The sequence below is a fragment of the Calonectris borealis genome, chromosome 11 (genome assembly GCF_964195595.1).
Source record: "Calonectris borealis chromosome 11, bCalBor7.hap1.2, whole genome shotgun sequence".
NCBI classification, from domain to species: domain Eukaryota; kingdom Metazoa; phylum Chordata; class Aves; order Procellariiformes; family Procellariidae; genus Calonectris; species Calonectris borealis.
In genome coordinates, this window is record NC_134322.1 from 13,083,463 (window position 1) to 13,155,551 (window position 72,089).

Below are 72,089 nucleotides of genomic sequence, written 5' to 3' on the forward strand. Positions count from 1 at the left end.
ATAAACAAAGTGCACCCTCAGCTTTCAGTGCCAGCTATCTAAGTGTACTATGCTTAATATCTCAGCTGTGTGCCATACGTACCCTATATGATGATGTATGCAAGAGTAGACAACTTTGTAACTCATCAGAAAGTGGCATAGATTGTAATTAGGATTAGTATATTACTCCATGACCCGGCTGGGTCTCTGATCCAATGAACACATTGACATCATCTTTCCTCAGATTGCTGTCTCATCATAGTGGTTCTTCTAAGAATGCCGTCTTGAGATCAACAAGCAATTGTGTTTCTGTTGTCTCAGCACCAATCGCAGAAATACCACTTTTGAAATGAGAACAGTGAGAAGTAAATATAAGGCTGCTCTGCTAACTCCAAGGGCAATGGTACACGGTAGTGCCCACATTACTTGGAGATGGCATTTGGCTACAGGAGACTTCTTGCAGGCAGATCTGGCATAGATACTACTTAACAGATCTAAGAGAAACTGTATTTTTTTTATTTCTCTTAACAATAACCTGTTGGTCAGTATCAAGGCTGTATATATGCTTGTACATACAGTATCCATAAAAGACACATGGCAACCATCATAAACTTACCCAGAGCAGAAAAGGAAACAATCTATCTTGTAACAAATGAAATTTCATCACAGTTCATTTCTCACAGATATTCCATTTCCTTAGTTTCAACATTTGAAAGACATTAGGATCAACAGCATCTATCACCTGTGGCAAGACACTTCCATATGAATGACACCCTAGTAATGACACAGCTGGGTGTGGAATCTATTAGCGCTTGCAATACAGAAATGAAACCATCAAGGGGGATTATCACTAAGCTGGGAATAGCTCTATGCTTCCCATCATAACACCAAGGTAATTTGTAATACAGGAAAACTGCATTACTGGGTTCTACTAACAAATGGCTCTACACACACATGCCTGTGCTGATACGGTATGTCATGTCAAGGAACATACAGAAACACAGTATTCTACTTCTCCACTGCCTGTCATATATATTACGTGTCACCTAACATATGCTTCACACGTGTATCTGCTGGAAAGCCTAGTCTGATTTGTTTGTTCATAAGCTACAGTTAGTCACTGTACGAAGTATATTCTGCTAAAAAGACTGGTTGGGGAGAAAAAGACCAAACTATTTACATTTTGCTCCCTGTTGCAGTCTGGGTCAAGAGGACCTGTCTGGAGAAAGAGATGACAGTAAACCTTATTGAAGAGCAATTAAGAATGCATGCCTTTGGAGATCCTTCTGGAGAAGAGACCAGGCTAGGCTGTGAAAGGGAAAGAACCAATACGCAAGAAACCTCAAACGTGAGTACAGGCTAAGACTACTCCTGGGAAATGCAGAGGGGACTGCTGGACACAGCCCCAGAAGTGCCTGGAAAAGTCATTGATAGACAAAAACTTCCCAAGGGATCAAAAGGTCTGCAAAGATCTCTCCAAAGGGATGGCAGAATTTTTTCAATCCAGAAACAAAATGAAAGTCGATAGACTGAAAAACAAAGATGGAGGAAAGGGCTCACTCTTTTGTCTTCAGTAAGGACAGAGCAGGCTAAGGGTAACTTTGCCTGCAAGCCTTTTATTGAATCTGTCTCACCAAGAACATCTGAGTTTTCTCTGTTTAAAGAATTCCCCTGTTGCCATGTATCACTTTGGTTTTCTAATAAAACACAGTTTTAAAAACTGAGAATCTTTTGGACATTCTTACTTCCAAGAAACAGTTGGGCAGGACCACCTCCGTGCTCTGGCCATGCTGGGTTCTGTCAGAACTGGCATGGTTTATTCTGAACTCTGAGCAAGCTGAGATGAACTGAAGGAGACCCTGACCAAGATCACGTGGCTGCGTCTGTGCTTTGGCTCACTCCAAAGCACTCTCATTTTGAACACCGCAGCTCTCATGCTCTGGTACTAATGGAAATTTGCTTGAATAACACTATGTTGCTTCAACCCTTTTGAGGCCTAATCCAGTGCCCACTGAGATGAGATAATGCCCACTGATTTCAATGGGCTGTGAATTACATCCTTTATTTCCGACTTAAGAGCTCTTTTTATGTTCTTCCCTTTCTTTATCACAAGGTTTAAATCTGCGTTTTCCCTCAAATCACAAATTCTGCAGACAGTGCACATCCCTCGATGGGATCATACTCGTTCTGAAAAGCAGTACCCATAGCCAGCCGCTCAGGACACCCAGCTTTTCAGTCTTCATCACTCCTTCTGCACTATCTGTTTCATTAATAAAACCCGACTTCACATTTCAGCTGTAACGTACCTAACCAGCTATTTATTATACATACAGAATAACAAATGTAGCATTCTCTGACTCCTGCTCTACAGTGTGGGCTTTCCTGACAATAAGACATTTTGTTATTCTTTCCAAACATGAATGTGCTGAACCATTTTTCACATCCTCTCAAGCATGTTAATAGCAAGTGGGCTTTATTAGTACGCAGAATTGAATTCTCAGGAAACACCAGCAGGTGACATAATCAGTAATGTGTGATCAATGCTTCACCTTTTGCCCTTAATTTGATTAAGTACTATATAGCTGAACAAAAAGAGTAGTTTATAAAAAACCCAGCAACAATACATGTAACAATACAGTAGCAATTCTCTGTTCCAGGGCATGTTTAGTAGTTCTGATGTTCTGCATTCCCAAATCCATGTTGCTTTGATTACCAGGTTTCTGGGAACACATGCCCAGATCCAGCAAAAAATACTACATTGCCCAGACTTCTGTTGTAGTAATAAAATGTGCACAGAATAAGAAGTCTGAAAAAAAACCGTATCAAAACTGCAAAAACGGACCTCACAGGCAGTGAAATTTGACTCATGCTCAAAGTCAGCACAATCTATACTCATCCCGAGTCCTGCTTAGCCTCCCAGGGGTGTAAATCAGTGGGTGCTCCTTGGACCCTGACTGGGGCTACATGAGGATGAACAGGATGGTGGTCTGTAACATTTCCTTGAACCTTACAGTTCCTCCACCAGTGCCAAGAGTAGGACATGTGCTGGAAGTACTTCACAGGTGGCTATAGCTTGGACCAGGGCTAAGGTGGCCACTGCTAACACAGGGCAGTGGCGAGACGCAGAGAGCAAAGCTCCTAACAGGACCAAATGCTACAGCCACAGAAATGGGTTGGGGGACAGGAGGAATTATGGCAAGTCACGCTCTTGCCTTTAGCCAAATACAGCTTTTTAGAGGGGGGGTCTGTGTGGCCTCACAATGGGAGGTTTGTCTCTATGTGTATTTTTTTCTGACTGCCAGAGTTACCGCACAGTAAAACGTTAAGTTTGGCTTAGTTTCAACCCAAACCGAAGACCTTGGCATAGTTTCCAGGTCCACCCAAACCAATAAATGAACTCAGGTCCCCTTGACATTTGGCTGAGCACTTTGGTGGAGGTTTTTTGGTTTTTTTTTTTGTTGGGTTTTTTTTGGGGGGGGGGGAGGGGGCGGGTGTTTAGTTTTTTTCTTTTTAAACATAGTCACTATACTACTCCAGGTGTCAGCATCCGTAATTGCAATTGGCCTAATTGCTTCAAGTCACTCTACAGGCCTGAGCTGCCAAAGCAAACCCTTTCTGAACAACCCTCTTGTCCTGCAGCAGCTAGCAGTATGCATTTGCAAAATCCCGGAGTCCCTAAAGCCCACAATATTGTAAAAATGTTAGCAAAGCTGCAATGACAAAGAAAAAACAGTTTTCCAAAAGGGATGCATGACCCCAAGTGTATTCAATGTCATTTAAAGAAAGAAAAGAAAAGAAATCTGCACTTCTACTCTTCAAATGTAATAAAAAGAACCAGGATTTTTACAAGACTTGCACTTAACCTCCAGGGTTCAGTATATGGGGCTCTGCAGCACTCCAGAGGCACACAAGTATCCCAGGATAGTCACCCCGACCTCACTGCATGTCTGTGCTCACCTGCAGGAGAGCATGAGTTCAGGGACTGCCACATTTACTTGCTTTCCTGCCTGTCAAAATGATGCGAGCCTCTTTCTGCTGCCTTTCAAGTGCCATCATCCAAGTCTGTTGAATCAATTTCAACCAGTAAACTGCATTATGTGTTTGGTCCCAGACACACTCAGGTTTTGTTTTCTCCATTCTTCTAAATCCATACACTGTATTTAAGCAGTAAGCTACACCAGGCAGTGGTGAATGAGCGATTACTCTACTCCTCAGGTGTCGTTATGCAGTATGAAGCTGGAGGCCAGAGTACTCTACCATTTGAGAAGTGCAGTAATCCTGTAGAAATGCACAGAGTGCCATATCTTCTTCTAAACCAGAATTTATAATAATAAATACAAGAAGCAGGGAACACTTCATATGGGTGTAATGTCACTGTCAGCCACTCAGAAATGCTACTCTTAAAAACTTTTCACAGTATAAAAAGAACTTCAGATGATTATGTGACCTGGTTTATTGCAAGAGTTTGTCAGTGGAACTCAAACCGCTTTATTACTATAAACTAAAGCAGTCACACAGTGTCCCATTGACAGAAAGATCGTCTAACAGTCCTGAAGCTGGAGAAAACAGTCCAGAGGAGAGGGGAGGGGGAAGAAAAAAAAAAAAAAAAAAAGAATCTCCATGCTTCTAGAATAAGTCACTGACTGCCAGGAATAGATACTTACACTCCTTTCCTTCTCCTCTACTCATCACAGTCATATGACAACAATGGATATGCAAAACCACCATCAGTTTTCAGTCAGGATCCAGTTTGGCTTGACATCAGAGGTGACAGAGTGCATGCTGTTTTCAGAGAAACCCTGGCCTCTCAGCATGCAACTCAGGCCTATTGGCAGGCAACTGCTTGCAACAGCTTTGATGGTCTTCTGCACCATATGAAGCAAATTAAGCAAAACAGTTCCTCCCATTTTGTCTTTAAATTCTAAAGATGTCCCCTTGTGCAACTTATTTTATTAATGGAATAGCAGTCAAATAAATAAGCGTTTATTTTGCAGCATTGGCTAAGACTCACTGAACCAGGATGTCATTGTCTTAAGCACACTATGTACACCTGATTATCTTTCATTATCCCAAATACCTTCTAATCAGTAAAATTCAGAGAAAGAATAACTAACAACTCAATTGTTTGTCTAAATCCTTGTATTTGTAGCTGTTACTACCAACAGTCCAATTCCAGTGCGAGAACCTTCTCTAGTTGTGTTGAAAGCGCAGCCCCAGCCTACAGGTGTCCTACGAATCCAGGAGACGCTTGTGAGAACAGGGCCTTTGGTCTACCTGATTTAGAGATGTGTCCAAAAGATGCTGGTGCTTATTTTGGCAGCTCAGGGCAGAGTGAGTCTGTTTAATTTAACAGAGTCCCTTGACACTCCTGCTACACAACAGAGAAGGAAATTTATCCCAGTAAACAATTTTCAAAGTTGAGAGGCACGCTTTATCATTTTAACATTATGTCTTTTAACAGTCTCCTTGTCCTTAGTGGAAGACAAAGATCCTGAATCTCTTCTCGCTCCATTTCCCAGCTCAGCTGTAGCCTGCCAATATGTATAGGTTGAAGAGATGCTAATTTTCCTAAGTCCAAATTAGTACAGACAGTAATACAAGCACCTTGTCCTCATTCCCCTTTTCCCCCAAGATTACTAATAAAGAGTCAATTGCTTGGCTACTGATTGTACCACGTGCTCTAATTACTCGTTTAAATGATGGCAAACACATTAAACAAGTATTAAACAGCATTTAAATCAGTGCTCTTTGAAGAGGGAAAGACAAGCATTGGAGGCATTTATTAATCACTGAATTAGTCCTAAAATTAGCATGACTTTTGAGAATTTTCATTTTGCAAAAAAGTCATCCTGGTTAAAATAAAACCTCAGAACAGCTTTTAGAGCACTGAGCTCTAAACAGGTCAGTTTACAACCCCTACAGCCCAGGGGATTTCCAAGGGGAAAGCTAATGTGAGAAGTATTGCCTACCATGAACCGAGAAAAACAGATCTCCCTGCCCCACGGGCTTACACATAAGTACACAAATAAGTATCCAACGTAAACCGTTATACTTCTTTTTTCAAACGCCATGGTGAAATACACTGGTGCCACACAGTGTGACTACATCAAACATATCGATGTCACAGGATTAAAGCCTTGTCCCAAAGAGCCAAGAAACCACAGTCAGACAATGAGCATGTGTGTTTGCATAACCTCACCCGCGCGGGCAGGTGAGCTCACTTGCAGGAGCTCCGCCAGGAGCCGCTGTCCCTTCTGCAGGAACCACACGCTGGCATCGCCATTCTTCCTGTGAGGCAGTTTCCTCCACAGAGGAGATACAAGTAGCTTTTTTATCATGTCCTACTAATAGAGATGATAACCTGCAAATCACTCTTGAGAATGTACTAGAAGGAATACCAGCAAACTAAAATACCTTCTATTTGCACAGTGCCCTACAGATTCCTATCGTTACTGTCACTGCTGTGCCCTAAGACACAGGGAGAAAGTCTGCTCCCCATGACCACAAGACAAAGGTTGGTGCTAACGGTGTTTATGCCACCCACATTCCCATGCGGAGTGCTGAGCTTGGCCCAAAGAATTTTAGCTTTAATTTAATGCTAAATCCAAATCAAAGAATGAATGATTTGAAACATCTTGAGATCCGTCACCTTTGCTTTAATTAATATATACTTGGGGAGAATACAACATATACAATAATATACACTTCTAATCTTGTTATCAATTCCAGATACAGCAAAGCACACATACAATAAGGTGTGTTAGAAACATTGCAGCTCATGTGCTAATTACTAAACTGTGTCAGTCATTTGTCAATTAGTGGGTTTTATTTTCTTGTGGGAAGGAAATTTCTAGAATACCGTGAAGCGCACACACTCCCTCCCATTGTTCTCGGCTGAGAGAGGTAGATTTGGATGATTGCTTTTTTCCTGTTGCCTCTTAACATTGCAAATCAAACTGCAATCAGAATAATGAGGTGTCAGTGGTTGAAACCATAGCTGGTACTACATATTATCAAAGATTGTTCACACTAATCAACTAATAATGACATTGCTTCCTCCACCATGCTAAATAAAATTCCCTTGGTTGTGCAACACAATTACTACTAATAACCATAGAAACCTTAGTGTGTTTAAGGAGACTGTTTCAGAGATTATCTGGAGACCTATTTTAGAATGAACTGGGAAGACAGATCTACCAGATGGAGATTATTCTTTAGTAATTAAGCAGACATTGTTCCTGTGGGCATATGGTATTTTCCAGTATCATGAAGTATTTTTCTTCTAATGATGCACCTGAATTAAACCGGTAGTTTTTATGCTGATGAAGAATATCTTAAATATTTAAACATTTTAATAAATGCATTACATTAATAACCATTCTTTAGTCTCAGAAAGAAAACCATAGGAAATGATACTCAATAAACAATCCGATTAAAAGATTTACTATTAAAGGAAGGATGATGAATACATATTTATTTTATGACAAAAATACATTGACTCCTCAAGAGAGAGATACCTCCTGACTATTAATAAAGTTTTTTTAAAACTATGCTGGCACAAATGCTGAAAATACTTTGTGCTCTCTAAGTCAGGAATTAAGTCACTTTGAAGACTTTAGAAATTACTTGCTTATTGAGCTAAATTTCACCCAGATGCAGCAACATTTTTATACTGAGATGATGTGCGGGTTTTGGCTGGGATAGAGTTAATTTTCTTCATAGTAGCTAGTGTGGGGCTGTGTTTTAGATTTGTGCTGGAAAGTGTTGATAACACAGGGATGTTTTAGTTCCTGCTGAGCAGGGCTTACACAGAGCCAAGGCCTTTTCTGCGTCTTACCCCACCCCACCAGCGAGTGGGCTGGGGGTGCACAAGAAGCTGGGAGGGGGCACAGCTGGGACAGCTGACCCCAACTGACCGAAGGGATATTCCATACCGTATGACGTCATACGGTCAGCATATAAAGCTGGGGGAAGAAGGAGGAAGGGGGGAACGTTCGGAGTGATGGCGTTTGTCTTCCCAAGTAACCATTACATGTGACGGAGGCCTCCTTCCCTGGAGATGGCTGAACACCTGCCTGCCGATGGGAAGCAGTGAATGAATTCCTTGTTTTGCTTTGCTTGCGTGCGTGGCTTTTGCTTTACCTATTAAACTGTCTTTGTCTCAACCCACGAGTTTTCTCACTTTTACTCTTCCGGTTCTCTCCCCCATCCCACCAGGGGGGAGTGAGCGAGCAGCTGTGTGGGGCTTAGTTGCCGGCTGGGGTTAAACCACGACAGATGATGAGTGAAAAGACATAATTGTTATGACACAAATGTTGCATGACTTATTTTTGAAAACATTAATCAGAAGGAAAAAAAAAAAGGAGCGCAAATCTGAAAGAGCAAGTTGAAGTCTCAAGGTTAAATAAAGATACCCAGCATTAAAAACATAGGAAAGAAGAAAAATTCAACTCTTAGTTACAGCCAAAATACCCCAGTAATTTGACTGACAATTTAATTTCTAAACTGAGTTTAGAAATGTAGGATACCTAGGGGCACAATTTTATCACCTCTTCAAATATATTTGAACCACTGTTACCACCAGATTTCTTTAAAAAGACTGACAACAACAACAACAACAAAGAACACAGCATATCTCAGTAGCACCCTGATTCATAACACTAAAACTGCGTCATGCAGAAGGCAGATTTGAGCAGAGATGGATGAAATACTTCAATAAAAATAAAAGCCGCACCAAATGAAGGAAAAAACACCGGCCCAGATCCTTCAATCCAATGATATTTGATGAATCCCTTACCATATTGCAGAGCATCATCATTGTACAAATTACCTTCAAAATTCAACCCTGAATGCAATTTTTTTCCCTCAAAATAAAATGAATAAAATCCATATATTTTATTCAACTACATTTCTTTTGTGATATAGATGAGGGGGAAACTGAGATATTTCAGATTGCATTGCATAGTAATCTGCACAGCGGTGGAGGAAAAACTCTTAAACACCTGATTAAGTCTATTCCTTTTCAGCAAAATAATTAAAATTGTGCTTAACTTGAAGTACTTTGCTGAATGCAGTGTTTTGCTGAATCAGAGCTTTCACAAATGCAAACTTTTTAACAGCACCAACTGCAAGCCTCCAGATTTTGCAGGCTTATCTGGACCGAAACCAAACTGAAAGCCTTCCAAGTTTTGCCCATTACTATTTCCTAATGCTTTGTGAGTTGTGCCAGTGACTCCTGGGATCCAGATTTGGAATGCATTTTGAATATTTTAAATCACAAATTTCCCCTTAAAGAAAGCAGATGTATGCACGTATTCACTTGAGTTCTTTATAATTTGAAACAGTATCATTTTAAACCAATCTTATTAGATACAGATGAACAAGTTTGTTTTTATCCTGGCAAACTGCTGTTTCTATTATTCTTGTCCTTTGCTTCTAGAAATCTTCTTGCATAGCATTTGTTTTCTTGAAGTGAGTAATTACTCTCAGTCTGCCATCTTGAGACAGACCCAGAAAACAGGCCCATTGCTGCATCTAAATGAACCTTTTAAATATAAGGCATGCACTGTAAACAATAGACTCCTGAAGATTGGCACTCATTTACGTGTTTTCTTTTAGATGTGACTACAGGTATCTAATTCCATTATCCTCAATATTTCATGGAGTTGCCTCCCTTTCTTTTTCTTACTCATGTTGCCTCCATTGTCAAACTCAGGATGAATAAAGCCTTTATGAAATGTAGGATGGCTTGAGGTGCTTTGTGCAGCATCAAAACAGGCCATTTTAATCGTTTAATTGTAATTTATTTCCACATCTGGAAGACTGCTTGGAAGCACTTTCAGATGCTGATGTATTCTCCTTGCATTATCAGGAATCAAGTAAAACATTAGACCAGAATCTATGATCACCACCAATGCACAGATGAATGCCTATAGGAAACTAAGCCTTCAAATTATCAGCTTGCAGAGCAGTGCTTCTTGCTCATTTTCTTTGGTATCTGTCTGCAGCTAACATCTGTTTCCAGTTACGGCACTAACAAAGGCTTCTCCTTTGACTATTATTAACACACAAGCTCAGAGTGCCACTAGGGTGTACTTCTGTGGAACCACTGGCAAGGGAAGTCTGACAGGGCTGCTCACAGAAAAGGTAGTTTAAGTTGCATCTGCCTATTTACCCAGTTTGATACCTCTCGCAGCTTCTGTTGATGAGGCTGGTAAACTGAAAGCATGAGAAGCCCAAGCACTTTCGTAGAAAACTTTGAGAATAGGATCATCCCACAAAAAGAAAAAAATTATCCTGAGAAAAATAATCCCCCCAAATATTCATAGAACTCCTTCATCATGGAATTAAGAGTTTGGGTACTTAGACTGCTAATTCCCAAGGATGACAATAGTTTCTAAATGCTTAGAGACTTCTAAGAACCTGTGTCCCAGTATAGTCTTAACATCACTAGTCACACATGTTGTCTGTCTCTTGATATCTAACCACTTTGATCTGTTTTCAGTTCTTTTATTAGCCACTTTCCCTAAAATGCCCTTCATCAGTAGCTGGCATCTTAAATACTGAGAAAACAACCAACTATTTTGATTTCCAGTACCCGACTAATGCAACTAAAGATTTATCAGAACAGAGTCAGGATAACAATGGTGCTTTTTTTTGTTTGGTTGGGGATTTTTTTGGTTGGTTTTTTTTGTTTGTTTGTGTTTAAATCTCTTCCTATTATTCAGAATTAACTCCCTCTATCAGAGGTATTTTGGGAACATGGCTTCTCTCGTGATCCAAATCCAATCTCAAAGCAGAGGAGACGATAAAGCTCTACACAGCACCCAGGAAGCACATTCTTCTTTCAGATGCACTGCAAGTAATCCACCACTGACCTGTTGGAAGGGAATGTGCCTGGAGAGGAAATGGAGAGGAAGAGAAACTCCACTTTTATGTGACATGTTCACAACTGCACAGCTGCCCACTCCATTCCCATCATGGCTACATGTGCCCTGTGGTATTCCAACTCCCTCACTACCAGTTACAGAAGCATTTGGTATATCTGTCTTTTATGCCTGCACAACAGCAAATGTCTCAGAGATACCCACTGACATGAAGAGAGCTAAGAAGATAGAAGGAAGTCCGTACCATTTTTTTCCTAATCTTTTGCCCGTTTTCTTAGATTGATTCAGTAAGTTGTCAGTGACATCAACAATGTAGCTTTATCAACCATATCGGCTGAATGATCTTGCTTGTTTTTTGGTTTCCAACATCATAGCAATGCTTGAAAAAATGAATTCTAATGAGGTATCACAATGACAGGACATTAATGGCAGCCTACACAGAGTTAGAAAGTGGAGAACCATGACAAACAGCACACCCAAAAGTTTAGTATAAAACAAGTGAACCAGGAGTTTTATTTTCATTCCTGAGAGAATGTTAGTTGGACAGCAGATGACAATGGTGAAGGAAATGAAAATAAGCGCATCTATATGTATGTAGCTGAGTTTTGAGATCATTTTAATGAAAGCACTGCACAGACATGTATTTGTATAGCAAAACCTGGCAGAAACTAAGACATTTAAAGGAAGGACAGAGACTGATTCTGGGCAGTAGTAGGAGAGTTAACAATGCACAAACAAGGCATCTGAGTGGAAGGTGATGCTATTTCCACAAAGGGAATAAAGAGGATGAGAAGAATGGGAAGTGGAAATAGGGTGGCATTAAACAGAATCTATATAATTAAAAATGCTAATAGCCTCTTGGAGGCTGTTTCCAAAACAAGCTATTTCCTTTAGACAACCAAAACATCATCAAGTTAACTATGTGCAAAGCCTGATGTCTCCTTATTGCAGACAATGGATTAGAATGCTCCTGCCTCATGCCTCAGGGGCAGGTGGTAGAGAAGAAAAAGGAGCTTCTTGTTGCTCTCTGATTCTGGTATCAGAGTCATTGGTGATGAATTTATACTTTGACATCCTATCAAATAAATATCTCCCCAGGCTCTTCCTTATTCAGTTTGGCCCTGTGACAGTTTTAGAGGACACCCAACTTTAACTTGCATAAATGAATCTATGTCACTGTTATATACCAGGACCTGATTCTGACCTCTTTTATACCAATGTAAAATTGATGCCATATGGCATGGACTTAAGGTCAACATACACTTTTGCTGCCAATGCAGACCCTGGTGGATCAGCTTTTTTTTTTTTTTTTTTTTTTTAAATCATCCGATTTTACATGGATTTTTGTTTCTTTTCTCATGGTTCTGGAGAGAAGTACAAATGGATTTTAATTTAGAATAGTCTTGTAGATCCACCTATCAAGAATATGACACTGGGTGCATGCACCAGATGCAGCTCCAATAGAAAAAGCATGGTAGGATGGATCTTTCTATTATATTAGACATCAGTGAAAATGCAACATCAACAGTACTGTAACCTCAAGGACCTAAATCAGATGATGTACTGAAAAGGTGGCAATATCATGTCTAAATCATATTGCTTCACTTGAATGGATGGCAATGATATCTAGAAGTAGAGACTGGAACTAGATGATTTTGAACTTTAGCATTAAATCAAAGTACTTGATTTATTTCAGTGATGCCTCTTAGGATTATTGTATTGAACTAGTGAAGTGCTACGCATGCTAGGAATACAAAATTCAAAATAATTTTTGGCTGCTACACAAATGCTGAACAAAACTGCATTGCATTTTTGAAAGATTCAGGTAAGCTAATACAAGCACATTATACCAAACACAGTAGAGGTCTGTGTTTCAATGGAAACAGTAACTTTTCTATTTTGTCATCTAGGAAAAAAAGTGTAGTTATTTTCACAATTTCGTTCGTCCCCTCTTATTTGTATAACTAAGACCCTTGACTCATTCTGTCAAGATTTTGCCCAGTCTACCAACTATCACTATCTGGGTTCCTCAGGCAGCTGAAGAACTGTATCCCCTCAGAGAAGTTTGGTTGCATTTTCTTTTCTCTTCCAGCTGTTTCCTTCTCAAACAGTTCCCAGACCTGACTGTATGTAGTTCTCAAAAGGCATCAAATCACAACTTTCTGTTCTTTTCTCTTCCAACAAAATTTGTAATTGGGGACTTCTGTTTACTCATGGATATTCTTGACCCATTCTTTACGCTGCCTAGAAAAACAGAAAGACACTATGTAGCCTGTAATACCTTATTGTCATAATCAGAGTAGGATAATCAGATGAGTTTCTCTACATATCTGTTGGCATAACATCAATATGGATGGTCTGGTTTAAATACAGTTGTCTCTAAAATGTGATTAAAGGAGGTGCCTGGCCTGAGGAAAATAGTATAATACATTTAACTGTGAAAGAAAAACACATATTTTCCTCAATGAACTTTAGAAAGTAATCATTCATTTCATCAAAGCAGAAAATAGTCTGACAAAAATAATGGCATTACAAGAACGCATTTGCCTTTGGAGTAGAAATACCAGAATATAAGCTGCCCTTTTAGTTAAACTCACGCAAACTTGCAGTCATTCATTATGAAATAAACAATATTATCCCATTTCAGCCACTTGACCATCACCAGGAATACCTAAACATCCTCTTTCAGATTGTTCTGTACATATATCATTCAAGCTGCCTGAGCTTTTGAACCACCAGAAAAGTTTTTATTGGGCAAACCTACCCTTGCCAAACTTGCTCTCCTCCAGGTTCATATACATTTTGATAAAAATTTCTGAGGGGAAAATAAAGGCTGGTGACTATTTTTGTAGAAAAAGGGAGAAACATTTTGCATAACATTGACATGGAATAGATTTCTTTCAAAATTTGTTTCATGGGAAACCTGGCATTTGCCCTGATTCAAAATTCAGCATGTTTGGAGATTTCAAGGGCCCTACTGCAATCTAGGAAATGTGCGCTTTTTTAATTCAAGTAATTTTTTCCATATGGAGACTATGGTAAATTTTATGACCCCCATTTGTGCTTACGGAGCTAGTCTACTAAGTACTGTACAAACACAGGCCATGAGGTAATCTCTTACCACGTATACTTTGCAGAATAATGAATCTGCAGCATTTGTTCTGACCTCTGATAGCAATACTTTATCTGGCAAATTTGCTTTCAGGAGCAAGTCTGTATGTGGACTTGGGCAGTGGTGGTGTTATTCTGAGAGAGATAAACAGAACACAGCCCTAGCTCTGTAACACACAAACCAAAAATAAAATAGGTAACAAGCTTACTGTAACAGAGCCATAATAAAATAATAAGCTCACCAAATACCAAATAGGATAAAACTGCTAGTAAGAGACCTTTTAATCTTTATTTGATCTTGTTGGCTCTGATTCAAATTAGCAGTAATTTCATGGATGTCAATGGAGTTATTCAGGTATAAGTCTGGTTTGAGAGCAGAATCTGGCTTACCATTCAAGCATATTTAATAGAGAGGGAAAATTGTCAATAGCTGTTCACAACGTTCTTTTAATTGAATTAATACTGTAATTCAGCTTGCTGAAAATGAAGAGTCTCTTCACATTTTGATACTGAACCAAACCCCTGTTTACTACCAATACTTATCTATGTTATTACAGAGAAACAAATGGCAGTTGACTCTTACAGCTGTAACAATTCTCTCACAAATGTATGAATGTAGATCTAGTGCCTGATGCACCCCCCTGTTTGAGCAATCCAAACAGATGAAAATCTCCACACTGTGTAAATAAAGACTAGTCACATAAACAGGAGCTGAAGGACTAAAGTGATTTATAACTTCCAGAATCAAAGTCTTTGCCATATTAAAGCTATACTCCTGTGACAGAATGTGCTTATAATATTTCTAAGGTTCAACCAAAATCCCTTTCACTAGAAGCCTATTAAAAGATGTATAAGAATCTTTCATATCCCTTTTTAGCTCCTTTCACCTATATTTTATACTCTGTTTTCAATTACGCCAATGCAAATCCAAACTCACCTAGCAGAATCTATGGAATAAACCAAGATCTAAAAGGAACTGGGAGCATTTTTATCTGTCTAAACTTAAAGTCTCTCTTCTGCTCCAAAGTTTAGGAAATGGGCCATGTATGACTTTTATGTCTTCCTTGTTCTCTGCGGAACTTTGAACATAGTTAAATCATCTTGACTGTTTTTATGGGAAAAGAGGCCCACAATACTTATTTTCAGAGATACTGACTCCATGGTATTAATATCATTAAAATATGCCAGAAAATTGTATTCTATAGGGTCTCAGTAGTGCTCAGGAGTGTAGGCGGCTGGTGGATTTTTAAAGACCATACATCACTCTGTGTAGGCCATAATCCTGGCATGAATAAGTTTTGTGAGGACATCTGATTCAAAGATCAGTCTCAGCTCTCAAAGGTGGAATTCTGCTTCTTGTGTCTAGGGGTGGCTTGCCTTGGCACCTTTTCCTCCTCTGCTACCTGTTTATTAATATTGACATAATGTTGTTAAGACAAAGCAGCTTCATTTATTCTGCATGAGAAGATCAGGAAGTACTGCAGGGGTTTCAGAAATTGCGTTTGCTGATTTCATTGGGCTGAAGCTCCCCTGTTAAGTCACATTGACCCCTTAGAGAAAGAAGAGAGGCATGTTAAGAGGCAAAACCAGCTTAATCTAAGTTAATAAAATTGTAGACACAACGAAGAGACTGCAAATGGAATCTCTTAAAGGATTTAGCTAGGTATTCCACGCATATACTGTGCTCTGATTTTAGAAAGCTATAGAATGAACTTTGTATGAAAATCCTAACCCTATTGAAATCAACAGTGAAACTTGGCCAGTGTGATCAAAGATGATCAAAGAGTCATCATAAATAGATAGCACTGCTGACTATCATATTCCAACATGGAATATGATCTAGCTTCCCTTTGATTCAATAGCAAAATAAATGAACAGGACTAAAATCAAGGTCATAAAAGCCTGAAGAATAAGAAAAATAATAGTATATATGCTCAGTCTTGCAAAAAAAAAAAAGAAGAAACCCCCTCATGTCTTTTTTTTTTTTAAATACGAATTCTTCTTAATGTTTTCATCACAGTTGTGAATAACAAAGCCTACACTGTTTGGTGACAGCAGGAACCTTTTGAAGAAATATTGTGACTGTTACTGGTTATGCAGCATTGTTTTTTTATATAAACATTGTGCTGCTTCTCCTTGGACAGCTCAATCCTACAAATTCTTACTCATTGTTACTTCAAGCAGATTACCCCCAAAATCCAATTGCATAAAGAATTGCAAGAATTCATGAGAGCCTTTAGAAATGAATTAAAGTCTTGACAGAGAAGCCGTTGGTTTAGGGCTTAATCCTGCAAGGTTCAGAGCACTCTGGCCTCAAACCAGCAAAGCATTCAAGCATGTGACTGCTTAAACTTGATGGGACTACTCATATGCTTAAAGATAAGCATGAGTTTAAGTGCCTTGCTGTATTAAGGCCAGACTGCTCAGCCAGAATCAAGTCTTTAGCCCCTTTGGTCATTGCAGTGTTATTTGCTATTCACATTTTGCGTTCAAGTCCTGCAATCCAAGGTTTAATTTCCTCAGCTTTTGGCTGTCTGTGAAGTACTTTTAGCTGATATTCCAATATCTGCCTAAGGCTTCATAAATAGAGAGTCAAATGCAATCTAAATAAAATGGTGAAAATCCTGGAAACTGTGTATCCATCATGGATGCCCAGCTTTAACTCTTCTTCCTACTTTTTCAGGTATATAGTATCTTCTCTGGCCTGTTATTCTTTGCTCTCTGGAGGTCACTCAAAGACATGATATTCATGCCAAAGAATCTCTTATCCAAGTTAGCATGATATTTGTAGTTACAGCACTTCCATGATCTTTCAGACCTTTCAGACAAATCCACTTAGCCATTTGCTAAAGTATGTTCCCTGCCTGACCAGGGGAAAAACCAGGAAGAGTTAAAGTGGAGGGATTCACAGTACTCTCTGCCCTTTTATATTCCTTGGTGATTAAAACCACTTCTAAAGTCATGTAAGCTACAAACAAGCTAGCTTATTATTTAAAATATCATGTTCAGATTTCTAGTATATTTAGTTTTTACAGGTTTACTGTCACTTTGTCTATTGGGAGTCCTTTGTGTGAGTCAAGAGTGGTTTTCCCAGGTGAAAATAAGTATAAATAATACTATAACTGTATGTCAAGGGAGCCAATATGGTGTCATTGATGTGTACTGTACCGTTATGTTGTGTTATAGAATGCCATGATGTCCTTTGCCTAAGTGACAAAATGCTGGTGGTCTTGTTGGGGGGAAAAAGAAGAAATATCATTTTAGCTAAAATGATACTTTGAGCAAATGTGGATATTTTCATAATCTAAACCCATATTAAACAAGCAAAGATACTGAAGGGTAACTTCCACGTAATTCAAATTTGTTCTTGCATACTAATATTCATTGAACTTTTGCACTGAACAAACTTATATAGCTTTTTCCCAGAAGACAAAACCTAAAAATGTCTGTGATATTACAGAAACAATAAGTCAAGCCACAAAACACATTAGACAAAAATCCTCTGTCCCCATTCTAACACATCTCTCTTCAAATTCCTGTTATTTTCTGTGGAGAGAGACATGGATTATGGAAACCAAAATGTCTTTATACAAGATGTGAAATTGATTATTATTAAGTGCTGTTTTGGTAGAGTTATGGAGTACTCACCTGTGTTTTGATCTCTGCCTTATTTAAAATTCAGAGATAGCTAAATGAAAAACAAAAACATTTGCAGTTGTCAACTAATGCATAAAAGAGCAAAATACATTGTATACATCGTTTGAAAATATCTTCAGATTTTCCACCATGATGTTCAGTTCCTTTGTAAAGTGACTCAAAATGGAAATCTCAGTTCTCAGATGCAATTTTTCTAACATGTTTTGGGCTACTCCTCCCCTAGCTCACGCAGGGTGGCATTATTGAAGCAAATGGAATCATGTTCCCCTTAAGCTGCTGCTCACTTCCCATGAACAACTGCAAAGTTACCTCTTTCTATCTGCCACAAGGCCTCCTATATGCATAACTATAAAATGTGTAAAAGGTAAAAATGTGATGTAAGCAATCTCACAGATACTGCATGGTATACATTAACTACCACATGGTTTGAAAACATATTTTTTGTAAGAGTTTGTTGTCATGGAACAACATCAGACAACATTGTCTTTATTGACACAATGGAATCAATAGAATCAAACCTGACAAACAAGAAAAGTGAAGACTCTCCAGTTCTGAAGGACTTTTATGCTAGAATGTGTCATGTGAGACTGAAGAGGGAAACATGCTACGAAAGTTGCAGGGAAGTTAAAAAAAAAATCTATTTCTAAAACAAAATTACCAGTATATTTGCAGTCATGAATTGCCATTAAATATTTGCATTTTTACATTTGCATTTATTCAGTTACAGTAGTAACAAAACAATTTGGAGAAAATTACAAATGTTATAGTAAAGTTAATTACTGTAGTTGCTGAAGGAACTGCAAAGATCTTACAACGACTATTGGAAGACAGGAATAAATCTGAATTTGCCAGGGAGATTTTAATAGAACTGGGAATAATTAAGACACTTGGATTTTGACGTCTCTTTCTCCTCCCATTCTCTGATGTATGTAATCTCTAGATAGTGTTATACGTACCTCTAAAAATAACATTTATGGGTGATCTAGGTACTGCATGTTCTATGTAGATGACTAAGAGAAGTCCTTCAATCCCATATTATTATCGTTTGTTAGTAAGGTAAAATTATGTAGCCACTTCCAGCAGTGAACTAAGCTCTTGTGCTGGACGATGCATATGCAATATATACACTAGCATTTTGCGGACCACTCAGAAATCAGTGCCAGACAGTCACAGGTACTTTACAAGTACGTATTAGAGAGGGTACCCTCCCCAAAACAGCACACTCATCACACAGATGGGTAGAAAGAGTAAGAATACAGTGCTAGAAACAATTTGCTTTGTAAGGATAAAGTGATCCTAACTTGGCAAAAGGTAGATAGCATTTACAAACATACTTTATAGCTTCCAAACACCAGTCAAACACATGGTGGTCACAGTTCATAAATCCTCTTTAACTTATGTTGCTTTTCCTCAGTAACACAGACACTTAAAGGAAGATGATTTTTTTTTTTTGACAGACTTTTAAAATGCTTTTAGCCTCAAACAAAATCTGAAAAAATTTAAACAGATGTCAAATTGATTTCCACATAAATTCCCTTCCCAAGCACCATTTGCATATATCTTAATTCAAATAGCAGCTGGGTTACTGAGGAAAACCTTTATTTTTAAAGAAAAAACCAAAATATAGATAAACATGGAAAAGCAGCAATATTCAAAGAGACTGTTTGCATTCCGTTCCAGTGCAAGAGCAGAGAAGAGGGCACGGAGCCGTGGTATCTTAGTGATTCAACCCAAGCAAATACTTGGAAAAAGGCAAGTACAACTGGACCACATTAAGCTTCATCCAATGCCAAAAAAAGAGTTTGTTTCAGGAGACTTATGAATGGCATGTATCCCAGCAACTCTAGAATATGTAATAGGAAAACCAGGTAGTGGTTGTTAAGAGATACAATTGTAGGAAGAAACAAGAAATGACTAGGAGGACAAAAGCTTATTAATTTACATGATATTGTAACTATATCCAGTTTCAGTGTAGTAGGAAGTAAAGGATTAGGCCTTAAATCACCAGAAATTTTTTAATAACCATGCTGAATCAAATAAGTCGGGCTTTGCTGTAAGGTTGTAAATGAGGGTGCTTTCTTGGTCTATATTTTCTGCTGCTAGGAGAGGAGCTGGGAGAAATATAAAGAATGCTTTACCTCCTTTCTCTTAGGAATATGTGGTGTCCAGAGATGACAAAGATACAAACAGTTCCTTCCCTCTGACACAGCAGCATTTTAGAAATGCCTGTCCCTAAAAAAATCATACAATAGCAGAGTGTATTTCAGCTACATTACATATAAGCCACGGAAGAGAGAGATGCAGATTGCTCTCTATTACTGAAGTTAAGAAAACATTTTCCATCTTGACAGCTAGTCTGATCATTTACTGTAAGGGCAGAGTTTGTTCCAGGATGTTGGGGAGTGCTTTGTGGCTACAGCAAGCAGGGACTGGTATTCTAAGAGTCTTCTGCAATATTACTTATGATTATAGGAAATTGGACTTGATGACAAGATTGAACCTTCCAATCTTATGCCTGGAAAGTCTGTGCTTCTCTTTTTCTGTTGTTCTGCCAAACACGAAACTTAGCAAGTAAGAAGGATGGAGTGATTTGGCCCTGATGGATGAATACTAGCTGTTCGTTTCTACAATGAAAAGGAAAAATAGCTGAAGGATCTATTACAGTCTGATCAATACGTTTACCCAGGCAGCGCATGGACTATTAGGTGTTTCATAAATTCCCAAGCACCCTGGGGATATAAATGCAAGAACCAAATCTAATTTTAATGTAAATATTCATAAGCATAGTCAAATAATATCTGCATGCCAGCATGATATTTATTTGTATCAGTATTTCCCTGCATGGAAAAGAGGCCTCCACTAGTTGGCTAAATTCACAAGCACAGAAAGCATTAAGGCATCCTTCCTCCTCAGGAAACAACAGGAATTTTTGCTCATAACAGACGGATCTCTTCATATACTACATCTCCATATGGGAAACATATCACAGTATATTAGAAATATCGGTGCTCACCTTCATACATGTTTAGGACTCACAAGCCATATTTAGGACTCAAAGCATACTTGGTTCATTACCTTGGTGCAACGGACTAGAATTCCAACCAAACACAAGGATTATTCATGCTCATCATCAAGCTCACAGATAGACAGCTTCACACTTGTACCCAGGAATGGTGGTACCCTCTTGCAGGCCAGTTAGCCTGCAGATTGCATGTAATTAATTTTGGCTTCAGTTTCCCTAATTGAGATGTAGCACAGTGTGTTATTGTATGGTGAAATAAAATGATCCTAGACACATTTTATGAGGTGGAAGTGGAACAAAAATTCATACTAGTGATTTAGGGAAAGTAAACACGTAACTGATTCTATACATATGTAATATTTCTTCATTTCTGTTTACTGAAAAGATAAAAGTAAATGTTATTTTTATAAAAGAAAGAAGAAATTAGCTCACTGAGGGCTTAATTATCCTTTCTTCTCCAATGGGAATCAATGCTATTGGCAGCTTGCAGGCCTGTTCTCTTGACAAATCAAGTTGTTGGCTGAGGCGTGAAGTGTTAGATTATGATCGACTCAGCGTGACATTGTGATTCATGGCTACTATATTACAGAGGGAAAAAGGGGATTTATGCTTCATATCCACTTTGAATTCATAGTGAAACAAGTGAATCATTCTGTTCAACCTCAGGAGTTCATGTTCTACACCTGGGGGCTGAACAATATTACAGGCTTGAACATTTTAAGGAACAAGTGCGATAAAATACCACTGTGAAATATTCTCTCTTTTCCCTCATGCTATAAGTTTAAAGAATCACCTGGCGTAAAGATTTAATGAGTGCATTTCATTAAAAGAAGAAGGAATAAGAAGGATGGTAAGGATGGACATGAAAGGTGTATATTGGTCAACTAGAAAAAGACACTTCCAGATAGATAAATGTAACTAAAGGAATAATTACGCACAGTCTCTCTGGAAGGCCTAAATTGTAGGTCTAAATGATGTACAGCATTTTTCTCCCCCCTCCCCTCCCCCCCAAAATAGCCATTAATAATACAATTCAGTTGCACTGCCGTGTTTAAGCAAAGGTATAACATTAAGAATTTGTAAGTATTTTTGTAAGTATTTTGTAAGTTTGTATTTGTCTTATTTCCTATATTCCCAGACCAACATCTGAAAACAACCGCAGGCACAACTGGGGGCGGTGTAGCTGCTATAATGAAGGAGGGCATCAGCACAATTCTCCAGATACACATGACAAAACATGCATTTCATTGGACAGTATTAATAGGGTCTACAACTCCATCTATTCCTCCTGGAAGGACCATCCACCCTTGCAATTCATGTGTGATCATTTAACTATGGGCAAAACCCACAGACACAGCACCAAAAGCTGGAGGAAGATCTAGCCAATATCCATAGCGCGTCATTTCAATTAAGTTTGAGATCCCCTATTTTTTAAAATGTAGAATTTGCACTACTTTTCCTACAGTGTTAGGAAATGCAAGGGAAATTGAATTTCATCCTTGCAAACACAGCTTGACTGCAAGAGCAGAACCAAAGTCCACCTCCAAAATGTCAGCACTGAATTCCTGTTTCAGCCTTATCTTTATAATGAGCAGAATCAAGGCATGGAAGGTGGCACAATGAAATTAAAGAAAACCCAGACACCTGCTCCTTTTGGGGAAAAACTATTCCCTCTTTTCTAATTAAGTAAAAGTGCCTTTTTAGGTTTTACTCAAAAGAATGAATTCTCTCCACCTCTTGGTTATTGTTTTTGCAGAGAGGGGCCAATCATCTGAAGGACTTGGAGAAAGGCCAGCAAAGATAAGGCTGAAAAATCTCTCTTCAGTTTAGAGATAAAGGTTTTCTTTTGTATATTTATGATTTTCAAGAGACAATTTTTTTTTTTTTTTAAATCTGATACTGCTACTTAGAAATAGCAAGGAAAGGAGCTTATTGTTATTATTTGTTCAGCACAATGAGTGGTGAACATACTTTGCGGACAAGTTTTTGTTAGATGATGTTCAGTATTTAATGAATTGTTAATGCAAATAGACACCTCTCTGTGCTTCTGCCTGACTTTCTTGAGGAAAAAGGGGTGCCTTACTGTCCTCATACCATGCTTCAACCTGAATTGGTGTTTTATTAGTTGCTGTTATCAGGAGGTGTTCTTCTATCTGTAAGCAGCCATGTAATTTCTAAGTTCACTATTGACATACAAGATAGAGGGTTCTACTTAAATTATGCGTTGCTACTGTGGCATTCCACTAAGATGGTCTCTGACTCCTAACCTGACAGAGGGATGCTAGTTAGATATATATCCATCCATAAATATGGAATCATCTGCTCTTGTGAGAAGCAGATTTAATCATAAACTGTCTTTCTATAGCACACAATATAAGGTCTCATAAACTCTAGCTGAAAAGGAAAACTACAGGCTGGCTTGTTCATAAACCAGCATAAATTGGCCAAAGTCATTCAAGTATTGCTTTGATGATGCCTGAGCTTGAAAAGCTGCTTTGTAAAGTCATCAGCACCTTTATGGCACAACTGCTGCAAAATATAATTACTTGGAAAATTTGTCCAATGACAACTTGTCAAAACCATGTCAGAAAATGCATCAAGGCTAGGTCTTCAGCTGACGTGTCAGCTCAGATAGTCCATTGATTTTAAAGGAGCTGCAGAGATTGCTATCAACTTAGAATCTTCATTTTCTATATCTAAGCTGTGGTGCTGAACACGTAAGAGGCTACTATGCTGGCCTCTGGCTATCAGGTAAAATACAACGTGGAATGCTCTTCAGCAAGGAGAATAAGATCTGAAAATTGCTTAGATGCACTAGATGCCAAATGGGAGTATAAAATAATATGTTTGTAACTGGTAAAGCTCTCTGGAGTAGTTAACCTAATACAGCAGCTGAGATCCTATTCCTCTGTCCAGTTACAGATGCAGAAAATTTATTAACAGCTCAGGTATCTCCTAAATTTCTAATACTGATCGCAAAGAGAAAATGACATTTTGACTAACTTACTGGACAAGATTTGTATCGTCTGAAGATTAATGTCCGATCCTAAAGATCTGCAGAAGAAAAGTGCTTGAATGCATACTCATGGCATTATCTACCTCTGAGTTAAAAAACAGAGTTAAAAAATGTAAGCCCAAAGTGTCCACTTCTATTTACACTGCACTTCTGAATGTGCTTGAATCCCACTGCTGTGACTTCAGAATTGGAATCTTTGTGAACTTTCAGCTGGCTGCACTAACAGATTGGCTGTTTATATTAGTCCTCTGGCATAATGAAGTGTATCTTCAGCTCTGCAAAGTATCAGGTCAACTTGATTAACTGGTGCAGTCACCGTTGCATTATTTTTAGAACATTTCCCAAAAATTACAATCTGCGAAAGTCAATATTACTTTTTTCTATTAAGTATATTATTGAGTAAAATTATGCATCCTACCATAGCAGCCAGTGACCTCAAGTTGGAGAGCTGTCTTGTGTAGTTCTGTACACTATGTACCAAAAGACCATCCCTATCCCCCAGAACATAAGACATATAAAACAGAAAAGCCAGCAAAGAAAGATATTTAGTCCTACTTGCAGATGTCAAACCAAGGCAAACAGAAATCAGACCCTTCTAAAGGTCACAAGGTTTTTTGCAGGAGAGGCAAGAATTGAATCAACAACTTCTAGGGGCACATCTGTAATGTGTAACTCAACACAGAGCACAGGTACCTACATTGCTTTTTACTGAGCTGACATTGACAGAGGAAGAGCCTTATGAGTGTGACACTGTACCTAAGCTAGTAAGCCCAGCTAGAGGAAAAGATATTCAGACTCTAAGATGGTTATACAAATTAGAGCACATGAATAGCTCTTTCCACATAAAACTTCAGTGTGCTATTCAGCTGTATGAAATAGGGTGTAAGACTTATGACTTAAACCTTATTCTAGTTTCTGAAAATTTAAAAAATTAAAAAAAAAAATCAAACAGTAATATTGTAATGTTAAAATTGGCATGGATGTTCTAGGCTGGCACCAAAAAATGCAATTTTAACAGTCAACAAGTAACATTGATTAGTGAAGTGTGGAACATATGCATTTGAAACACATACGTGAAAATATCCATCTTAGTTACCAGAGCATCTGAAGGAGTTGTAAATATTGTTTATAAGTCTTTTTAAGAATTAAAAGGGATTCCTCTGTTTCTAAGACACATTTTTTTATTTTGTTGGTAGTCACAGTTTATATTTATATAGACAAAGAAAGAGAAATATGAAGATTTATATATTTGTTTGTGTGAGTACATATACATTCATACATTGCATTAGCTTATTCATATGTGTTTCACACCAGGCATAGAAGGTTTGGAGTTCTCCATCTTTAAAACTTTAAAGGGTGTCAGTATTTTCATCCTTCTTGGTTACATCTAAATGGACAGATGCAGGAGCATTTCTGATTTCAGGTGAGCACACCAGTCACATCCTGGCCCCTGCCTCTGTGACACTCCAGTGTGCGTGATGCTCCTCATTTTATACTTCAAGGAAAGAAGCATGGCTCGGACAGCTGGCCGAGTCAGAGCTGGGTTCCTGAGCTAGATTACTAGAGGAACAGGGCTCTGCTTTGGGCACTAACCAGTTCACTTTGCTCAGCTTACTTATGCATTCCTTGAGATAATGGGAGTTTTACCAACTTCTTTCAGTTCTAAGACTGAGTCCAAGACTTGTTTCACATCGGAGTGCGGGGTATAGTAAAACATTGCTAGGAGAAAACCCACTGCTGGAACTGGCAAGCTATACAGATCTACAGCTCTGATCCCAACCCCAAAAGAGTACACCATAACATGCAAATAAATCATTAGATATTGCTGTTAATTTCTCTATTTTGTCTTTTGCAGCACTAAATACATTAAGGAATTTTTGATAAATTTTCCAATTATATTTGTTCAGAAGCATTGGCAAAACAATCTGTGCTATTAATGAGATGTTTAGTGCAAATTAATCATTAAACTGGGCAGTCTACACCCTGAAAAGAAATTTGTTTTGCAAAGTGTTTTTATTAGCACAGTCAGTCTTTGGAAATTATAGTGTTTCTTGAAAGATCTTCATAATTACTTTGATTTAACTTGTTATAAATAATTTGTTACAAAGGTAGTAATCCACAAAGCACTCAACTGGAGTGTAGTCTGTCAACCTGTCCTTCTTCAACCTGCACATCTCAAGAGGAACATATGGAGAAGGAATCTCTAATTTCATACATGGGGATAGCAAACAAGGCAAAGGTCAGTTGAACTCTGGTGTGTCCTATGATACTGAGGAAGGAAGTAGGAGTGACACTGGAGATAGCCATCATATTGTAAGTTAAAAGAACCCTAAGGTCACTGGAAGTCTACTGGAAATAAGTTCTTCATAAAGAGCTCCCTGGTTACCGAGGGAGTTACCTAGTTTTCTTTCCTACATTTAGCATAACACAGGTGGGGTAGAGAATTTGCAGGGTTTTTTTAACCTCAGTTAAATAAGTTCCAATACAGAAATCTAATGCAGCAATTAATGCATCTGAGGAGTAGCAATTGTGAACACATTCTGCATAGAGAGTTTACTCATATATAGGTTCTATCGAACAGTAGCATGCATATGAATGTCAATGTTTTATTAAGCAGCACAAACACATACTATTGCTGCTTCCAGTATTGCACATATGGCAATGTCTCCTAACAGGAAGAGCAGTTCTTGCTTAACAGAAATATAGTTAATCTAAATACACAAACTGCAAAGGAATTATGAAATCAGAAGCAGCCATCAGATCCTCTTAGCATCGCTGCATTGTCTGGGGCTAATTGCTACATCCTACAATTATGTTTTTTTCCCTAGACATTTGCCTAACCCTATTTCTTACGATGACTGTTCATATCATTGCCTTATTTTTAATACAGCATAGCCATTCTCTGTGCACAGACACACTCTACTCTCATTCCTTTAGGATTTGACCCTTTCTTGGCTTTAGTTCATGCCTCTTGTTCTTGTATTTGACACAAGTTCAAATCATCTTGTAGCATCTGTCCTCTCAGATCTCTTTGGAATTTTATATACCTCAAAAAGGTCACCACTTTCTCTCTGTACTCCACATATTTTAGCCTTAAAGTTTGAGAGGTTGAGGGTCTTTTTTTTTTTTTTTGGTAGAGAACCTTATCTTTAAAAATGTCCCTGATGTTCAGTAACATTATGGCTGCCATCCACTTTATGTATTTTCCTGATAGTCTTCAGCAAATTGACCTATAATTACTGCCTTTCACATGTGTCATCATAAGTTGCTTGTATTTTTATATCGGTCTCCTACGTGGCAAATACAGATATAATGATATCAGTTCCTTTTAAAAAAAAAAATGTCGTCTTTGATTCCTTTTTAATAGCTGTTGTCTTCAATGCAACAGTAACTGTTTATACTGGCCTTGTATTTAAGGCAAAGTCCTAATAGAGATGGTGGAGTTCAGTTGAGATAAAATCCTTCAGGAAGCTAAAATCACCTTATCTCATCATTCAGCTTGAGCGCTACAGGACAGATTTGACCTCAGCAGCACGTATAAGAGACCTTTGGTTATACTTGTAATGGGCCTCTCACTGCTGTATCTTATAAGCTGTCTTTTTTCTCCTCCTATATTTAAATAATCAAGTGTATTTATTAAACATATGCTGCTATATAGCAACTTTTTACTGGATCCCCCTGTAAGTTTTGTCTTGCCTTTTGTTTTGTCTAGTTGGGAGAAAAGGAGGCTGAGGGGCAACCTCACTGCTCTCTGCTGCTTCCTGAGGAGGGAAAAGGGTGAGGGAGGTGCTGATCTCTTCTCCCTGGTATCCAGTGATAGGATGCATGGGAATGGTTCAAAGCTGCATCAGGGGAGGATCAGACTAGATTTTAGAAAATACTTCTTTACCGAGAGGGTGGTCAAGCACTGGAACAGGCTTCCTAGAAAGGTGGTCGATGCCACATGCCTGTCAGTGTTTAAGAGACATTCGGGCAATGCTCTTAATAATATGCTTTAACTTTTGGTCAGCCCTGAAGTGGTCAGGCAGTTGGACTAAATGGTCACTGTAGGTCCTGCCAGCTGAACTATTCTAAGTCTGGTACTAACACATTTTTAGGAGGCAGACCATAAAAAAGCCTGTGGTTCTTCCTCTGTTGTAGAGATATATTTTTCTGCAGACACAATATCTAGTATTTAGATGTCTATATCCACACATTTGTACACTGATTTTATATTAAAGGGCTAAGATTTTTTTAATGTGACTGTTCATTTTACAACAAAATAACTCTACATTGTCAGAATTGTATCGTACTGTAAACTGCACTGTAAACTCCAATGCTATACTGCAAAATATATTCTCATTAAAATTCAGTGAGTCTTTAATAGGAATTTATGTCTGAAGTCAAGGAATAATGATGATATGGTAGCAATCTTTATAATGAAACAATGATGTATATGGGAGAGGGTAAACAATGTAGATCTTTTATTTGGTCAGCATATTGTGTATATTTTATTATAGAAGCATTTTGACCCAAACTGCCTCTCTTGAAGATACTAGAAGTTTTTACAGGGCTATGCTGACTTGTTAACTCTGATTTGCATAGTTACAAGGCACAGAAAGATTTTCATTGTGTGACACGATGGCTAACTTCAGCTCCTTCACCACATGGCAGTAATTACCACTTTGTAAACATTTTCTTTGAGTCGAAGCCAACAAAATTTTGTTGGTTTTTTTGGCCAAGAGTAATAGCTCTGGGAATGACTTAAAGTCTCCTCTCCAAGAGTTGTGTGTAACAGAAAAAGGAGAAAACAATCACCCTAGAAAATTTTCTTAACGTGAAAAGCCTAAGACATCCTCCTATAAAACCTGTGAAAGTCGCATTAGTACTTTAGTACCCCTCCTTCTTACCTCTCAGCATAGCAAATCTGCTAGGACTGGACCAGACTCTGTTGCCCTCTAGTGACTCTCAGACAGGGCAATGGCTTTCAGAGCCATTAATAAAGATGCATGTGAAAAACAATAAGTCAAGAGGTCAAAGTGATGTTGATCTATCTTTTCCAGCTCTCCTCTCTCCCCCTTTCCAAACGTCTTAAGTAAAATAGAAGTCAGAAATGAATAATTAGCAGGTCTTTAGATTTCAGTTTTATTGCCTTCAGTCTCCATCTTTGGTGTTATTTAGGCTGTAGCAGAGTTTCCCAAGTGATCATCTTTATCCATATTACACTATCAGTATGTCAGAATCCTGTCAACTGGCAGGTGCTATAGGATTGTAGTTCTCTAGGTCAGTATAAATATATTGGGAAAAACACCCCAAGAATGACTGACAACCACTCTTTGAAGGACTCATGGCTGTGTAAAATGGAATATAGAGCAACTCATAATAGGAACAGAGCCAGTTTTACAACATCTGTAAAATCCTCAGGACTGAAAAGTCCATAGCAATGGGGCTCTGATCTTCACTGGGGTCTCTGGACAGTGTTTTCGTAATGATCATTAATCAATAATGATATTAATCCTAGCCAGAGGGAAAAGGAAAAGGGGCAGAAGAGAGTCAATTCTTCACTCAGTGAACAGTCTGGTTGGGACCGTGCAACACTGACAGACTATTCTCTGATTAGCATGAGGTCACATCACCTCTTTTGTCATCTGCCTTAATGAAAATATTAAAATGGGATTTTACTGTCTCCCCTTTCTAGTAGAGAGAGCCTGTGATGAACGGTGTATGGGATTCTCAGTGTGTGCTATATGCCAGTTCTTGAAGGAACAATATTTTGCATTCTGCATTTGCTCAGGAAATGCTTCTCTGATCCTTCTATGTTGCAAAACCACTGAGAGACCAGATTGCTGTGTCATCCACACTGCACAATTCGTTTGTAGCCATATTGGTCCTCACCATGAGCATATGTGAGCATTTTTCAAATCTCTCAAAAACTTGCCGTCTTAAGGATTAATATTAAACACCTTGTACCATATGCACATGAGAGTCCTTATAGATTTTAGCTAGGTACTGCATGATTTGCTAGAGAGGGCTGTGTTGTAAGCATCTTTAGTGGCTGCAGATAATAGATATTCATGTGGTTAAAACCAATATCTCTCTCCACAAACATAGCTTAATTAGGTTTACTGCAATTTTCTATGATAATTTAGTTCTGCCTTCGCCTTTTGGCTGGCAGATTGTCCCTGGAAACCTCTTACAGAAATTCCCATTGACTGCAATGATTCTCAGTTAGGGCAAAACTGATCACTGCTGCCTTTCCTGCTGTTGAACTCAATCAACAAGCCATACATAACTCTCTACAAATAAAAAACACCAGTAGGGTCAGAAAATCTGAAAACTGGCTGTTTGACACCAGAAACATAATGATAATGTAACTAGTTCTGCCAGGACTTGCATCAGAGCATAACAGATGAATCCCTCCCCATCCACTGAGTCACCTTGCCAACTTTTTTTCAATTAGTTTCCTCCTTATAAATCAATAGTGAAAGATTACTTTTCAGCTAGAAGGTATTCAGTCAAACAGCAATATACCATCAGCAGCCATGAGACAAAAATATGAGGAAAACGGCAACACTGACAATTTTTTTTTTCTTTCCTGCTCACCAGATATGAAACTTCTACTCTCTCCCTAAGTCCTGAGACTAAGTTTTTTATTATATTTCCATTTTAATAGACGCTGCTCCTCCCTGCCCTTCCTACTTCAGAATGATCACTTCTGTATAGGGGATGGTTGAAATGTGTCTCCTCCATTTTTGTTTACCTGCGTTCATGAAATTACATGATCTCTCCCCTCTGTTCTTCATATCAGTCTCAAATTTGTATTTTACATATAGAACCCTCTTATGCCTCAAGCAACAGGGCTGAGTTTTGATTCAACCAGCTTGATTTTCAGTCACAAGGATTGCTATTGTTGCACTACTCTTCCTTACATGTAATTCTTTCACACTTAGTTGGAACTCCAGGGTGATTTAAGCTGGATGAAATTCCTTGTAAAACAATCAGGTTGCTTATGTGCAATGTACAGCCCTACACTGCTTGTTTTGCTGTTATTCAGGTCTGGGTTCAATCTTGCTCAAGACTTTTGCCAATACACAGAGCGCAGAGCATACAATAAAATAAATAAGCAGTAGTAATAGCATTCCCAGTTTCCCTGTGGATTTGTACCCTACATGCTCCTGCTCTCTCATGTCCCTCTTCCCCTGTAGTTTCCCACTGTGTTTTCTGTAGCATCCCCCCTAGCCAAAGGGTAGAGTGCTCTGGCTTGTCTCGGCTGTGCAAGTGCCAGGCAGTCACTGCCTGACTGCTGCCAAGCAGAACCTACAATATCTGAAATATGCCAGCCACTTTTGGAGGAAACATCCATTTGGATCTCCTGCTTCTATTTTGCTGCTGATTTTCAGGACTTATAAGAACTTAATGACCTTTGAGACTTTGACTTGTCCTTCAGAGTTGGTTAAAATTGACCAGTAAATTCAAAAGTTATCAGGGACAGATGGGCAGCATGCAAGCAAAAGTCTCATTTCTACCTAGACTACACAGTGCCTCAATTCAGATCTTGTTCTGAACAATTTTTATACAGTCTTGCTGTTTGGCTGCTGTAGCTCACGTTAACCTGTCTTCTGTGCATGTGTTTCATCAACATGCATTTACCTCGACTCACTGAATACCACCATTCTCCTATAGTTCCTATAGTTTTCTTCTCTTCCTAGAGGAAGAGATTACATAGTCCATATCATTAAAGTAGAGTTCTTTGGCAGAAAGCAAATATGTCACCTTTCTTTTCAAACGAATGCATATTTTTGGTATCAAAACAATGACTGAAGAAAAGGAATGATCTTATATAATCACAGATTTGTACTGCCTTAGCTTATATTTGAGGATAATATTGAGATGCGTCACAGATCTATAAATACACTGAATAGGGAGAGCCAAATACAACTTAGAGACCAGCAAATGCACAATAATGGTATGGAAAATGCAGCTATTGAAGAGTGATTGTACGTTACCTTTGAGCGTCTTAAGCTAAATAATCCAAAGAGAAAAATGGTGTGCTAATTATTTTTTCACTCAGCCTACCCGAGTTCTATATAACATTCTAATAACAATTGCCAGGACCATGGACTAAATTGCACACGTTTTCTTCATTTAAATGTTACCTGATGAATAGGAGTATTATAGGATTATGCCTCTTAATGACAAAGCTAATCTCCTATGTAATAGCTGATGGTGATCACTGCTTTTGTTATTCAAGGTAAAAATGAATTTTTCTGTGTGCTCAACTGCAAAGGATTTCATTTGACTAAAAGAAAGAGAAAGGAACATAAAGGAGGAGACAAGGGCATGAACTCTGGATTGAAAAGGAGGATAAACTCTGATTATTTCAATGTTTTGTACAATCCAAAGTTGTTAGAAAAACATAAAGCATTTCTTATATTAAATGATTGATTTGAGAGGAAAATGAAAATGCTGACATGTTTCACAATGTGCAGATGGACAAGTGTAAAGCTTTCAGTAATAATAGCTCATGGAAATAAAACAAAAATATCACAAATCCAGATGCCAAGTCAAGACTGCTGAATTGCCATTGTTATGAACCTATAATACTACAGGATTTATTTTTCATTTGAAGAAATACTGTTTTCTGTCCACAGCCAGATATGTTCAGAGGGATAGCATATTATGCAAAGTGCTATGATTCATACCTCCTGCCCCAATCTCACTCTTTTCTGGGGATAATATACCTGACAAAAGATTTATCTTTAGCAGAGAACAACAGTGCCGCATATTTGTACTGTTCAGAGTCCGGGAAAGAAGTGTCCAAGGAACTCCCTGCCTAGGGAAAGTGCATGGAGGGCAGTAAAAAAATATAGACCTGGACATGCACCTGTTTTCTCTGAGGATATCATCATTTAAAGGTGCAGAAATCCTTAACACAGGGAAAAGAAATACAATAAATAAATAAATGAAATAATTAAGTACAGCTGTTTGCTTTTTGACAAGTTTCTTTCTTGACTTAGGATAAATACTCCTTAGAGTCCTTTGACTTGCAAGCTCTGAGACCTTGGAAGGAAGGAAGAGGAGGGGAGAGAGAAAGAGTAAGCACAAACACACTTGCTAAGTGGGTTTTTATAAAATATTGCGGCTCTCAGTCTTAAAATGTCTAAAATGAAAATCTATTGCAAGGACATAATAAAAATAAAGCTGATAATGTGCTCCCCTAGGAAGAAGGAGCACATGCTGCTCCCCAGTACCCAGAAGCCATTATTTCCACTGAGAATAAAAACAACTTACACAGTAAGATGCATCCCCAGCTTCCAGAGTTGATGTAGAGATAGCAGGAAACTTTCAAAATAGGCATGGCTTAGCATGAAATTAGTGCACAGAAAATGCCTCTGTTAAAACAGTCCTCTGTTTTATCATTTACCTCCTCACCCAGGAGGACTTATATCTGATCCCTCAGCCCTGCAGTGCCCCATTCAGTCACGTTATTATCAAAGCACAGCAATCAATCATGTCTCACTACAGGTGACACTCAATAAGCATCAGGAAACAAGTCATTGTTACACGGATATAAATACATATTCCAGTTAACAGTTTTTCCTTAGAAAGTCATCTAACAACCTCAAAAAAATGAGCCCAATGGTCCAGTAAAATTCTTCATCAGATACCAAAATTGTAAAATTTATATGAGTTTACTTATAAGGAATAAAATCCACAAAAATTGTTATTAAATTCAAGTGTGATGCACAAATATAAACATGCATATTCCAACGTTAAGAAGACAGTATGGGACTGACCTATTAACTGAATGTTCCTCCTAAAACTTGAAATCAATTATCAGGTATTGTTACCAAGCTTTAGGACCAACATGATATCGTGATTGATCGGCCGATCAATTTTCAGCAACATCATGCCCCATTTTGTTTCTCCCATACCCACATTAACTAAAACCCAATAATCTCATTTTTAGGGAGGAAAAGAAGTTGTTTAGATTCAGATTGCAGCTTTCCTGGAGATGGGGAAGTCGCACAGAATCGCGTAGCCCAATGTTCCAGTTAACATGTAGGGATCACTACACAAAGACAAATAATCCCACATGAAACTGCAGCCCTCACCTGCTTAGGTAGGAAAGAATATTGAACACAAACAAAAACCTGAAAAGTTCCTAGGATCCATCCATCTTTCCTTTCACTTGCACCAAGGACTTTATTTGGCTGTCAGAGGATCTGGTGTGGGAAAAAGAGTATTGCTCCCATTTTACCACCTTCCCACAGAGGTTCTTCCTCAATAGTTAAGTAGAATGAGGACATGAGCTTTGCTGTGCTTACAAATAATATTTTTATTTTCAAAAAGAAGACATAGCTGAAAGTGTATAAAAGTGCTAATAAAGTAAAACCAACCAGGAATCCTTTCCAGGATTTTTTAAAAGAAGCAGCAAAATTAAAAATTGCAAACATGCTCACCATAACGTGCTTACACTTCAATACAAGACAGTATTACTAGCACAGCACTTTTTGGTGGTTTATGAGAATTCTCTACAATCTGAAGTTCTTTAAAGTTAAATTGCACTTCAAAGTTTCATTTACACACTGTAAAAATGATATAGTTAAGTTTTCAACAGGGAATGAATTATTCATTAAAGCAGATAATGGTGTTAAACTCGTCCAAGGAGCTATAACATTAGCATAAAGAATACCTTATGTCACATTAATTTTAAAAACAGAAAACATACAACACAAAAGATATTGAACCATGGATTTGTTTTTTGGTTACATTAAACAAAAAGCAATTATTCTTACAGCAACCTTTTCATAGCATTTTAATCATACTAGTAGGTATTTTACAAGCCATTTGATCTTAATTATTAATTGCATTAGGGTAGGCTGGGTAGAACATGCTTCTATTCTAATTTTATTATCTTTGCTTTTGATTTTATGCAAAGATGTGAAACAGAAGTGCTTAAAAAGGAAAAAACTTAATGTTTTTTTTTTTTTCCTTTACGTCTCAGTGAAATGGAAAAAGTCAGATATAAGAACATACAAAACCTCTTTTTTTTTTTTAAAAAAAAAAAAAGACCACTTATGGAAATTTTAGTGGGGGGATTCCAAAGGTTTTGGAGAGGTTAAAAAAAAAATCCTAACCAATCAAAAAAAACCAAAAAACCTTCACCCAAACAAAAAACCCTCAAACCAAAAAGCCCGTGAAAAGAAGTATTTTCTGCAAAAATAGTCAGCTTTAATAAAACAAACAAGAAAACCAAACCAAAATCTTCCACACCTATATATATACATATATATATATATGTGAGGAGTAAGTTTGAGGAATTAAATCAGTATCTGCAAAACAGTTCCTCTTAAATTCAATTGTCAGTTAATTCTATTTACTGACAGAACAGCACAACACTTCCTTACCTCCTTCTCGACATAACTTCCATAAAATGGACTCACTGCTACTTTCCAGTGATATTTTAGTCTTTTAAAACTAGTGTTCTTAAATTACTTTGGGTAAACAGACTTCGGGATTAAAGAAAGATACTTTTTCTCCTATATCATCCATCTTCTCAACTTATTCATTCCTGCTATTGTGCAAAGTAGCTGCTTCATCAGTTTGCTAATAGAGTTTAATGAACAGTTCTTCACCTATTTTAGAATTAAATCTAGTTTTAGAGGTCTTTTACCTGTTTCTTATAACTTGTTTTAGAATTCATTAGGGTGAAACCAAAGGCAGGTTTTTCAGTCATGCAAAGAAATTGTTGCACTAGGAAGATGGGGGCAATGGCTGTAGCAGTCAGAGAACTCGTGCTGGATTTTCCTTACATTTACTTGTTTACTTTTTATTATTTACTTATTTATTTTATTTACATTCCTTACTACTTAGATTTACTTTGTTTTACCAATCAATCTATTCAGAATTAGGAAAAAAATTAGATGATTCAGATTCCGCAAAGTTGATGAGACAAATTCAAAATAACCATGTAAAATATTGGCTTTATCCTAAGGAGTGAGGGATTTGGATGGCATCTGTCCTGAAGGCAGGTTTTTGCTATTGCAATGCCTGATTCAGTCTTGCAGTCTATTCACAGACAGGAACAAATGTTTTCTCCCAAAATTTTTGTAAGGGAAAATCTAGCAGCACTCGCCTTTGTTGCAGCGTGAGGTGACTGGGCTAGCTGAACGCCCTTCTAGCCTAAGTTCCTAAAGGTTGCCTCACCCTGTAAATCCTTCATAGAGGGTTGAGAAGGTTATCCCTTCCCTTCCCTTTCCAGTCTCCAATTGTAATGTTTACATAGCTGTTCCCTTCAGTTCATTTGTAAGTCACAGGGTATAGGACAATAAAAGCCAGTATCTTCCAGCTATGAAGGAAAATTGGTGCCATGGAAGTACGTGTTTTGTACTCACTGTGGCATAATCCCAGGGCCAATGGAAACAACACTGCGAATGAAACCAGGATTAACCATGTTGTGGTGCTTCATTCTATCCATCTGGAACTTGTGGGCAAAATTCACTCCTTACCACAAAATCATTCTATAAAACTGCTTATTTATTTTGGGCATATTGCAGATCCTGCAGCTCTAAGAGCAACCTCAAAAACATGAATTGCATGTAAACTCACTCAGCTTTCTCCTCCACAGCCTGCACACTGCTTGAAATGATAGCCCTGGGAAGCAGAAAATAGTTTATTTGTCTCAAACATTTGTTAACTGAAACCCTGAGGTCCCCTTCCCCACACTGTTAACTGTTTCAGTGCTGATTATTTTGAGGAAACAATTGGTCTATGTGCTTACTTACAGTTCCATGACAATTTGGCGTTCCCGCTGATATCAACCTCCCCACCTCACTTCTCAGCAACTTTTGTGACACAAAAATTATTTGCAGATGCCCGAGACACACCGGCATAAAAAAATGGGGAAGGATAACACCAATTCTATTTAGCAGCTCACAAAACAGCACAGCAGTCACTGTGCCAATTGCAGTATACTTTTCCTCATTTAATTAAGAACTTCATCCATTTACAGAAATGTGCTCTACAATTTCAAAGACTGCATCAAACAATGAAATCTAAGTCTGCCTGTATCTTGGGAGTATAGACCTCCCCCACAATAAGTAATGAATGTTCCAGTAGCTCCAAATGAACCCCAGGTGTTTCTGCCCAGCCTTCAGTCACTGCAATTCCTCCTCAGTAATTACTGCTCAGAGACATCTTCAATCGGGTAGTATATTTTAGCAGCATTAAAGGCCTTACGTGAATCCCAATTCCACGGAGACTTTCACGGGTTTGAACAGGCTTTAGATCAGGCAGTAAATATACAGATTCTGGACTGTGTTAGGTCATAAAATGCTGTTTAATGTTGGGTGGAAGTTAAGTTACAAATAACGTATCATGATGGGAGAATTTAATATTTCTTTTCCTGGAAGTTCAATACTTTGAAAGAAAGCAATAATAAAAGCATGCAATATCACTCAGGCATATAGCAATCTGATGGAATAATACAGATACTAGTTGAAGTAATGAAGAGATAGCAATAATAGATAGAATACTGTCAGTAGATAATACTTCCGTGTTTCTAGATACGTGCCAAAGACAGCTGGTTTTCAGAGGTGGAGGCTCTGATAATTCACTACTTTACTGACTTTACTTCTAGTTTACAAAATTACTGTATGTTTAGTATACAATATTACTGGCTGTTTAGATACAATCCTTGTATCTGATGAATAGCAATGCCAAGGAATAAGAGTCACTCACTCTGTCATGGAATGACTATATAGATTCATGACCTGAAATTTATCTCAGTTTAAACAACTATCACACACAAGGGGATCATAAAGAGAGTACTTTAGACTCTGACTCAGGTTTTGGGGCCTGAATTTCTGAAACCATGGAAACTTTGGGCATAAATAGCTGTGGGTGCAATTTATTACATTTAGATCACCCAAGCACATCCACAAAACTATGACCCTTAGGCTACCGACTCCCAAAGGCAAATGAAGCAGGAGATATAGTTTGTGTAGTAGCTCACAATACAGAGCTTGGGTAGCAATAGGTAAAAGCTGGAGAGATTTATAGGCTGAGGTTAGATAAACATCTTTTAAATACTTTTAGGTCAGATTTACTTTAAGTCACTTAAATCTCTCTAGACTGAAAATCCAGCTTCTTTGTGAAAATTCTTGACTATAGCAGAACCCAGAACACCAGGAGAATAGCCTGTCTCATAGTACTGTGGAATAGTGACAAAGAAGAAAAGAGGAAAATAAAGGAGGAAAAAAATTCATAAGAGACTATACAAAAATATATGAAGATGGCATCTCTTTCTCTCCCTCCCCCTCTCACTTCAATATTCATGAACACATGGTTTCTTCTACCCCTCACAACATTCACTGGCTTCCAATTTCATTTTCAACTCCCAGCAGCCAATTATCAGTGTAACAGGTAGAAGGGAAGTAGAGACAAAAGAGGTAGGCCAGTTTAATTAACACACGGGCAAGCAGAGCTTTATTTTGGTACTCTGGTCCCTCCTGAAGAGACAATGCTCCTGCTAACAGACCCTATTAAAAATGCATTTATTTAATATTCTCTTATAATAGTCTCCATAAGGAAAGGAATGAATCATGGTGCATATTTTGGGAATGATTTTATAAAGTGGTACTACAGATTCGTATCTAAATCACAGGTTCTTGTGGAAGTGCAGCACTACTTCTGTTATAGGGAACTTAAAATGTTTTTTTCTCCTTAGTATTTGACACTGAGGAACAGCCCTTCTACCTCTCTCGGGTACCTCCACACATCAGCACTATGGACATCAAAACCTTTCTCCCTCTAGCCCTGGGGAGAAAGGACATTTCCAGTTCTGGAACATCTGATGAATAAGAATGTCCTAACGCTACAGGATATACTGTCAAGAACGACACACAAAATATGTGAGTAGAAGAAGAAAAAAAAAAAAAAAACCATAAAACTATCAGCAATATCTGTTTCTCTGGGGTAGGTGAGAAGGTGGCAGACATGTTTGATGCACTGCTCTGTTTGAAGCAGTGAAAAGGGATATCAAATAGTTGGTGTAAGCTTGCACTTGGACGCATCCCCAGAAGCTACATCCTAAATACAAGCTCATTTCTACAGTCTTTGCAAATTGCTTTGTGTTCCCAACATGCGTATGCTAAATTCAGCCAACACGTTTCCTCGCTGGCCATGGGTTTGCTAGAAAAAAAATAGACTCGTACTTCCTTTGTGTTGTTTGTTCTTTAAGTCAAAGGAAAAAAAGAGTGCTATCATATAAACTCTTTCTAGATAAATGTAGCAAGGATCAATTCCACATCATACAAATAACATGGTATGAAATTTGAGGCAAAATGTAGGTGACCTGCCAGTGTCTAGAGGAACTTGGTACAGTGAGATGCCTACAGCTCTTCCAAGTGGGTTTCAGGTAAGTTTATAAAGCGTACAGAAATATGGGGCTTTTGGTCACAAGCTACAAAATCACAAGAATAACAAAAGGGCACCTCTTTCAGCTTGCACTTAGTGCAACTGTAACGTCAGTCTTTGTGAGTCTTGTAATTTCATGGGAAGTTGACCTTTTCTTATGAGTCCAGGGAGCTGCACAAAGCTCACCCCTGAGGGCCACTGAAAATTAGCAGGTGTGAAGAGGAACAGTCTGCCTCCTCCTCTTCTTTATTAAAGATAAGCAAGTTCCCAGGCAAAAATTTTTGCTAAGTGAGAAGTACATATCAGAGGGAGAACAATCACAAAATGTTTTATTGCTACTGGGAATTACTGAGTTGATTGAATTCTATCTTCCCCAACTTCTATTTTTCATATATAAGTTTTCATCTTTGAAGGCAAGAGATGGTAGAAAGAAACAGGTGTTGACAGAAAAAAAAAATTAACAGAGATTGCCTGACTGGGGCCTACAGCTTAGCCACTGCGCAACAGAAGTAATCAAAACCAATATGTACACCCCCCCCCACCCCACCCCCTATCTGCTACAAATTAGGAGTGAAAGAGATCACATACGATTGCATATGATGTATATTATGTATGAATGAAGAACTTTTGTTTTCATTTAGTCATATAACTTTTGAAAAAGCTGAACATAATTCTACCACGATTATTCTTTCTGCTACATTTCCTCTTCCTCTTATCTGAAATTATTATTTTTATACAATTGCCCTCTGAAAAGTCTCTTTCAAAAACCTAAAGAAAATTGAGCTCATTTGTGCATAATTTCCTTAGCTATTTTTGCTTCTATTCCTAATGTTCCAGCCTGTCTATGCATCTGTCCTTCAGTGTGTATTGCCAGGGTAAAAATCTGTGTCCTCCAGGGTTCCTGCAAGAATCAGCCAGCACTATGACACAAACTGTTTAGTTTCACTCAGGATCAGGACAGTTGACTGTGAGCTTTCTGGATGACAGCCTGTTCCTGAATACCTGAAACACCCCTGCATATGATTGCATTATAACAAAAAAATGACATAAATAATATCTATACCACACAAAGTTTCACAAAGATGTGCTCTGATTAGGTGTAATCATCCGCGTTAAACACATTACCTATAATGGCACAACACTGTGCTAGCTTGGGCACTGAAAGCAGCAGAGCTGTAATAACCTGCGGCTTCACACTCCTGGAATTATTCTGCTTCTGGTTCTAGGGCTAGCTCAGATAAGTCTACACGGGCTTAACCAAAACCTAGCAAATCAGAAACATAAGGAAATAATAATATTCTCTAAATAACACTGCTAAAGAAGTAGAATTATTTGATCTGAGAAGGAAATGCTGGTAGAACAGCAGGTAGATTTAAATTGCTTACAAACATTTAACTTAGAAATTAGAAGACCGTATCAGAGCTGTGACAGCCCCATCTAACAACATGACTATGCAAAACCTCATTAGTTTTAAGGTAGAGCTTGATACACATATGGATTTCCAGACATAACTGACTAGTGGGCAGAACATGAAAATGCAGATGATCTTTCTAGTCCCATGCTTTGTATCTTGTAGATCTGATGATTCAGTGTGTTGAGACTTGTTATTTTTCATTTATCAGTAGTAATTGCTTTTTAAGGACACCTTGACTATATCCTCTGTAGGTTATTAAGTCTTTAAGTATAACTCTAGCCTTGACGCTCATATCTATGTCTCTCAACAGTTTCATCTAGAAGAATCTGATCCTCCTCGAATACTCTGATATAGAAACTGGTGCCTTTGTCCCATAAACCAATCCTAACCCATGTCTGGTTTTTAAATACCTACCAATTTCAGCTCACAAACTTTTTAGGATATATAACTGAGGCATTTATGGAATTTTCATACCTCTTATTGTCACAAGATCCCCATCACGAATAACTAATCTTGAATCACACCTTGCAAATTGAAGGAAGTGTTGTTAACAGAAACTGCATGTTAAGAGACGTGTAAATCACACAATTAGCGTACAGTTATAGGAATGAAAACTTTCTAATATTTATTACTACATTATAAACCAAAGTTGCCCAGAAATAAAATATTCTTGGTAATGATAATGCTCTTATTGATATTAGAATTATAAACCTAGGGAAACCGTAGGACTAAAAGGGTCAAGCACTTCATTACCATATGCAGTCTTAATATTCCTTGTGCTTTATAGATAGAGATATTACCTTCATGCAAGGCCTTGTTCTAACTTAACTGCTTTTTCCATCTTGGCCATTGACATGCTGAAAGTCCAATAAGTTTTAATAATAATAAAGGGTCAAGTGTTTTCATGCAGAGTTTAATGGAGACTTTTAGACAATTTAACATACTGCAACGATGCCACGAAAAGCAGCCCAGCCATCACAGCTCTGCTTTCTTATTGACCATATTTCTAACAGGCAGCATTCTACTGGTTTCTCACTGCACACGAAAATTACACTGATGTCTCCTCTTATGGCATTAGGTGGTAATAGACCTTGTTCATTTTTAAAGACCCTTATGCACAGAAGATCAGGGAAAATCCTTGATAAATTTAGTGTTTTGGTCCTTCACTAGGCTTGTAAATATTTACATGTAAAATAATATTTTGATACAATATTCCTATTAAAATCCATAGCAATGAGTAGAGACTAACTTATGGTATGTATGCATTTGGAGTCATTTATGGCAGACAGGAACTTTGTAATGCCACAGTTCCTGGACAATCTGTCAAAATATATGTTTTGAAGTGTGACATCATTATTCTCCTTCTGACTGGTATGAATATAGCAGCTGCCAGTCCTCAACCAGCTGAGGCAATCTGACTTTTTTTAATAACTGACTATGTCAAGAAACCTGGTAAGCCATTATAGCATCCAGAATTCCTAAAAAAATATGTACTTCTACCTTCAAATGGGATATTATTTATGCTTATATCAAAATACCAGGGTAAACCAGGAAAGAGGAATGCACAATGACTCGAGGAATGCAAAGAACCACAGTATCAACATTTGCAGAGTTACGTTGTGACTCCATTATAAGAGAGTACGATTCAGGAATGATTGTTGAGATGAATTCCTGATCCCATTAAAATCAGCTTTGCTGTTGATTTTACACTGATGCCAAGTTTTCATCCACGCTGTTTTCCTTACTTCTTTATGCTCCTTAAACAAGAGGAATGGAATACACCTGGCCTCTGCACAGCTGATTGCATCTCCTTCTCCATGTTGTGGTTTACTTACACTGGCTAATATTAGAAACAAGTACAATGGCTTTTTAAAGAAGTGGCATGAAAACTGCAGGCCTTACTGCCTCCCCACTGGAGTAACGTGGCATGTACTCCTGTATACCATTGCACACTTTGAGTAAGTGATAAACTAACAATTGAAATATCACTTTATCTATTTCTAGCAGTATGATGTCTGCACTGGTATGAAGAATTAAACAAAGAAACTCACTGGATGTGCACAGCAATTTTTGATGTTTGCTACCATTTCTCTTACAGTGCACTAACAGAACTAACAGTAATTCTTGCAGTCTCTTCCCCCCCCCCCCCATAACCAACTGTATTATAACTTGGCTCACCTCTTCTCTTAGCTACACAGAAGCAACTGCAAAATCAATAAGATGACCTCAAAATAGAGAAGAAATTATATCTATTTCCTTTGGCCTCCCATCTACTAAGAACAAACACACATCTCCAATATCATCAGCAGATCCTGATGTTTCATAAACATTCTTTCTCCAAACCCACTTCTGTTCTGACAGCACTGAAAAGGTTAAGAATGAAATCATGTCAGCTTAACTGACTATTCAAGGTTTTGCCAGTTTGGATCACAACCTTAACATTATTATTTAAATGTGGCTTTTGTATTTCATTACATACAAAGCAATTATATTTGCATTTACGATGCACCATGATTGTAAGAATATGACATTGTTCTGATGATAATGTTCATTGATCATTCATAATGCAGTGGCTCATGCCATGAATCATGACACTCTTATCACCTTTCTCATTTTACTTGCTATTAGGTGGCTTTATTTGCAGATTGATGCTTTAAACCCACGTTTTTAATCTCTAGATGGTATAAAATGCCTCTTATCATCCCTTAATGTACATCACTATATACTTTCCCAAAAGTGAGCTATTGTCAAAGTCCTCCTTTAGTTCTCATAACAGTAATAATGGTTCTATCTTGAAACGTGTATGTTTTGGTGATGCAAACTAATGCCAAAGGTGACCAGATATCTTGCTCAACAATATGTATTTTAGACATGTTTGTTGCAGAGTTTGATGAAACTAAGAATTTCTGCATTATTGTATATTTCAACATTCTAGTACAGTTTCTCTCTTGAATTGGGTAGAATGCTCAAATATCTACATTTTTCTTGGGTAGAAGGTTCTGGGGAACAAAAAAACAAACCAAAAAATGCTGATTGCTCTTGTGTGGATTGGAACTGTACGGCGTTTCCTTTCATATTAGACTACAGTTAAATTGCATTTTCTAGTGTGCTGCAGTAACGACTGTGGTTCGGACAATCCTTAGTCCCCATAATGCCTAAATGGCTGAGCCAACTCTCTCAGATAGTTTTATTTCTTTCAATTTATTTCTTCCATGCTTGGGTACTCTGCCAATGTGCTCTAAAGTATTTGTTATGTGAATGTTCAGCATGGTAAACATCAGTCAAATGCTCAGTAGCATGCTGACATGGCTGCATAGACATGCCCCTTTAGTTGCCCAAGATGCACTATGAATTAGCTGAAGCGCAGACCTTGGTAGGTCATGGAAGAGGTAAACTAGCAAGCAACACAAGGATCCCAGAATGAGTTACACAAACCACATTTTTAGGTGTCACATGCAGATTAATTGTAATGTTAGTGTGTCCTAAAGTAAGAGAGGAAACAGGAATGTGCTCTTAGGGAAATACTCTCCATTTTCAGGCAAAATTATTATTAATAGTAACCCCCTCCCCCCAAAAAAAAGTCGCAAATGTTATGTTTTCCAGGAAGTATTTTAAAAAAATAATTTTGACCAGCTCTACATGTAATGATTGTCTATGCTATGCATTACAAACATCGGTAGGTTTAAGCCCTCCATTCATCATGAATTTCAGCTGCCCAAGGAAACTTTGTTAAAGAGAAAATTGCCACAATATTTACCAGAAGATAAAAAGCAGCCTAGCTTTGATGAAACAGAAGACTAAACTCTACCAGCATGAACGAAACAACTTACAATATTTATTCCATAAAGAGGAAAAGATGGTAAATATATTGATGAAATGATCACCTTTAAGAGATTCCTTCAGCTATTTTTACTTTTACTTATACAAATATCCTCACAGACTTTGATGAGCATCTGATTTTAAATTAGGAGTGAGCTATGTATTCTTGGACACACTTTGTTTGCTAGTAATAGCTCCCGTGTTAATATGACCAAGTACAGCTAGGCAGATCCTGTTCTCTGTTTTTATTTGCATTTCTGAAAATCAGTCTTGGTACACTCCACCAATTACATGATTTCCTCATAACATGCAATTTACTTCTAAGATTCATTTTTTAGAAAGTCCATAATACAAAGCATTTGAAATATTCAAAAGTGCAGTGTTTAGGTTTTTGCCTTTAAATGACTGGTTGACACAGGCGCTATATATATCCTCCACCAGCTGCAAGAAGGAAGAAAGATGAAAAGAAATTAAATTCTAAAGCTATGCATACAACTTACTGATTTACACAGTGTGGTTTTGATTAGGGTCTATAAAGTTCAAAATTCTTTTTCTGGGGAGCTTGTACTTGTTTGCATGTGAGGACAGTGGGGGGAAGATAGCGAGGCAGCAACACAGGGATACATCTTACAAAGGGAAGGGTGATGCAAAGCTCTCAGTTGTGGAAACCTATAAATAATACTTTCAGAAGAATTCAGGATCTGTTGCAAATCTTACTGAAGTTCTCCGTTAGTACTCTGCAGTTACAATTAGAGGTCTGATCTCGCCTACAGAATATCTGTGGCCCTGGGCTCACTGCTGATATAAGCCAAATGCATCTGCAAACCCCCCTGTCTTATAACCTGCAAAATGCATTGTTTTTCTTTCTATCTCTATCAATTCCAGATATGCAGAGTCCACTGAGGGAGCTCTTCTGAATGTAAGGTTGTTTTCTTTAAGGTCAGACTGATAGGCTAGCCGTTAAAAAGATGCTTCTAGATTTTTATGTTGTTGTTGTAGAATATTGCTTCTTTTAGAAGAAGCAATATTTCTGGGAACAACCATGGAAGTAAGCCAATGCTTTGGGATCTGTGTGATATCAAAGCTAATAGATGAATTTGGAAGGTATCCTTGTTGTAGGCAAAGGATGACACTATGCAGTGCTGTAGACATCCGAGTAGCTGGTCACTGTTAATAAAATTTCTCTCTATTTATGATGACTTTTGATGAAAGTAGTAAGACAAGTGCCCATGAGATTTCATGCAAGTCTTATGTAATAAAAATTCTTATTAATGTTTTGATAGTCAACATAAACAGAAAAGATGAGTGGGTAGAAAACTCTTTTAAAATCTCTTTGTTGAGTAAGTATGTACATAATGAATTGTTTTCTGTAGTAAGTATTGCATTCTAGATAGGCCTTTATGCCATTGGATTACTTGCCCCATACCATTATATTTGTTTTTATTTTCTGTCACACTGAGGCTATGTCTGGAGCTTTATAAACAACTACAAGATGACAAGAGTCATCTTCTCTTCATCTCCAATAGCATTATTTACTTTACACAATTCCCAGAGACTCCAGCCAAATCCAAGCCGTGGGTACCTGAATGTCGTAACAACAGACAGAGGCAATCCCATTAATGAAGAGTTTAAAAATTAAAGCTTTCAGGTCGAGATAAGGGGAAAGAATGAGAAATGATGCAATCTGCAAAAGGTCTCAATCTGAGTTCGTGGCAGACCACACATTCACTGGTTTCCAATGTAGCACTATAACCACCATGTTCTACTGTCTCTCAAGCTGTGCATGTAAACAGTGCCAAGCCAGGTCTTTCATTCCGCTTTATTCCCTCTGAATTGCCCAATCCTATAATGGATAAATGCCTCTCCAAGAACAACCCAGAGCCCTTTTGCACTGTGAGATAAGTGCTCTTCACCTTTCCTAATCCAAACACGCCCTGTCATTTGAATAAGCAATTCCAAAATCTGCCTTAAATAAACACATGAGACCTAGGTGATATTGATGCAATCACATTGAAAGAATTTTTTTTTTTTTTTTTTTTTTTTTTTTTTTTTTTTTTTTTTTAAGATCTGTGTTTTTCCAGTAGTAGTGTTTGGTGCAGAGCGTGGTACCCCATTTAGGGCAAGTCTAGGAAGGAAGAAGATTTAGTGGCAACAGGACCTGCTGTTCAGTAGAAACTGCTGTATCTGTTTGCATTTATTTTTCAAATAATAATAGTGGGAAGAACATTGTAGCTGAGGAATTATGTTTGCATTATAGTTTCTTTTCTTCAACCATAAGACTCACTGAATTGTACCATGGAGGCTTAATTTTTCACTGTGATTTTCTTTTTCACGGTTTGCAAATTGTCTATTTATAATTACTTTCAATTAACTCAGCCTTAGCCAATCAACAGACCATAAACTGAACTTAAACAGTTATGAGCTGTGCTTTGTGATGAGAATTTATCCTTACATTAAGTGTTAGTTCATTAGAAAATCTGAGCTCAGGGAATTACAGGAGCTAAATACAAGTTTTAAATTCATAGCAACATAGATCTATCTAAAATGTTCAGAGTTTTCCAATGCAATTATCAGTTTAACTGCGAGGCCACTGATGATGACTGTTCTGAGTGGGTTGCATTTGGATCTCTGGTACATTTTTCACAAAAAATTCAATGAAGAATATCATGAAAAGTGAGTGAGAACAGACATTGTTACTATGTAATTGACCATAACACAGACATGTGGCTTAGCATTAGCTGCATTCCTTGGTAGGCTTTAAGAAATCGTTGTCTTCAAAACGTACTTCCCCAAAAACCTTAAAAGCATACTCAAGCATATGCCAAGATATTAAGCTCAACTGTGAGTTTGTATAAAGCTCTGAGTTTTTAGTCTGAGTCCCAGGAAATTAAAACTTTTTCATGGCTTGAGTCAAGCCAATGACCAAAATTGTAAGAGGAAGTCAATAATTTAAAATACTTATCTCAGAGAACAGGGGAGATAAAGGAACCACCTTACAAATGTGATAGATGGGAAACAAACGGAATACTGGTTTCCCTGTGATGAGAAAGATGTTGAAAATGAAACAATATTAGGAAGGAACACTACTTTAAGATACTGGATCATGAGTATTTAACCAGGGAAAGAGACTTATAAATATCAGCCTACACTGCTAGGACTGTGGGAATAGAGGGAGATTTATGCACATCAGATAAGGCTGTCTGGAATCACAGCACAACCAGCGCAGCACCATTGACCAGAACCGGTCACCTGTTGAAGGGGGTTTTCCAAGTCACTTTTGTATCCATTTAGGATTCACCATTAATGACATCACCTTTGGGGAACCCAGATCCTTAACATCACATTTACTAATAGCAGCATCATTCTCAATTCTCCTTTGCTCAGAAATCAAAGTAGAAAATACTCCCTCTTGGTACAACAGACCTACATATATAGCAATAATGAAAAGTTAACATGCTCAATGAAAAGCACACCAGGGCACAAAAAAAAAATTCTAACAAATTAAAAATAAATCCCTTTTATCGATAATATACGATTTATCTGTTCTAAAGCCTGAAGAACAGCCCTCTCTGCATTAACAACACTGACACTCTGGGAAATGTGAAATAACTTTGTTAAGTTTTTTCCTTTTATGTCTTGTTTCTGCAGAAATCAGTGATAATTCTCTAGTTCTCACCTCCTGGATGCCCTTCCCTTTCCTCTGGGCACCTTGTATTCACTATGGAAGAACTGGGAGCTACTTTCTTCACAGACAGCAGCTAGTGGTGGGTGTGGGCAGATTTGCTCCCTTCTTGGTATTGTTCTTGCTTACCTACAAGCTCTTCTCCAAAGAGTTATTCATCTAGTACCAATAACTTAAAATATTCTACTTCTGTGAAGTTATCAAGCAGTTGAGCTAGGAACTTTAATTTCAAAACTTGGATAATCATCTTAATTTGATTTTGGGTAGCTACTATGAGCCAAACTTTGATGAAAGTTCATTAAATATTGTGGCAAAAGCAGGTAATTATTCTGTGGACTCTGCCCTCTTTAAAATGCATGCTTGTATATTTGATAGAATGATCAAACATATCCAGGAGAGTAACAGAGGTACATTCTTGTTTATATTATCCAGTGTTAAATACATTTGCAAAAGCAACTTGTCCCTCAAATGATCTATGGTTGGCAGAAATGTAATATGAATATCTCAAAATGACGAGAAAATTGTCATTTACAATGCCCCATTTGAAGGCCGTAACAATAATTTGAGCTCTTATTACCTGGTGTAGGGACAATATAGAACAAAAGACAAAACAATGGGACTACACTGCACTTTCTGAAGAGAAGGAGAATCTTCTGCAATGCTAATACCTATTCTTTTTTTGGTGGTAATATTAATGTACTGCTACTGCACAATGAACATTTCCATCTACACTCAGAGCTCCTGATTTTTACTTAGAGATACCAGTGACAACAATGAACTAAATAGCAAGGCGTTAGACATGAATGCAAATTAATATCATGAGCAAATAGTACAGTGATTGAATTATACAAGTAAACAGTTTAAATCATACATAAAGTATTTCAAGTAGCTGACATTTCAAAATGTACGTTCACCATAAAGATTTTCATGTTCTCCAGGAACCACAGACAGATTAGCTAGTCTAATCTTCCTTTCTTATTTTTTGGTTTGTTTTCATTTGTAAAACCAAAGGAGACACCCTTTGGTATCTCCAGTAAGAATGAAATTCAGTTAAAATAATGGTAAAACTTCCATGACTTTACTAAGCCAGGAGGGACTCTTCAATTTCTAAGGGATAAGAAGTTACTGAAGTCCACTATTCACCACAGTACATAGTGTGAAAGAGAAACTTAAAAAGCAAATGGAGGGCCCACAGCAAGAGTAGCAGCAGGTCGTAAAACAGCAACAGCTTTACTAGGATAAGCCACAGCACTTAGAGATGCTGAAGCCCTGTTAACAACATGCCATACCTGATATTTTCCCTTTAGAAACAGTGGTATGTATTGCCTAAACACCAGAATTACTTGACCTTATTGCACCAAACAAGTCATTAGAAATGTCAGGTCTTCAGATAGCAGTGTTGAAAAACACATAAACTTGCACCTAATTGTGTAAGGCTTAGCCATATGGTTACCACAGAATGTAATGGAAACTTGCTGGCAAAGTCCTTCTGCAATAGGATTTGTGAATGTAAATTCCAGGCAAAGCTTTCAAAATGCAGAAAAGTCTAATATGTTATGGACTAAACATCAGAAAAGTAATTCAGCCCCTCAACCAACTCCTACTCAAAATCAGAAAGATGTGGACCTGAAATGCCTTTGCTCTTTAGGCTGAACTGTAATTTGATTTTTTCAAAGAGTTTCATCTAATAAAGCTGACTGCCTGTAGGCTTGGAACTACTTTGGTTATCAAGCTAAACAAACACATACACCCCCAACAAACAAACACACACCCCCAAAACAAAACAACAACCAAAACCCCCTTCATACTGCCTCCTCACCATTTTTCCCTACCATGTTTTCCTAAAACCAACAAAGAAGAATATACTTTTGGTCACTTCAGCATGCATTTCATTTAACATACATAAGTGCTTCACTGAATAGGAAAGCACTGTCAGTATGTGTGTGCATAAAATGCTTTGATGAAATTGGTCGCCTACTTCTAAAAATCTTTGCAATTTCAACCTAGTGCCAAAACTTTAGAAGTTTGCTTTAAAGGCCAGCAATTACTAATATGTCTTCAAGTTAGCTCATTCCTTAAGTAGTTAGCAATAAAAAAATTACCTCTTATTACTTTATAGAAAATGAATATTTTTACTTCTGATCGTAGTGTTTAAACGCTCCAATTGGGATACAGTTGTGAAACAAAAGTGCTACCAAGAACTTATTATCAGATCTCTTGCATCTTCCTGGCAATGCTTTGTGCTTGAAACAATAGCTCTGTTGAAAGCATTGTGACAAGATACTGTAAAATAAATCATTTCTTCTGTAGCATGCTCCCTCTTGTTAACACCTGCCCTTTTCCTTTGTTGTAGCTTTGACCTAAAGCAATTGAAAAATGAATGGCAACTTTGTATTTTCAAAGGAAGAAATCAAGGTTTCAAGTGAGTTTCAGCTAGTTCAATAAAGTATCCTTTAAGACTGTAAGGATACATTGCAAATAAAATGATATAACAACTGACATAGATACTAATAGGTACTGTGAATAAACACTATACACATACATTTATACGTACACATATATATGTGTGTACATAAGTATAGACGTACTGGTGTGTGTGTGTGTGTATATATATATATTTATAGAGTATGCCAAATGGAGAAGACGAAGGAAGATTCTCTTAGAAAGGTTAAGCCACTTGTTTAGCAGAATGTGCAAAAATCAATCTACCAGTGCAAGTCTCTGGATCTGGGAGCCTGGTCTGACAAATCTCTGTACGTGTGTTTTTAGTAGGCACTTGCAGTCAGTACTTTTCAGATGGGGCTTCTGAGTGCAACAATGCAATCTTGTATTCAGAAGAAGTCTTTAAAGTTATTGAAACATATTAAAAATTATTAATTTACAAATATTTGATCAATTCTGAGACTTAGACACTCACTTTGACCCTAACTTCATATCCTCTATGGATTAACTTCATTTTATGTAAATAAAGAGGAAAAAAAACCTGGTTCTTTTCTAGTAGAGGGAATATGCCACCATGGGGAAGATTCAGTAGATGAACCTGCTTTCATTTGCTGGTGCTCATCTGCTAGGAATGTGGAGATAGAAGATATCCCCCTATATTCATTCATAAACTGTTTTATGAATGACTTCTCAGTATATGTGGTGACAGCTGGAAGTGCAAAATGCTTGCCAGGAGAATCCTTCCTTTGAATACAATTTACAAAGGGAGCCATATGCAACCCAGTAACAGAGGACAGGGCAAACCTTAATCTTCCTAAGGAAGCAGACATTTCTTCATCTGCACAAAAACCGAAGGAAAAAATATTAGGCAGGAGATTTAATTCTTTCTTGCTTTTCAGAGAGATTTTCCAGGAAACATTACAAGAAAATCAAAAGCATTTTATGCTAACTGCTCAGTGAATGTAATTATTGGTAGCGTCTTTCTTTGTACTCAGCTAATTATTCCATCATCTTTAAGCAAGCTGAGGAACTCAGTGCTGCATTTACTGTGGTAATCAGGAAAACCCTTGAAATTGTGCATGGCTTCCTCTGCATCATGTCACAGAGAAAAAAAGACACACTTTTCCTTTCTGCCAGGGGACAAGATGTATCCTGAGTATGGCACCAATGAATCTTTACCATAGAGAACCACATAATCATTCACAGTTATATGCTGAGTCCTAAACATGAATTCATTCAATTTCTAGGAGTCTCCTGTCTACAGACTATAATGCATGCACACACTCAGTAATCTCTGAAAAATTTCCCTTTTGTATTTTCTTATAGTGATCATTTTGTTAAGAGAGCAATGATTTGAAAATCTTTATATTTTGCTGGGAAAACTATTTACCAAAGCTTTTTATAGGTAGAAACATCAAAGTTTATCAACAACAAAGAATTAGGAAAAAACCCCCACGGTTTCTGTCTTTCAGTTTATATTATGCAGTCATCAATACTTTTGTTTTCATTGTTACTTTTCAATTTTCAATTTATTCAGCTGGATTCCCATGTTTTTTGTAGGGGTCTTTTCCTTAATAACAGAGGCCATAATGACAAAGTAGAGTTTCTCTTCATTTATGAAAAATATAAACAGACACATTTCCTAGGTGGCTAAAAGTCTGTCTGAGTTCATTCATGTGACTCTTCTTCACTTTCACATGGCATACCTCAGTGGTTGCTATTCCCGATTAAAATTGGCCAGACATCTGCATTCAACACTAAGTGGTCAGCACTTCCTGATCCATTTTTAGCAATTTATGAAAGACAGTGAACCAGATAGCTCATCTTGAGAGATGAAGCTTTCAAGAGTGGTGTCAATGTAAAACTTTGCACTGTGTTAAGTTAGAAAAGGAAGATGCATTAAACTAATCATGAAGGATCATTTGTTCATAAATTCTTAATTTCTGACTGACTTACAAAACCCAAGCCTGAGAATAACATGGTAGTTGCAAGAGGCCAGTGAAGGCAACAGGAAAGATGATGCAAACGCGAAGTCTGAAGACTAGAATAGTCACGTAGTACATAGACTGAAGGGGTCCAAGTAGAACTACGCTGCAAACGAGTCATCTTAACATATTAGGTGCAATATGACAAGCTGCTCAAACAGGCAAGGTGGCTACATCAGAAATGGATAGACTCCTTTTTCAGCATAAACTTCTGAAAGTTGAAGTATGGCAAAGTGAGAGCAGACAGATAAGGCTTTGCTATGCCAGAACCCTTCCCAGCCCAGAGCAGTTTTCAGCTGCTGCCATCTGCCATTATTTGATATGGCAGAAATCAGCTGAAGAAGTAATTATTTGTGTCCATAGCTATGCTTCGGTGAAAGGAAGAAGAATGTCCATGACAGACAAGGATTTTAAATAGCCTACTTCATCATAATAATGTGAATGTATACATATGTGTATATGCATATACATTTCCAGGGGAAAAACTGGAAGTCACAACCATGATATAAATCATCCACTTCAGCAATCTGTGTTACATATAAAGAAGCACTATCAACTCAGTTAAACTGTAACTGAGGTGACTTAAGAAACAGTCTTTCTAATCCATAGCTGTCTATTTACGTGAATCCGAACCCCAAAACACAATAGGGCATTTGGAGGATTTGACTACGTATCTCAAGTAAGCCATTTTACATTCTTGATATACTGTTACACTTCAGGTGACTGAATCTGAAGTTAGGTACTGGGAACTTTAAGCTGAGTTACACTGATTAAAGAAGCTTCTTTCTTTTAAGTTATGGAACACCGTGTATGTGCTTTTAATGACGGTGTTAATAAAGTCAGCTTGAGCTCAGTAGGCAAGCTGATAGTTTATCATGCATCTGATGCCATCCTATATACACATTAAACAAATGAGCCACAAGATCTGGGCCATAAGTATAATGCAGTGCTTCATAATGAGGGGATTTTAATCATTTTGTTTTCATTTAATCATTGATAGAAGCACAGGATTTGTTAATATTTGTCTTCTATTTTGATAAGGTCACTGCCCCCTGTGAACAGCAATGTCATCCAAACACACACTACATCCAATATATCATTCACACCACAGTCAAATATGCAACAAATGTCAGATAAGGTTGCTTTTTCCCCCACCACACTACTTAATTTGTGGACTTTTATTTTCCTAATAAGCTTTTTTTTTTCCCCTGGCTGAATGTATCACTCGCATAAGTACAGCCTTCCTCAATTTGAGAATTCTTGAAAAAGACCCCACATCAGTCCAAACTCTTTTGCATCCTTTGAAGGCACAGCCAAATAAAAGGTCAATGCTATAAGTGTCTTCAAATTGTCATAGTACCTTCTTATATTTCTCATATATGTCTTCCCATTTCTAGCCAACCTTCCCCTTCTATAGTGCTTGCAAGAAACCGTAGTGCATGTGTGCTGGCCCAATCTGACTTCTGCCATGGGAAAACTCTTCTCCAGCTTGGCATTTCTTTTATTTCCTGCATACACCACTGCACACATACCTAAGTGAGGATACAAGACAGATCCATGGAATTGCAAGTCAGAGTCTACACAGGCATTAGCTAACACAAGCCCCACCGATTATGGCATTAGCTTTACACCAAAGCTGTACTTAGTCCTTTGAACAAGAGAAAATTATTACAAGGAGAGCTCTGTGCAAAACTCAGACTGACCTTGGCCTATCAATTTTGGCTGTAACATGTCTCAAGCTGAAATGGGAGCTTATCTCTGAGCATTAAACAGAGAACAAATGATTTTTTTTCTCTTAATTATTTATAGACCATTGTCCTTTTCCCTTTTTAGTGTCAGTGTGGATGTTTGGATTATTACAGTCAATGTTACTAGAACTGTTATATTGTCTCATAGCAATGCAAGAACCTGGGGATATCAGTTTATTGTGTGCCTGTTTGACCTGTGCATACAATGCACATTCTCCCCTTACTTATTAAAAAAAAAAAGAAAGAAAAAAGGAGGGGGGAGAGGGTTGCTTATAACAGGAAAAAATGACCTCTTTCTTGGACATAAACACAGGGTAATGACCCCAGACCAAAAGAAATGGAAGAAAGTAGTAAAAGCCTTTTGTGCTGCTGTAGTTTATGAGACAGTAAAAGCAGAGGGTTACAAGATTAGAAACCTAAATCACATGAGAAATATGTTACAACTGTACCATTCTCTACTTTCATTACAGTCATGGAGCTCTATAATAACTTCATGTTGTCCTGTATTTACGGAGACATAATGATTTAGTCTGTGTAGGAGAGTCAAGAAATCATTACAAAGGGGCAAGCATCAGAAATTAATGAAGATCATGCATAAACCTGACAGATTAAATAGATGCTTAACTACAATTTGGTGAGAGCTTGGGGACATATTAAGGAAGATCTGGGGAGCAACTCATCAGCAGGGAAGGATTCAAGCATATGGTGATTTTGCATTGAAACAGGCACCAAAATGCCTAATGGTGCTAAGAGCAAGAGGATTATTTTGTCAGTTTAACAGACTATGCATTATATTCTCAGAAAGAACCAGCATAAGAACATTTTTAGGGATGGCACCAGAGCTGGATACACGAGCACAAGGATGGAAAATGGGATGTGGGAATTCTGAATAGTCGAGCCTGCGGCAATCCCTTAATTCTCTTCTGCAGGTAGGCCAACAGAGATGATAACTGGAGGAAAATGGATCTGAAATGTAGTGGTGGTAATAGATGGGTTAGGAAATCTCCATTCTCAGGTATGCTGTTCTGTTTCTTGCCATGCTTTTCTTCTTCTCCTACTCCTGGTTCCTTACCACAAATAGGGATGGAGCATGCAAAAGAAGGAAGGTCAACTGGGTTGAGCTAATTTTTGACCCAAACTATACTCGATGCAATTAGCATATACTGGGCAGTTTAACACCTTGTCCACACATCACTATCACCCCCCCTTACTCAGCCACATGAACTATCTTTTCTGAAAAGTAACATGCTTCCACAACTTCTATCAGCCTGATCTAATCCCATTTTTCCCCTTCAAGGCCCAGCTTGTCTCTGATGCCCACTGTCTTGTATAAGTACAAAGGAGTTAAAAATAACACCAAATCATGATATCTTACACCAGTGTAAGTAAATCATGGGGTAGATGACTGGCCTTTTGGTGAGCGTGTTCTATACTCATACTTCCCCACCGGGCATGCACAGGCTAAAGGCTGTGTCCATCAGTGAGCGTTTCCCCAGGCCTCTCTGTGGCAGCTGGCTAAAGACTGTAGTGGGCTTCAGCTGCCCCTCCGGCACCTCTGTGGCACTCCCTGCTCCAGTCACTCAGAAGAGAGGCAGGAGGCTGGCTTGCAGCTGCAGCATGCTTTGAGAGGAGAGCACTTCAGAAACTTTTGGAAATATCAATGAGCATTTTGGGAAACACTAACAAGTGCTCAATGAAGCTGACAGTGGATCTTCCTCCATTCCACAATTGAAAAAAATAAAGTCAATCCAACATTGCTTAAGGTTATACAAAATTTCATCTTTGTTATCTAATACTCCCTCCGCACACACACATCCACAAGAAGGTTATTTCTTAAATGAAAATACCATATTTGTCCAACAAAACAGAAGAACACAGGAAGAATGGTACTTTTTAGAAGAGCCTGTATCCTGAAATCTTACTACATCCTCAAAGAAAAAGAAAAAAAGAAATTAAGTAACAAGAGTTAACAAGCAGGTTTGGTGTTTTTTTTTTCCTTCCAGCAAAGGTCGGCAATCCCACAGCAGCAAATTAATCCCAATTAGTAATGATATTTTGTCTTGATATATCATGACACTTTTGATTTACTGTGTTTCCAGGATGCAGGCAGCAAATGTTAATGATTCAGTTTGCTGGGAATTTATACTCCTGCTCATTTCCCATTTGCTGATCAGTTGCAGCTCGTCAAGACTTGGCTGCTTCAACTAATGAACTGACGGCCTCACAGGAATAATGGTGTGTTCTGCAAGCTTCATTTTTTTTCATGCCATCTGCAAAAATGCAGGTTCCTCTCTGAAAAAGTATTCCTAGCAGCCAGGAAGGAGTGATTATGATCATATAAATGTCACTTGTAATTTGTATTTCACTTGTTTAATAGTGTTACCATTAAATGACGGTTTCTGTAGAGAACAAAACTAATTATAGTAAATTCAGCATTTTTAGAGGAAACTCATGAAGGGAAGCATACCTAGTTTTGCTCATTTCTACAAAATATTCTAATAGAAATTATGTATTTTTACATTATGATTTATCTGCCCAGCTGGTCTAGTTTGAATTAGAGCTGCACAGAATGTTTCTCTGGAGGCTTATGCAGGCAGTAAACATCACTTTTCTTATACACAGTAAATGCAAACCCCATTCAAATCTATTGCAAATGCTGTAGCAAAGGTGTGGGGAAATCTTCAATACTTACAGTAATAAGAGTTTTATGACAGATTATTCTGTGAAATGGTTTGTTATCTAATTGCTGCTTACTGAGAAAGTTTGATAAACACCTTGCTGAACCTATTAAAAGAAAGGTCACTGCAATTTTCACACAGACTTCATACCACACTACGCTTGCATTTAAGCAATGCTTAAATCAGCAATAACAATGAAGTTTAGGCACCTACATCCCTGAAAATCTAGCCTAAGTGAAATGGAAAACCTCCAACTATGTGATGTTACAAAAAGACTAGATTTTTTACTACTACAGAAGAACTCAGTAAAGTTCTTACAGATTACACCAGAACAAAATCTGCTCTGAGCTCCAGAAGTAGCCTGTATTTTTTTCTTTAAGTCTAAATTGTTTATTTGGATATTCTACAGATTTCACCCCAAAGCACAACAGAATTAGGAGTCACTTTCCCAACTCTACTCATGGCATTTCTATTTAATGAATTAAGAAGGGAACTGCCTTCAAACTTTCAAGACTAATTTCTTCATATGTTAACAGAGCTAGATGGAAACTTTGTATGGAAAGTAAATGAAAAGTAGCATCTTTTTTAAAGCTTATGTAAAAGGAGGAAGGTAAAAATCATCTGATGAGGTTCCCCCCCCCGCTTTTCAAATAAAAAGGAAAACCATTTTCCTGAATGCAGCCAAAACTAATACAGTGTTGCTACACTGCTATAAGTAGCTACTTACAAAGTACTAATCTGCACAGTCTATGTCTTGAAGCTGATCAAATAGCCCAAACACCAGTTCGTCTGCATTAGGCAAAGCAACTGTCAGTTAAGGGTGCACACTGTTCCTTTGGCCCTGCAGTGATACTTGGCTGAAGGCTGTCTGGGTTTAAGGAGAGAAAGAGAGAGACAGGGAGAGGGGTTCCACAGAGAAGGTGCTAGCAAAGGAAGGAAATGTCAGAAATACAGCTAGAAAGGTAACTTTAAACCGCTATAGTGTGGCAATGACATCAAGACAGTTGCAAAATTATAAATAATAATTGCAAGTAATGCAAGCCATGAAGCAGCTTGAGCTGCTGGGATCCCCCAAGCAGATGGCCTGACATATTCAAAATGTGCATCCTTCAGAGAACACGCAAAGCTTCAGAAAAACTGTATCTGCAATTATAGTTTTTCTGTGAAATGATTGCTCTGACAAATTTACTGAAGATTGATGCACTGTGCAGAACAAGTCTGACAAAGATGCACTTGATATGCCTCAGAACAATGGTTCCCAACCTTCTCCATGTAACGCCATATCTGGCAAAGCCCTGGAGAGCATAAGATGCCCTCCAATCAGCTGTACTCACCTTAACCCATAGCAAAGGTTGAGCTGCTGCAAATAGTGGTCTCGTAACCAGACCAAGTTCTGCTGGGAGTTTCCTCCCTTCCCTCCCCCATCAGAATTTCAGGCAATGTCAAACCACTGTAACCAGTACAATTTACACTAAGGCATCTGCTATAGATTGTTCTAAACAATGTGTTCATCCTCAGCACAGGGGCTGGAGAAAGTACTGTTGTATGCACATGTGTGTAAAAAAAGTTTTAAACCATAAGAGAATGGGAGGTTGGTTTTATAGTTCCTCACAGAATGAGGGTGCAGGGTTGTCATTAAAGGAGAAAGAACCCAAAATACTAAGCAACATGCACCCCATACCGTTCAGGAAACATTTCCTTTGAAATTATTGCTACAAGACCAGTCCTTCAATCTGTACAAGCAGAAAGCTCAGAAAAGATCGTATTATGGATGTAGACACACTATATGGAATATGCTATATTGCTTATGTAGGTAGTGTTAAAATCTCTGCAAAGAGACCATGGGATGGCAGTAGTTAACACATTTTGAAAAACTCCCCCCCCCTTCTCTTTTTTTCATGTGCTGAAAACCAGACTGGAGCTAGTCATACCCAAGATCAATTATAGGACATGGTTCTCTTTCAGGACATACTACAAACCTTATAGAAAACTTAGTTCATAGCTTGCTTCCCCCTGCTTTTTTAAAAACGTATGAAAGAAAAGTAGAGAAATATTTTTGTCTACTAGTATTCCAGGTTTCCATGTTTAGAAGCTAAACAACAACAAAAAGAGAAATTTATGTAGCTTTAGAAACTCCAGTTCTAAGTATAACAAATTAAAAATACAGGGACTATATAGACCTTGGTACACACTGTATCTACAGAGATCATTCATGAGAAAAAGAAAACCTAAAAAAAACCAAACCAAAAATGAAACAGGCCTTTAAGGAAAGAAAAAAAAACAAAATAAAGGGTGTCCAGAATATAAAATATATCAATTTAAAAACAGCATATGTTATTTACCGTTTAGACACCCCCACACCCACTTAGTTTTTTTTAAACTTGCAAAGAACTATAAGATAAAGTGGTTTCCGTGTAATTCCTGACCTATCTTGTGGAATAAAAAGCTGCCAATATTCCTTTTTGCTCTCTGCCTTTGAGGAGAAAATTCAATTCAATTTTTAATGTAAAATGTTTAAAATGTCTTAATGGAAATAACAACTTAAGAGTGTGAAATACCCTTTAAAGCAATTTAAATTAAATATCATTGTCCTTCCTTCAAGGCATTACCTTTAATTGATTTAATCTTAATTTGTTTCTTCCTAGCACAGTAATTGCCATTGATTCCAATTAATATTCAGCTGGCCTTTCTCTATAAATAATTACTGGCCAATTTATTTCTTTCAGATCAGACTTTCTTTTGCTGTGGCCATTATTTGTGGTTCTAGGATACTATATCATAAGTGCAGGAACACTTGCGCTACAAGACTTCAGCTATGGCAATACCTAATACTTTTATGGGCTTAGACCTTGGTGTAACACAAGGATCTGAGCAAGATGATGTGCGTAGCCTCTCTGTGCAATGAGTCCAGAGGGTACTCACATAACAGCAGAATTCATAAGGCCCAGACCACTGCAGAGCGCAGCTTGAGAGCAGACAATAAGCTTTGAAGGGAGGAGTTTGTCTTAAATCTTGCCCTCTCTACACAGAGAGATACCGGCCTTGGAGAGGTACTGGTGTCAAATTGGCATTCTAAGCCCTGAATCCTCTTGCCACACCAGCACATAAACTAACCTGTTTAAAAAGATTGAGTAGGAGACAGGAAGGAGATAGTCCTGTTCTTTTTCCATTCAGTGGCACTGTGGTTAGAGCACTTGTCAGGATACGGGAGACCTGGTTTCAACCTGAAGACCACGTCCATCAAAGTGGACAAGCCATGCTCTAGCTTTTGCTTCTCAGCAGTCCACTGTCTCAGGACCTGTCTCATCTCTTCACACTCCATCCTGGCCAGATGTCATAAAATCTGACTAATCAGAGGACTGTATTCTCCTTATGTGTAAAATTACTTCCCCCATGCACCAGTCCTTTTACCAGTCACGTACAGGAAGATATCCCAAAACCCCTTCCTAAACCTTCAGAAGGTGCCAAGCCTCTCTGGCCTGCTGCTCAGTGGAAACAGTGCTTCTGCTTGGTTGGAGCTTCACTGTACATATGCATGCAGGGTTGGTAATGTATTTAGAATTAGCCACAGAAATTATTATGCTTTTGGAACTTGGGTTACTGGAGCACACAAGATCAAGCCATTTCCAACACACTCCACATTTCTATTCCTGCCCATAAACGCTTTTTTTTTTGCTAATATTTCTCCCTTATCCAATTCTTACTCATCCTCTGACCCCAGATTTCCCATGTATCCTGGCAGGCAGCTGTCATGTCCTAGCTATTAATTCAGTACTTTTGCCATTACCATCGAGTTTTCAAGATTTTACCCAGTTCCTCCATTTCAGTAAAATTGAGTCAACCTTCTGGTTTTAGATTATTCCATTGTTTTTGACCAAACTGCAATATAGCATATTAAAAAAAAAAAAAACCAAAACAAACCAAAACAACACACTTGTTTGAACTATGAAACATTGATTTTGGACATGGGATTATGAAAAAAGTATGAAATGTGCTGCATTGACTAGTTGAGCTATAACGTGTAGACTTTGACTTTCAAGCAAGGTTACCCAGCAAAGCTCTTCTGAATGGCTGTTTAGAGTGAAGACATAAGCACTCCCTTGTTAGAGTAAATTATTTACTGTGCTTACTGATGCTTTTTGCATTTGCCCTAACAAGGATGAGCTGAGCATCTTTTATAAAGAGGTTATGTGTTTAAAAAAAAACCCAAACAACAACAACAAACAAAACCCACCAAAAATCCCACACACAAAACCAAACCAAAACCAAAATGGTGAACAGGCAACAGAGGTGAACTCTCATATCAAGAAGGGCTCATATAGAAAAGGCTGGATGTTCACCTGGTATAAACCATATAAAGCATAATTCCACTGGCTTTCAGAGAGCCACAGGTGAGGATCTGACCAGGAAAATCTGTATCCAATACTCTGAGGGCTTTACAAATTAAAGGTTACAATTTCACTAGTCAGATCACAGGTCTGCATCTCTATTATTTCATAGGGTTCTTGTAGCATCAGTAAAACCACAAAATAGAAGCAGAATAAGGAAAATAAGATTGAGCAGAAAGTTTTAGGCAACACAACTGAAAGAACAGCCATGCGATTTCTAGGAAACAGCTTAAATCTGCAAAATAGTCTCTCAGGTTTTAAAACTGAGGTACTGCGGGGATGGTGCAAGGACATCCCTCCAACTCAGCCTGGGTGCAATAGCATCTCTGAGAACAGCTGCAGTGCCAACTCAGTTTGAACTTGAAATCACTGTCAAGAACAAAGCTATTAGGAGAGGTGTGTTAGATGAGATTCACATCATGCACCCCCAAGTAAAGCTGATAGTGATGGTGCCATCATTGCCTCTCTGACCTTAATGACACTGAGACTGCTGATGAGGGAGAGACAGACTATCATCCCCAACAGGGCAAACAATTATGGTGGCATGTAAGGTTGGGTATAACTTACTAGCACAGGAATGATCTGCTAATGAGCTGATATGATGTCAGTGACTGACTTTGTCCACATGGGGATGCTCAGGAAAGTGAATTCAATTTACCCATAGAACTCATTTAACAACTGGGTGGCGGGGTTTTTTGGGTGTTTTTTTTTTGTTTGTGGGGTTTTTGTTTGTTTGTTTGTTTTGGGGTTTTTTTTGGTGGTTTTTTTTTTTTTTTTTTTTTTTTTTAAACACACAACTATTGTATGGACTTTCATTCAGATGTGAAACAGCATCAATTCAGTTTTTGCCTAACACATTACCACAATGAACATAAGGCCAGTTTAACTGACATTAAGCTGGAGTAGCTGAGATTAATTAATACAATGATAATCACATATTAACTCTGATTCATCTACCAAAAACATTGGTTTGACCATCTGGGTCTCCATGAAATCTGCCCTCTCCTTGAGTTAACAGTGCAATCCAGCAAATCGTGCCCGTGTGATGAGGGGTAGGGTGCAAAGAACTCCTACTGCTGGTGCTGCTGCCAAGTCCCATATTATCAAATCATGTACGTCTGAACAAGGCAGCTCTTACGCTAACATGAGGGAAAGGGTGCTGCCTGGATGTAAATGGGAAGACTGAGGTCCATTCTCATTTCTGCATCCTTATGATGAGATAAGAAGATCTGGGTACCATCTGAGCAGAGAATTTGCTCCCCTATCTGCTCACTTTGGAGAGAACATTTCCAGCTCCCCAAGTCAGCTCATGGGGGCAGGAAGAATAAGAACAGACCATCCATCAAGAGTTGTGGATGGATTACTGACCTGGATAAAGTGGCTTCAGCCCTACCGCTAGCGACCATGGAAGGCTTGGAGCATATCCTCTGTCCACTAACTCTTCTGAAATCCTGGTGCTACCAAATGATGTAAGCTTTGTCATGGACACAAAGAGCACCAGGATCCCTCTTCACTTGTTCCATGCATTTTAATAGATTCTGAGTAAACAAAGATTTAATATCATAAATGAAAAGTGTCTCTTTCTTACGCTCTAGCTGATCCAGCTTATTAAAATACCTCATTAACTTCGTCTAATATACAGAACCACTATAACGGCCATAGATAACTTGTTTTGAATACTGGAAGACAAAGTTCTGCTATCACCTGTGTTTTCATAGCATCTAGAATATAATATGTCATAATCCAGGTCTAAGGATAGTACACAGTAGGACTTTATTGCGCCAGGGTCTAAACTAATAAACAGTCAGGTTTCTTTACCCAAAGACATTTCAGCTTAAGTCCTCATTCATTTCCTCTCCTAAGCAGTAATTCTCATTCCATCCTTAGAGCAAGCCATTAGGTTTTCATTTCTGCTTCTGGTCTGCTGTGTGACCTTTGTCACTCTGTGCCAAACCCATCTACATGAACATTGTGATCTCCTTACTGCCACGATTGTGTGGCGCCAACTTTCTGTCAGGTTTGCAAGTGGCAAGTGCTTTGCATGGAATTATATGGGATATGGCATCAATAAATTGTGAGTTCCACAAATGAAGAAAAGAATCCTACTTCTCAGCCCTCTAGAATTTCTGCAGCAAGAAACATTTAAGTCCAGGCTATCAGCAGCACTGGCATCTACAGAAACTGAGGAGTTCCAACCGTATTTCATAACTATGACATCTCTATTATTTCAGCTCAGAAATTCAGTTGAAAGGCAAAATCCAACACAAGAAATTCTAGTCAGATGACAGGTCCATCTAGCTAGAAAATGCACCTTCAAATTGACAGGTCACTTGTCACCCGAAGAAAGGTAAGTAGATCAGAAAAAAGATTCACTGCCTGTAGTGATGAACAGGAAAAAACATCCCCAAGGATGCCTCAATTTTAAGAGTCATTAGGGAAAATGAAAAAAGTCCTTTCCCAATCATGCTCTCTCATGTTATTTTCCATCCGATGTATGCAACTAGATAAATTCTCCCAGGACTACATTTGTGGCACTACCGAGGGAAAGGAGAACAGAAATTACTGTCTGAGGTAGAAGGAGCAACCAACTTCTATTTGACTATCATACCCCCTGAAACAGTGATGTTGGGTTTTCTTTCAATGTATCTTAATCAAACTGACCAATCTTTGAGATGATAGCCATGGTATGGGACAAAACCACAACTTGAAAAATAATTAGACTCAACGGAGAGAGCAGAAGATGAACAGAGCAGAGTTTGCCCTATAAAGAAAAATCACACATGCATTTACTTGTGCTTCAGATTTCCCCCTGGAAGCTCTCACTCAGAAAGAGACAGCTGTGACATGAACGGGACACCCCTGTGCCCAAGCCCACTGCAGATTATACTGTTTTTCATCATCTTATACAATTTGTTCCCTGGAAAAAGAGGAAGAAAGTATATCAAATTAGTCATGATTTGGGAAATTCTAAGGTCTTTCATAGATTATAACAGGATGGGGCTCAGCAAAGTCCTTTTACTGTTTTTCTTTTCTGAACAAGTTTCTAATGAAACTAACCAACCAAAGTATGTGCACATTGTGTACCAGAAATACTCCATTTCCTAGCTGATTGCTCCAGAACCTGCTGAGCCTGCGGGTGGACAACTCACTATAATACCTGCAATCGTTTGTCTTCTGAACATTCACATCTTCATCATTTTTGATTCTCAGCTGTGCTAATGCTTAATAATAGGCATAAAGTAAGTTATAGTGATACTTCTTCATAGCAAAACAAATAAAATGGGTGGGATTCTGGGTAACCTGTGATATCCTAGCACAATTAAATCTTATTTCAATATAGGTGGGTAGAGAGACAATAGTGTTAGAGTCCGAACATTGCTTGTTATGAAATACATTCAACTTATTTATATAAAACAATTTCATCCCCTCCTCTTCTACCCCCCAAAGAACTGATGCAAGCAAACGTGAATACAAAATAAGATGATGTGATTCTTTGGAGTAATTTCAGGAAATTGCAAATGTTTCTGAAATGAAAAATCCTTGCAGAGTCAATCAGCCGTTGCTGGGAGGTCAGCAGGGAGCTGTGCTGTGCCAGCCTATTTGCTCAGTGGTGCCAGGAGATGCAATAATGCACCAATAGACCAAGTTTAATCACAAAGATCTTTATAAAAAAGAAAAAAAAAAACAAATAACAACAAAAATCACAATTATTTCAGACTTGCAACAGCTTCTCTGAGGTATTTTCTCATTGGACAGTTAAGCTGAGCAATGGTTCCATGGCAGTCCTGTCATCTGTTCTATATTCTATCATAATCTACTACCCAAAATTATTGCATTTAAATTCTTGTTCCTGCTCCTCCTGAGATCAATAGTAAATCTACCACTGACTTCAAAAAAGCAAGAGAAGGCATTAAATATATCTTTTGTTTTACGTGTCCAGTGTATTCAAACTAAACCTATTGGTTACTAAATTTCAGAAGTTTTCAAACATTGTACATACTGGGATCAAAATGCAATTTATATGAATAGGAATAGATTCACAATCTGTTTTCTTTCAGACACACAAAGGGCTAAATAATAATTCCAGGAGGAAAAAAAAATACTTTTTCAAAAGCAGAAAAGACAGCACCAATTAAAACATGGATGTAGAGACATAAGTACATAAGAACAAGAGAGATTAAAGAAAAAATGAAATTAAACAGTACTCAAAAGCAGACAAACTTGAACGTAGATAAGGTTTGTTGGAAAAGTATCTCTGACTCATGACTGAAAAGGTAACAAATAGAGTGCCCCTGACCAATCCTCCATTGCCTAGTTCCCTTTGGTAATCTTGTATGGCAAAACGTTACCCATCAAAGTGAAAGAGTTGCTGAAGTAATTCAGGGTACGTATTGCTAAAAACAAACAAACCAACCAACCCACAACTCCCTAACATATGCTGAACCATGCACAGAACACAAAAAGAATTGATGCTAATGAGGGAGTCACAAGTAGAAATACTACCACAAAAGAATTGCATTGAGTTTAGGTACAGAATCCTTTGAAGCAACAGAGAAACAAATATTCCTTAATCTTACCCCATCCATAGTCTGTGGAATATAGGAAGAAACCCCTGGAAGCTAATTAATATTGGCAGCTAAGCTATTCAAGCCTGATAAAAGCAAGAAATTTTCCTGAGAAAATATAGCCTCGTAGAGTCAATATAGATGGTAATCTTTCCCCTTCCAAGATATCCTTAGGCATGAATGCCTTTCATCAGTGCTGATAATGAGCAATGAATAAAGCACACAGACAGTAATGTCACTGGGGCAAGGACCATCCACTACTCTCTATTTGTATAGTTCTTAACAATACAATTTTATTCTTGTCATCTCTTAGTCGCAGTAAGCGTAATAAATAATGTGATGGAAAATTGGGACTAATGTTCTTGGGAAAGTAGACATTATGTAATCCTATATTGACAAAGGTAAACTAATCCATATGTTTAAAGAGGAATAAATACATCTCCTAGGAAGGTTGTTATTAAGATAAGTAGCTTGAACATTAAGCAGTCTAGATTCTAACCCCGGGAGCAAAATGGTTTAGGTCCAGAAACAGAAGATTAAAGATACAACAGCTGAAACAGCAAGGACTTTGTTCTGTTATTCGTTATAAGGGCACGCATTTATAGTACAAAATTCCTTTAAAACTAAGGCCAAATAGAAAGGGGCATGCATAGCTAAACTTGTGTAATAATTTACAGTATCAGCTTCATAAATAAGGACTGGCACATGCAATGACCTGTAGCTACATAAAACAAAACAGTCCTGTTGGGGAAATGTTACTGTTCCCACCAAACTGGTGATCAGAAAAAGTAATAAAAAGGGAGGAAGAAAAAGAATTTCCCAAACAAAAACAAGTCTCCCAGTTTCTCAGTGGTTTGTCAGTTTGCATTGCTGGATGCCTGCACAGTGGTTAGAGACCAACAGCCTACCATTCAGGAATGCCCACCTCATCTCTATGAAGCAATTTTCACTCTCAAGTCTCACAATTTCAAAATCTGAGTTCATCAGCAAACCTGACTTGTACCTCATTCCAACCATCAAGGTCTATGATGGAACAAATTTGGAGTTAGAGCAAAACCAAGAAAAATGATTTTTGAAAGACATAACTCAAGCAAAAAGGGTGTAAGAGCACCTGAAAAATTGAAAATCTAATGGGAGAAGGAAGCTCTTTCCTCTGGTATTTTCACAGCTCTAACTCGGCAGCTTTGGAACATCCAGCTAGCATGCCAAGTTTTTCCAGATATCCCCTGACTGCATTACTAAAACAAAAAAGGTAAATCGCAACAAAGCTATCATCTAATCATTACTTTTGGAGAAGTTACCCTAATTTCAGAGGAATACAGTTGTCATTCATCTCCACACAGCCAGGAATAATCTCTCATAGGAGAAATTATTAAACACATAAGTTGACCTTTTGTTTGTTCATTCACTAGATTTGAATTACTTTGCTTGCTTCAAACTTGCATAAAGTTCAAAGCAGGAACTTTATGAACAGTGGTCCTTGGAAGCAAATTTAACTTGCAATTACATTAGAAATTTGAAGAGCCAAAGTCATCCAATTCAGGCAAACGAATGCATAGGTGACTAAAGCAGTTATCAGATACAGCACATTGTTTAAGAAAATAAGCAAAAAGGTGAAAATAAATTCAAGATGCAGATCAGTTTGGAAAAAAGAAATCAAAACGTATAATGATATATGGACAAAAAAAGCAAGGTAGAAATAATAGAGTAATAATAGAGCTCTCTGTAATTCCTTTACTCAAGCCTTACTGTAAAAGCTTGTGAGCAAAATGAATATTTCTAGGAAGTAGGCATCTCTCACCATGGTTCAAAGTCTCCTTTATCACCTAAAATGGGATCAAGAATGGCTTCACCTGACTGATAGAAGTGTTTTACCTCTTCTGAAAATATCTACTCTCAGACACTTTCTGCATGTAGATTCCTTTCACATCAGCGTACACAAAGCTCACAAATAAATCATTTATTTTCTCTCAGCGACAATTAAGTTCAAAGAGTACCAAAAGAGCAGACAGGTGAGAATAAACAAAACCCCAGCATTTTCCAGGTACATAGGACTGGACCACAGATTTAAGATTCAAGTCATAATGCTGCTGAAAGGCCTGTATGTATGCACTATGTGAAAGGAACAGAATCTGGAGCACAACCTAGATAGTGTTAACAGCTTTTTTTTTTTTCCCCATGTAGTATTTTTCATTCTATGGACCACCCCTTGAGTAACAAAGTCTCTTTATGCATTTGAGATGAGACTGACTTACTCTTCATGTTCTACCCCAATTCTGAGACCTTTTCTTAATATCCTACAAATAAATGTCATCTGTGCTCTGACTTGAAAGCTTGTAAATAAAGATGATTGTCACCTATGCAACATTTAACTCTTAGTTGCTTCACATGGTTGCAGAGGAGCAGGCAGGCAGGCAGCTGTGATAGGTCTGAAACTGAAGGCAGCTGCTGAAGGCAGCAAGAAAGATGGAACACATAGTGCCATGCTTGACAGAGGGCAGCAGGAGATTTCCAAGCTGTCCAAATTCTGGAAGAATTAATTGTACCTTCTTGTTATCTGCTGAACTTTGGAAATATCACCGATTACTGAAAATCTAGCAAAGATGAGATCTTCCACTATTTTTCTTTAGTTTAAACAGTAGAAAGAACAACACGTTATTTAACGGAAAAATACTTGAAAAGTTATACCTGTGGTGGCCGGAAGAGCGTGAGGGAAGGAGAAAAAAAAATGTTAGTTGCAAGAGGCTGCAACTGAACTTTCTCTTTTGCTAAAATCTTCAAAGTCCCTAGCTACACACCTAAGCAGCTTGATCCTCAGTTCATGTAGAGAGGATCAGTGGCACTGTAAAATCCACCTCTGATAAGGAGCTAGTCTAGTTACTGCACTTTTACAGAAAGACAGTGACAAAATTAGAGATTGAGAAAAATCATACACAGGTGCTAGGAGAGGGATGCCAGTGCTGCCTTCTTGCAGTGGAACACATCTTTCAAACAGGTCTTGCTGAATTTAGGGGTCAACTCGAAGGGAGAGCCTCAGCTAGAGTGTAGTATGACAGCACTTCTCTTACTCCTGAACCCATATATCTGGTGAATCCAAAGTTACAGATAAGCAGTGCAAGATGCAGGCATTTCAACTGAGGTGAGAGCAACTGAGTAAATCTAGCACTGTGTACTGGAGGGGGTTGCCTGACACTCTCTTTTAGTAAGAGTGCTGACATTATATTCATTGAAGGCGCAATTTCACATCTAACTTTAATATTCTTACTAAAATGATGATTTTCATGCTTCTAAAGTGATTTTTTCCTAATCTCAATGAAAAGAGCATAATAAAAAAAATGTTAGCAACCATTGCAGTGTTTAGTACATGGGTGTTCTTTTTGGTGTGGTGGGTTTTTTTTTGTTTTGGATTTTTTTTTTTTTTTTTTTAAACTTAACACCCTGAGAAATCAACAGGGAATTTGAAGCTATAAATCCAAACCCAGATGATACATTTGGACACGGAAAGGAGAAAAAAAATCTCTCATGAAATCTCTCATGATAAAGTTTTCCATTCCCAACAAGGTTGATCCATTTTAAACCTGTTGATGTTGTGGGGTACAAAGATAATGCCCAGCAGGGCTGTTGTCAGGGTTAGGAGAGGCTATGACTTAGGGTGCCTGGAAGAGACCTGGGAGGTGGGGGGAGGGGAAGTAAAGTGTGAAAACAGATTAGCAATGAGCAGATAGGATGGAAATTGCTGATAATGTAGAAAGATGGCAAGGAAAAGTAAAGAAAACTTTCAAATTAAGAAAAAGATTCAACAGCTTGAATCTGCTACTGCAAATATCCTCCATCCCTCTCTCTTGGGAGGGCGTAATTTTTAATTTCTTCAGCCAAATCCCATTACTCAGCAGTTATCATGTTTTGAGCTCTCCCCAGGAGATGGGGGAACAGGCATTTCACACTATTGGTGCAATCCATTTCTGGGCAGACTTGCCAGCCACTGTGGTTTCTGGGATTCATGCCAGCAGGGATAAGTCTGCTTGTCAGTATAAATCCCATGTATACATAGGCCATAAACTCATGCCAGCCTTTTTTTTTTTTTGGTTTGCCAATTCAGTGAGGCTCTCCCATTAGCTAGTGTTTTTTCCTTTTACATTGTCCTTGGAAACCACAAGGGTTTATAAATTCAGGGAAAGAGGAAGAAAAATATAGCATGGATTTGAATTGGTTTTGCAGACCTTGTGAAATTCAGCAATTTCACAAGTTCAGGAGGTTTGAAAACCCCCGAACTCCACAGGAATCCCTCAGCCCTACTCAGCATGCAAAACTGACAGAGCTGCCTTTATTTTATTGGATGCTACCCTCACTTGGTGCAATTTTTCTTCCTTAGAATTTTCCAGAGGACTGGGGTGGGGTTTTTTGGTGCCAAAAGCTGGGTTTTGTACTTGTCACCCACACAGAAGAATCTGTTTGCATATGGTATTTATGCCACTTTTGTGTGACATATGTTTGCATGTCTCACTCCCAGAATAGGAAGTCTCAGGCAGTGGGTAGGAGGAGGAACAGCAGGCCAAAGCCTTCTGCTTTTGAGTGGAAGAGTTGTGAAGCTCCAAATGGTTTAATTTTTGTTTTTCTGAAGAAAAGGATAAACAAGGGCAAAGTATAAAGAGGGAAGAGGCAGTGGTGAGTAGGAGGACTTTACATATATATGTCTGTGTGTGCATGTGTGTATGCATACATATGCATGTATATATATACAAACATACACACACACATTCCCATCTTATTCATAAGAGGCCAGTCTCAAGAACCCAAGATTTCTCCAACTCCTAAATGTTACAAAGGTATGAATAAAAGAAAAAAAAAATCCAAACAAAGCAACAGCAATTGCACTAGAGGTAGTTCAAAGCCATTTACTGCTGATTGCAGTAAACTCCCAGAAGTAGCTCTGCTTTCTCAGAGCCATTTTAATTCCACCAGCTTTTTTTTTTTTTAAATTCAATCCAATGGTGTGGGGGGATAAACAGAAAAAAAGAAAAAGATTCTTCACAGAAAAATGAACAGCCTATTTTTGCTATGAAAACAGTTAAACAACTATTTTTGAGTTGTTTCAAGTAAATGCAGCTTTGGCCATTTCATTCCAGTTGTTAAAAGAAAATTTAAGTGTTATTGAAGGTAGTTTACAGAATGCATCACCCTCCCCAAGCACTTCTGGCACAGGGCCCAATGGCATAAACACATACATACACATTTAATGTTATTACTCTGAATCACTCTTCCAGCACAACTATTCATCTCAGTAAGGCTAGAAAGTGTAAGTATTTACAGGATGACTGGAGGATCACTCTATTCCCCACATCAACCAAATCTAAAGGAAACTTATCAGATTTACAGACCTCTCCCTTGATATTTGTGCCTTACATAGCCACTTATGCTATGGTGATAACTGCATTTCATAGGAGAGCTGCAATGATAAATAGCTGAGTTACTGTGATGTGCAAGAAACTGATGTGGTGGGTCACATGAGTTTCAAAGATATATCAAACATTCAAGTTTCACTAGACCTGCAATAACAGTGTTTGAAGTCCCTTCATAATTGGAATTGCTCTCTGTTGGGGTTCTCTTCATACGTTAATCAAATTTTGTACTAAAATATTTTCTCAGAATATCCATTGTCTTTAAGACAACAGATTTTTTTTTTTAGTAAATTACATATTTTGATGTTCTTTTCAACAGAAATAGAGAGTGTTCATTTAAATTCACCCAGAATTACCATCAAAAGACTGAAGCTTGTGAAATCGAAGCATTGGCTATGTGGCAAACTCTTCCCACTCTTGCTATTAACCACCTCTCTATTGCAAAGACATGTAGGAAAGAAGAGGTGGGTAAATTAAAGGTTTGAGAAGGATTACTAATGAGAACTTGGAGTCAAACTCTTCAAACTTTACTCTGTCAAACTCCTAGTAAATGGCATTTACACTCATGTAAGGAAGGCAGGGGAAAGCAGCTTTGTGATGGGTACCAAGGCACAAGAATAAGCAGGGAGCAAAAGCATATAATGGAAGTTTTCTGTGGCAGGGAACACCATTGCTGAAAGTCAAAATACAACTGCATTCAGTGTCTTAAGGTCAGCATTGAAAAGCCTCAGAGAAGATATTTGTAAGAGCAGAAAGGTTTGTGTTGCAAGTCAAATGTACTGGAAAAGCTTCCTACCATCCCCCTGCAAATCATCAGCAAGGCAATACAGCAGCAGAGGAGGAGAAGCAATCAAGTTTTTGGTATATATCAGTGATAAGAATGTCTGTAGAGTGAGTTG